Below are 69,758 nucleotides of genomic sequence, written 5' to 3'. Positions count from 1 at the left end.
TTGCACCGGATTTTGAACGTATAACAGCAAAATTGTTTTCAAGGGTGTCCTGGTTCAAATGGCGGGATAAAAGGTAGGAAAAACCGTAATGAACCGTGAGGTGATTTCTGAGCATCAGCAGTGACCTAACTGTCGAGCAGAAGCCATCACTGCAGTGCGGCTGCCTTCTATACCCGAGTACTTACAGGCTTTTAAAAACCAGAAAGCACTCTTTCAGAAACTCCTCATGGATAGAGCCGTTACGCATTGCAGAGGCATATGCCGTTTTTGCAAATTTCTGCGACCCGTTTAGGCTGTCAAAGAGACTGTCGATTCTTTCAACGAATCTTGCTGTGTGAACACCTGTGGCTGGCAATTGCTGAAAGGTAAGAAGGGCGTACATTGCAGCTGCGCAGTGATTGCTAAACACTTGAGCTGCCAGCTTCACCGACATTTTTGACGGGAAGGTTGAATTGAAACGCTTCTCGTTCAGCTTTGGCATAGAACGGATCTCAAGTTTAAGGTCTTTTTCATAAGCTTCCTTGATGTAGGAACGTTTCGCTATATAATCACCAACTTCGAAGTCGTATTTGAATAACATGTTTCTGAGGCACTTCAAAAGGTGGGGAGCAACGAAACGGAAAAAAAGTGACTTGCCATTGATTTCTACGTAAGGTTTTTGGGCAGTTACGGCGCTTGAAAAAAGAGACACGTTCTGGCGCCCTTGATCACATACAACAGCTACCGGCTCCAGGCCAGCGACTACAAGGGCGCTGTAGCACTGGAAAAGGAGATCTTTTAGGACATCTGAAGGTGTGCCTCTGCGAGCAAAAAAATAGCCAAGCGGCTGCTTCCACGGCGTTCCGACTCCTTTCACCATGAACATGAGAACGTTTTTTGCCGGCTTTTTGCCCTGCAGTCCACTATGTTCTTCAAGTCCTTCGAACCTGTCGGACGAGGGGTTGTATGAAAGCTCTTTTTTGATGTGCATTTCATCAAAGACTATGGTGGAGGCCTGATCAGCTCGAGAAAAAGAAGCTGCCTGCCTCTTTATCAGCTTGAAAATGTAACGGTAAAATCTAACCCTCAGTGGCACACGCGGAAGCCATATCTGCAGTGACCTTACTGATGACAGCCTGAGCAGTCGCCTGCAATACTTATAGCCTTTGCGACTATGAAAGTAAAGGCCTAAAGCCAAGGCCTTGTGGCTGCACCATCTCCGGCCAAAGCGGCTCATATTGCTCATTCTAAGCTGGGCTTCAACAAGTGCAGCGGCAGCAGGAGACACATGAATGCGGACACTCTCAACGACTTCGGCAACAGTCCTCATCTGAAGTTGTCGTTACAGCCTTCTTTGCAGCCTCTTGTTACGCTCTTGAAGCTGTCGCACCTTGGCTCTCAGGGCGTTCATCATCTTCTTGTTGATGCTGCGGCTTTTGCCGGGTGCTGCAATTTGACAAATGACCCAGATCAGGTCTCCAAGAAAAACTTGCATTTTCCATCAATTTATTAAATGTGTAATCTATTCACTCTCAAGGATACTCCTCAATTGTATGAAGTGTCTTTAAACAAGAACAGTAAGTATGACAGACTACACATATGCAATTCAAGTTACATCTTCATCTCGGACTAGGCCGGAGACCTGATGGTCTAAGAAGACAAGGGTGCACACAGAAACATGCAAGTCAGAATAGGCATCCAAACTGTGAAATGCATTTTCTTAAAGCTTGACCATACCTTACTTATGCCCATGGCACCGTAACAGTGAAGCGCTCGCACAAAAACAACCAACTAAAGTTTGGGAGATAGGACAAGGGACCATGACAGGCTCAGCATTACACACATATGACCAGGGCAGCTTTTCGATAATTATAAAAAACACTGTCTTACGTAAGGTTTTGCGGGAAGACTTATGATTCAGTTAAACCCCGCAGGGGGCTCCTGTGAAAGCAGGTGTTTGGAGAGTGGCGTCTCCACGGACCCCGAGCCTTGCAGGGGGCGCCTGTACATTGGGTGTTAGGTGCTTGGTGAGTAGCGTCACCACGGACCCCAGCCACGTGGGCCACCATACCCGCACACAGGGGGCACCTACTTTAGTAGGTGCTTGGTGAGTGGCGTCACTACGAACCCCGAGCCATGTGGGTTCGCCCGCCCACATCTGGTTGTGCGTGGCGTACCCGTGTCCGGGGAAAAGAGGACATGAGAAATGGCTAGGTTTGGCATATATCTGTCATGCCTGTTGCCAAGAGCATATCACTAACTTGCTTCACTGGTTATTGTGACTTCAATAAACAAACGCAGAAGGCACAGTTCTTTGTAAACAAAATGTGTACTGAAAAGCATGGACGGACTTTCCCGTAATGTCAACATTGTTGTAAGGATGTTTAGACAGCAGGACATCAGCGTTCCTTTAAGCGGTGGCTCACTCATACTAATATTCACTGTATGGCGGGCCCAGTGTGCATAGGAACTTGTCCATTAACATGCACCACATACCAGTGGCTCAAAAGAACATTTCTTGTCTCCACCTGGAGAACAAAACAGAAACAACAAAATGAATACCGACCTGGCACATAAAATAATCGTCCATTAAACTAAATATTTTGTGGCTGGACTCTGCGGGACTCGGCTCGGTGGTGCTGGGCTCGGCGGTGCTGGGCTTGGCGGTGCTGGGCTCGGTGGTGCTGGGCTCGGCACGGCTGCGCTCTGCGAGGCGGGGCCGGACGAGGGGTGGCTGGGCACGGCCCGGCAGGTCTTGGCTTCGCTGGGCTTGGCTTCTCTCAGCAGTCAGCAGCGCAGAACGACGTCGACGAGCATGCGGGTCGTGTTTTGGGGTTCCAGGGCCACCGCCTGTGTGGCGTGAGCTTCCTCCTGGTTGGCCTCCGCAACAGCCTCCATGCGGTGGCTGAGGGTCTCAATGGAATGCAGGAGCTGGAAAGACGGGCCACTTAATGCGCAGCAACAACATATTTCTAGACACGCAGAGGGCGGGAAAACCTTGCATATGTCACAGTTCGATTTGCATTATGCTTTTGTGGATCTCCAATGCCCTCTGCTGCAGCCTCACTTTCACAGTGGCATCTTTATTAAACTCATACCTATTTAGTCATGTTACTGAGTTCTATGTTTGAGCCAATACCTGGCCTTCGAACACCACGTCCCTCGTCTCGTTCTGCTGCAGCTGGAGAGTTTGGTTGGCGACAGCCTGCATGGCAGCCTCGTCGTGCCGCTCCTGCCTCGACATTCGGGGGTGGCACGAGGCACCGTTGGCCGCACCCGGGGCCTTGCAGGTGGCCTCACATCTGCGAGGAAACAAAGAATGCTTCTGTCATATCACACAATCCTAGTTGTCCTCATAAGAGATCTCACCCCGTGAGGTGGAGGGCACCGGCTCGGCTGTCTGCTGCCCGTGACCTGCCTGGGCACCTGCAGGTCTCCCCTAGAAGGGAATTGATAAGTTCTAGTCAGCACACAGGACTTGTCTGCATTTTCTAGATATTGAGAGTGGGTTTGATGAGGCTGCATTCCACTCAGGGGAAACAAAATTAGACCGTTTCAGAGGTAGTGCCATTCATGTCAAGGATTGACTCCTCAAATAAGTTTAGTGGTAGCTCGAAAGGTTGCACTTCCCCTGTTTTTGTGAAAATGTACCTCTGTGATACAGAAATATAATCTTACGACAGCGTGCACACAATACAACTGAGGGTTGCAACAACCACAAAAACAAGAAAAAGAACTACACAAGAACTACACTTGTTTTAGCCTTAAAAACTCCACTATCACTGCAATAAATATACTGCTTTTTGTCGTAAGTGCTTTGTTTTAGGTTGTGTCTTTACGTGGACGAATTAATCCGCCCTCTGATTTGCTGAATTATAAAAAGTGCCAGCACCTTTAATGTACATATTCACGTTCATATTTAGCACATTTCATTGCGGTATACATCGTAGCTCACTGATAATAAAACCCTGCACGGATATTCTCCCTATTGGGATTGAACAGCTAGATGTGCAATAGTATGCTATGTTCAAGTGTGCACTCTCCTCGGCCTCGTCCTCAAAAGCTGGGACAGAAAACCCGGGAGCACCCAGGGCCGAGTCCTCGTCTACCAGTGTTAAAATATGTGCGTATGATGACGCCAGTGAGCGCACCCGGCCGCCTCCCTGCGAGTAAAGGGAGTAATTCAATAGCTTGGTCGACACTGTGAGTAGAATTGAAATTGAAAAGAAGATACGAGAAAAGGAAGACGACGACCTACTTGGCCCTTTGTGGCAATTTCTATGCACCTTGATCTATCTGATTTTTGTCGTGTCTGGGCTCTATGTATGTGCAATCTCGAGGTTAGCCAGAGCCACAATAAACCTGGCAAGAGACATGTGGCGAGAGACCTCCGGCAAAATAGAGTACGATTGTTCCGTGCGTAATTCCGGTTGGTCCGTGATACCCTATACCGCCATGTCGGTGTACATTTACTATTGCATCTACACTACGTTCTATTAATCAAAAATGCATGGGACACATTTGGACGCACCACATACTCAAGGCCGCATTCCACGAGGGGGGGGGGGGGGCGTTACAGACACACGGAATACTCCTAGGTGCGCCCGACGGCCAAGGGCGCCTACACTGCCTCCAAAAGCAGAGAAGCGGTCTACGTCCCGTCAAGTACTGGACGCTCCGCTATTTGTGCCGCAGGGAAGCGGAAAAACTCGTCTACCCAATCACAGACTCTTACCCGGCCGTTCTGTTCTCGAGCGAGTATGCGAATAATAAAAATGACTAATGAAACCCAGAACGTCTACAGACTGAAAGAGTTATCAAAAAGAGGAGCCGCGGTCCCGTTGGAAACTGCAGAACTGCGACCGCCCAAAGTTCCTGCGGCCGCCCAGCCCTTTGGAATGTGTCAATGGAGTCGAAGTTCCCGGGCGGTTGGAGGTGCGAGCGACGCCGACGGAGGCGATCGCCGAAATCGAGGTTGAAGCCAACCGGTGAAGCACTCGAGTCGCCCCCCGACCAGGGCATGTGCATCGCCCGCTCTCCAACAAAAGAAAAAGAAACGATTTTAAGACTCGACATCCCTCCAGACTCGGAGATTGATGAGAAAACGTTAGCGTCACCGCGACCCTCGATTAACTCCACAATCGCCTTTATTCTGGGCGGCAATGACGATATTAGCGACACCGGTAGCGACTGGGACGAAGTGAACGCCGGCGAAGAAACGAGTGCGTCCGACTGCCCCTTGGACTTCTCTGTGACGCCACTGTTGAAAGAGCTTTTTTCGGGGTCCGTGCGATCTCGGCCGACGAGGATCTCCGACGAAGTGTACTGCGTAGGACTCGGGGCGGCGAATTCGCCGCATGTAGACGACGCAAACGACAGATGGAATCGGGAGTACGACACCGACCAACAAGCCCAGCATCGAATCTCAAAGGTGCTTCATTCATTCATTCATTCATTCATGTACCTTTCCAAAAAACGGACACTTGCGTAGTGATGTAGGGACTAGGTTCCAGATAGGTACGGCCGGAAAAACGTAGGTACGGTAGGGGAACAGCATAGCTACTTCCGGTCTTCGGGGGTTGGCTCTTGACGCCTCTCAAGTGAGTGACAGATGCCAATCTTGCTATGCCGTCACGGCGTCAAAGAGGGCGGTTTCACGGTGCGTGCCATTGCTATGGTTACGCTCCTCCTGCTGCTACGTCCCTTCTGTTTCTAGTTTCTCGAAAATCCAACATAGGTCCCTAGGTCTACAATGAACTGCAAATATCGCTATTGCTAACCGGCCTTTTTGCTAGTGGCGTACACAGAATGCTATTAAGAAGTATGCATAATGTTAGCGAAAACTGACAGTTTTGAATGTTGGAGTGCGCCAAATATGATTGATAATATCTAATAATTATATTTAACTTGTTTAAAAATACAAATGATTACACTTCGAGTCACTAACTAAATAATTAGAATAATGTTTGTCCCCACCTCTCCTAGTCGCGCTTCAATCGCATCCTTCACGTGACCCTCCAGGTCGATGTCGCTGGTGATTTGTTTTGAACTGCTTTTTGGCCGAAGCTTCGCTACCCATGTGCACATACCTTGTATCTTTATGAATGGTACAAATACTGCACACGTTCATGCATATAGACCCTTTTCAGAATTCAGCGCAAGCCGCAACCAAACGTTTTGCCTAAATAATGGTGGCAATGAATGTGTACTTATTTAATGGGCACTGCCAATAAATCTTTAAAGACAAGCCAGAATGTGTCTTCTGCAGTGCAGCTTTCCTTTAATTTGTTTCAATTTCGATCCCGGCAAAGAAACAATTGTTCTGCTCTTTATAACATTCACTGCATTAAAGGCTTTAAAACCTAGTGCTTGCCAACAGATTGATTAGGGTGGAGTCCGAAATAAATGCTGATACAGCACTCACACTTGAGTTGCTCATCGCACTGTGCTGGCTTGTCAAAATGCACGTGCCACACAAATCAACTTTTTTGTTTCAGCCAACAGAAGGCCGCCGTAGTTTGGCACAGGTGCCATGCAATTTAATGTTGATAATCATCGAAGTAGCCAGAAAGAATTTGGAAAGTGTTTATTTGGGGTTTCACACACTCTGTGGTTGGCAAATTTTACGAAAGGCATAAGAGAAACAATTATATTGAAAGTTCTTTCACTGTCCGATAACAAATAAAAAAATGACTGTTTGAGCAGAAGTTAGGCTCAACCATTGTTTTAGCAACAATTCGAGTATTACATTGCCAGTACCTAGGGACATGCATTGACTGTGAGGCAACTGCCGAGGAAATTCAAAGGAAACAGAATGAGGACTTTGCCTTGCCTCATCGCTGTCCACTTTTACATTACTTTTTTAACCAAGTTCGAAAAAAGTTTGAATAGAAGGTCACTCCTATGGTGTATGTATTTGGGAAAGTCATAGTAGATGTGATGATCAACAATCTCGCGCTTGAGAGATTCAAGGCAGTTGCTTCTGGTGACTGTCTTAAGTTCTTCCTGAATGTTGACGGCCATGCGAGGCAGCCTGAATGGATTGAGGTTCCTTGGCTCTTACTTCACGGGCGACAGCACTGCCTGCTGTACGTAAAGTACCTGGGGGGAAGGGCCTTAAGCAGAATGATGAAAGCAGTGTTAAACCACACCAAGTCCCATAATTTAGAACACAAGACTTCAGAAAAATAATAGAACTCTTATCACAAGCAAAGCAGCGGTAACCTTGACTCAAGCAAACTTGGTGTTGCTTTCATTTAGTCTTGAATTTGTTCTAAATGGGAACAGGCAAAATAGTCCTGTCCCATTAGTCATTTTGAAAGCAAAGGTGTGAGAAAGAACTGGGAGGTTAGTCTACGAGTGCTGAAATTCCTGATCTCTTTTGAAAGATCTCTTTCCCACTACATCACATGACATATATACTGATGACCAGTAACTTGATAGACTGTTACTTGGCTGTGCCACACTAAAGCATAACAAATGTGGAATGGTGAGCAGTAAAAGCATGAAAATATATACCATTTTAGTTTCTGATCTACCAGGGAGCTGTTCTGAGCACCCTGCCTTGCTCCTTTTCTTCTTTAGCACTACATTCTCACTGGTTCGAGGAATATGTGCCATTTTGTTAAGGCATTAGGAAACAATTTACTGAAACATCACAACAGTTAACCAAACTTACATGACAATAAACCCACCAAAGTTTTATTGCACAACATATCAGAGGAGAAAGGACGACTGAGCAACAAACATAGATGGACGATGTCAAATCAGTGTGTGATTGGTGTTACTGCATCATTTTGACACTCACCCCTTTGTTATATGTCTTTGTCTAAAAAGGTAGTACATATTAACTTTTGTTATAAGCTTGCCCGTGTTCCATTAGAAAGGGTAGAGTGTACTTTGTGTATTATGTATACTTTGGAGTTTGCCAGGTGTTTCAACGAAGGCTTTCAAATTTTCACCCCAAAAAGGCTGTTAGAGAAAAAATAAACTTCTTTCAGGATCAACTACTACCAAGCATGATGGACATCAGGAATTGAAAAACATTCCAATTAGGAAATTAAACTTTGGTCATTCATTCTTAATTAGAAGGCTTTAGGGCTCATGTTTATATTGGAGAAATGATGACGGTGATTGCTGAAGGCTAGTCCAGTTTTGAAACAGCGTAGTCTAAAAATGCAACATTGTCGGCTTGGTTGTAATTTTTGATGCGCGCAAAATTGGAAGTTGATACAGACGACACTTTATGAAGAGTAATATGATAATACAACACGTATAGAAACATAATGAACAGCATGATGGTGCGCTTATGACGCTGTCTGATTAGTCCCATCAGCTCGTAGCGTCGGCTGCGTCTTGAGTTAAGGTGAAACAAAGTATAGAGGGAGGGAAAACATCAACATCAGGCATATCTGCGCTAAGCCATGTTTCACTGGTAACAGTGACATGCGGGTCATACAACATTAAACATGTTCGCGAAGCTGTCTTTTTATTCCCGACACTTTGCGCGTTAATACTAATCAAAATAAGCTGTTTATTGGGTGTTCTCACGGTATCCAACCTCGCTCAACTATCGGTTTCGTCATCCCACGCGTACACTTCACCGTTTACAAAGAGTTTTCTGGTGCACAAGTTTTACCCTATCATCATCGCACCTATTGCCCCGTACAGATGACCATATAGCTTTTTTTCTTTTCTAGAAAGTGCTGTGAGAATAATCATTAGAAACTGATAGGCATGTGTCAGTTAGCTTTTAGTTATTTAACACTTTCTGTTTTTCATCGAAATTAACAACTGCAGTATAACGGGCCTTGATTTTTCTTGTATTCTACCGAGCCTGTGAATACGCTCCACAGATAAAATGGTCACACCTAACTTTATGGAATATATTTCGCGAATGACCTGCTCCAGGTCGCTCCGTGTTTCACCTCGTTATTCAGTGACTCCAAACACAATGTGGTTGTTACGACGAGATCGGTCTTCGTAATCTACAAGCCTTTTGTTTTTCTCGTGCAGCGCCTTTTAAAGTTCTCGCAATGTACGTACCCTCCAGGACCATGAGTCTTCTCCCAGTTTCCTTGGTCATTTAATTAACCCCATATAATTGGTCAGGTCTGCTGTTTATTTCATGAAATCGCTCGTTCTGTTATGTATGCTGTTTTTTTTATTTCAAGAACTTCTTTAAACAATTTACCCTGTCTGTGTAATATGCTATGTACCAATTCCTTTGAGTCGTCAGGACCAGGGTGGCACAATATCGCCGCCAAGTAACAGGTACAGTTGCCGGCCATACGAGGTCCCCCGACCAAACGCTGACCAGATCAGCGAAAATCCCGCACGCGGCGCGTCGAGCGTTGCCGTGTTTTGGGAGCCGGGTTATTGGGGCCAAACCATTCCGTTTTTAAAGGGGTGGATGCATAGCTTTTATTGGGATTCCAGCCTTTAGAAGTGTGAATTACAAAAACATGGCGGATTAGAATTGCCGCCTTCGGGTGTTGACCCCAATTGTTCACAGATGACTGCTGATAAGCTGGATCTCGCTTTAGGCGTAGATATAGCAGCAGTGTTCGATCGATTCTTATAAATGTAAAAACCCCATGTTTTATATAATATTAGGCATGACAACAATGACCCTCGGCAAGCGAGAAGTGGCCGACCAGGAAGCCATCTGCAAAGTCATCATGTAGAGAATGCAAATGGTAAAGATGACCTATGCTTACATTTCTTACAGCATGCGCGAACGGCCAAATACAAGCACAGCCGCCCTTCGGTTTCAGCTTGCTACTTCGTTTTTCTGGTAATAGCGATGGCATGTGCCTTAGTGTTTGAAACTGCTCTGTGGCGACTGCATGCAGGTCAATTGAACTAGGCATAATTGCGGGACAGACAACGGTGGCAACACTAGCACACACCTCGGGAGTGGCGAAAGAGGCAACTTGGCGTCTGACAATGCCCGCATCAAAAATGAAGGAATATACATGCAAGAGCAAATCATACTCAGCAAATACAGTATACAGAACAAAATAAGTACACTTAAAACAAGAAACAAGACGGGGTCGACAGACACAGTTCCCACAAATCCTAGGACGCACGCCGTGGCATTCGGGAAAATGACAAATTGTCCATTCAATTGTCGCAAAACTCTTAATGGGGCAATACATTGTACTGAGCCTTAAGATACATCCGGCGAGTTTAGGTACCTGCACATCAGATGCTAGTCTCTGCAGCAAATAAAAAACATAATTCAAGTGAAAATTTTTACTAGCATTTGTTGCTGGCTCGTTTTCGTCATTTGCTTCGAATGTCTCCTATACACAAGGCAATCACGTTTAACTATAGTTAGGGACAACATTTCTTGGCATATCACAAGTGGCGAGGACATGCACACGACTTCGACTGGCACCCTGTGTGCTCATGCTCACGATCGCCCATAGTTTTGACAGCATTGCCAAGAAAGGCTGTCCCCGAGTGTACACTCGCTGCATTCTCCCTGGTGCTGGGGAATTTGGCACTGTCTAGTGGCAAAGCTGTCAAAACCCTTATAAGACCGTTTCAAAAAAGCATACCAATCTTGTCCAGTAGGACTAGGCCTGGTCGCCTGCTCCACTCCTCCTCTCAAGCGCTTTCGAAGTTGGACGATGACTGCATTTTTTTGAAGAAGTGAATTAGTCTTTACCTGAACTCTTGCTGCTCTCCGACCTCTTCCTCTTTGTTCCCTGAAATGAGAACAGCAATAAGTGGGTTGCATGAGCCAGGGTTGGGCAGGAATACTCCAAAATGTATTTGGAAATACAAATGCTGGGATACATTAAAATTATAGGTAAAATGCTGATACTAAAATATATCTAAAATTGTATCACGATACGTATCGGGAATACATTTGAGATAGAGGCAAAAAGTCTTTGGAAATACAAATACAGGAATACATTTCAGGGAGGACAGGAATACAAATAAAGAAGTACTGATACTGCAATACATTTTTCAAACTTGTTTGAGATAACGACTCAGATGAAGTTTGAAGTGGAAGTTTTTGATCCCGAAATTACTTTCCCGGAGGCTTTGCACTTTGCCTTGAAGGTAGTGGTTTGGGACGGACGAGGAGTCTTTAAAGGGGTACTCCACCGATTTTTTGAGCTACCTCAACTAACTATATTTTCTGACTCCCCGGCCTTTAGCCTTTCCGGTATGCTATTTAGCATCGCGAAATTCATAATAGGTATTGTGAAATCGGCAAATGAAAATGGTGCAAAAACCGATATTCAAATATTCGCACACTTTTCACTGCCGTGACGTCAGTGGCAGGCAGGCTTGCCAGTCGAGCAAGTAGTCTAAAAATAGAATATGCCAATCATTTGTTCCGTGCTGGAGCGCGGATACGGGAGCGAGCTTCCAAAGCACTCATTTGACACGAAGAAACTGCTTCAAATCCGTTGGGAACAACTTCTGTAGTCCAAAAAGTTAACCCCTGCCTTCCACTGACGTCACTTTGTTGTTGTTGCCAGTAGAGACTTTCAGTTTGAAAAACATGGTGAAGACCAAAACTGTAAATTCAATAACTTCGCGAAAAAACAATATTTTGACCTAATATTTGGGGATACTATTTTAGCAATGTTTGTTGGTTAGTTTAGCAAAATTTCAAGGAAATCGGAGACAATGAACAAAACGGTGGAGTACCCCTTTAATGGGCTCAAAAGAACGTTCTATCAAGGACTGACCGCAGTCCCTTCCCTGACATCCTGTCTGTCTGATGAGGGATGTGAAAAGACTTCGACCTCTAAATAATTTCTATGTCACCCTAAATCCCATCAAAACGTCATCACGCCCCTGTTCAATAAGGACGCCCCTGTCAACATTAATCACATGACGTAACGGTGGAATGAACTGGTATTCTTTATCTGTAGGTGTGGCCTTGAACATGAAACTTTACCACGCTGATGTCTGAAAGGACAATTCATACTTTCGTTGTAGGTTATCTCGTTGAAGATGGTGCAGGCAGTGTCATTTGGATTTTTCGAAAATAGTAGACCACCTGAAGCATCCTGTCCTGAACACATATCTTCTGTTACGGTTGAAAAAAACTATACGGTGGCATCCCTGTTGTGAAGGTCCTTTCTGCGGACCCTCCGCCACCGACGCATGGACAACAGTCCTCAAGTTTCGCCTAGCATCATCCAAACGGAGACCTCGTGGATTGCGACCTGATATTGCTGGCACAGGTGCGAGCTCTCCGAGAAACAGCGCGCTCGAGACGAGTCACAGGTGTACGAAGTCTGGGTCGGCACAGCGAGGCCACGTCTGGCCTTCTTCATGGGTTTCGGATCACCAGAGCAGCGGGTCACGTTCAGGTCGGCTGATGACGTACCCTTCAGCCGTGCAATATTAAGGGCACAGACACAGACACATTCTCCCGCAGGGGGCACCTGTGAAAGCAGGTGTTTGGAGAGTGGCGTCTCCACGGACCCCGAGCCCCGCAGGGGGCGCCTGCACCGTAGGTGCAAGGTGCTTGGTGAGTAGCGTCACCATGGACCCCAGCCACTTTGGCGACACCACAGACCCTGAGTAAAAAGTGGCTAAGACCCACCCACGTCTGGCTGTGCGTGGCGAGCCCGTGTCCAGGGAAAAGGGCATCCTGGTGGTTGAGCTGAGCCCGGGGTAGGTTTGGACCCTTCGGGGCCCCCTGGGCGAGGCAACACACCACTTTGGCCCCTGCTTCCTGTAGACGGGTGTCCTGGCTTGGCCCGACCAGGATGATTCAGTCAGTCGCCACATCTTCTACTATCCCCTCTTATCTTTCTCTTTTCTCTGCTCTTCTTTCTTTCATATTCACCATCTTTGGCGGCAAGGGCTAACCTTGGGTGGCGATAGACCCCTTGTCTAGACCCGCACTAGGTTATAGTGTCTTGGTAGCACTGATAGCGTAATGTCGTCAGCAAAACCTTTATTGCTATGGCGCATTACCTATCCCCATGTTGGGCTCCGTGGTGGGTGGTGCGCTACAGACGCCGAATGCCTCCCCATTTATTATGGGTTCCAAACACAACCAAAAACCTGATCGGGCCCTGAAAAGGGCCCGCACCGAAGTCCTTTACCATCCCGCAAAGTCCCCTGAGCTTTTTAAATTTCCGAAGTTTCTTGTCCTCCATTCTGAGGCGGAAAAGCCACTTGCCAAGCTTTCTCCCTTCCTTGTTTCTAAAGTCCTTGAAGGTGTCATTGGTATGAACTTCAATGCCAAAAAGATGGCGTCGGGCGACCTTCTGGTCGAGAAACACAAAACAACAAAGTGACGCTCTTCTCGCCTTGAACTCCGTTTCAGATTATAAGGTTAGCGTGACTCCACACCGCATGCTGAACACCATTCAGGGAGTCATCTCTGAGAACGACTTGCTCGAAACATCTGAGGAAGAGCTCGTTGAGGGCCTCGCCAGCCAAGGGGTTGTAGGTGCACGCCGCATCACCCTCCGCCGAGATGGTGTCGAACGAAAAACAAGACATATTATCTTGACATTCGATTCCACCACACTACCAGAGACCATAAAGGCAGGATACCTCCAGTGCCGAGTCCGACCCTATGTGCCGAACCCTCAGCGGTGCTTTAAGTGCCAGCGGTTCGGCCATGGTTCGAGGAACTGTCGAGGAAGAGACACCTGTGCGAAGTGCTCCAGCAAGGAGCACGCTACAGATGCGTGCGATAATGAGCCTCATTGTGCAAACTGCAATGGCAACCACCCGGCATACTCCCGATCATGTCCTATGTGGAAAGATGAGAAAGAAGTCCTTAAACTAAAAGTTACTGAAAACATCAGCTACGTGGAGGCAAAGAAGCGTTTTGCCTTTGTCTCAAAAGGCTCTTATGCCGAGGCCGTGCGCAGGGCACCAGCGCGGCCAATGGTTTCGATGGGAACGCAGACGTCTCCGGACGACCTGCATCTCCCATCACGGCCCCGCAGGGGGCACCTGTGAAAGCAGGTGTTTGGAGAGTGGCGTCTCCACGGACCCCGAGCCATGCGGGTTCGCCCGCCCACGTATGGCTGTGCGTGGCTTTCCCGTGTCCGGGGAAAAGGGCATCCTGGTGGTTGAGCCGAGCCCGGGGTAGGTTTGGACCCTTCGGGGCCCCCCGGGTGAGGCAATACACCACTTCGGCCCCTGCTTCTCGTAGACGGGAGTCCTGGTAAGGCCCGGCCAGGATGATTCAGTCTAGTCGCCTCTTCTACTATCCCCTCTCTACTTTCACCCTTGTCTTCTCCTCCTTTTCACTCTTCTCATTTCTCTTCTTTCCTTTTCAACTCCTTTGGCGGCAAGGGCTAACCTTGGGTGGCGACAGACACCTTGTCCAAAACCACTCTTGGTTATAGAGACTGGGCAGCACTAATAGCGTAACGTCTTCAGCCAAGCCATTCTTGTTATGGAGCGTTACCTATTCCCTTGTTGGGCTCGGTGGTGGGCGGTGCACCACAGTTTCCGAAAACCCTCCCCCTTCATATGGGTTCCAAACTTAAACCTTTTGATCGGCCCCCCAAAAGGGGCCGCACCGAAGCACTGAACACGAAACAATCTTTTGTACTGGAAAAATTCCCGAAGTTCCTTGTTATGCACTCGGAAGGTGACAAGCCACTTGGCAAACTTTCTCCCTTTCTAGTCTCCAAAGTTCTTGAGGGTGTTATTGGCGCCAATTACAATGCAAAGAAGATGGGATCTGATGATCTCCTTGTCGAGGTCAACACAAAGCAGCAAAGTGATGCCCTCCTTAAACTGAACCTTGTCTCTGACTACAAAGTAAGCGTCAGTCCTCACCGCAAACTGAACAGTGTTCAAGGGGTCATTTCTGAAGATGGCTTACTTGACTCACCTGAGCCAGAGATAATTGAGGGCCTCTCTAGTCAAGGAGTTATCGATGCACGACGAATCACTATCCGCCGTGATGGTGTGGAACGGAAGACAAAACATATAATTTTGACTTTCGATTCAACCACTCTGCCGCAGACTGTAAAGGCAGGTTACCTTCAATGCCGGGTCCGACCTTATGTGCCGAACCCTCAACGGTGCTTTAAGTGCCAGAGGTTCGGCCATGGGTCACGGAACTGTCGGGGAAGGGACACCTGTGCAAAGTGCTCCAGCAAGGAACACGTTGCAGATGTGTGCGATAATGAGCCTCATTGTGCGAACTGTAGTGGCAACCACCCGGCATACTCTCGATCTTGCCCTGTGTGGAAAGACGAGAAAGAAGTTCTTACATTAAAAGTTACCGAAAACATTACCTACACTGAGGCAAAGAAGCGTTTTGCTTTTGTATCGAAGGGCTCTTATGCCGAGGCCCTGCGCAGGGGACCAGCGCGGCCAGTAGTTTCGATGGGAACGCAGACGTCTCCGGACGACCTGCATCTCCCGTCACGGTCCCCCTCTAAACCCCCGAGAGCGGCGCCAGTGGCACCGCCTCCGAACCGCAAGGTGAATGCTGCTTTGCCAGCATCCGCCCCAAAACAGGAGATGTCGTCTCCTGCTCAACCGGCTGCTTCGACCTCTCGGGGTCGGGGCCTACCTCCCCACACCTCTGCTCCTCAGAGGAAGCCTGGGGAGGTGCCAAAGCAGTCGACCTCCAAGGGCCAGCTGCCAGCAACTGTAGACGAGCCCATGGACGAGGGTGAGTCGAGATCTGATGAGGAGGCTCTCCTCTCAAGATCAGAGTCCACCCCCTCTGCCTCCGGTGACTCTAACCGGAGGCAGAATAACCCCCCTAAAAAACAAAGTGCGCCGCGTGTAAAAATAGATTTTAAACCGTAAGGAATATAGCTTTTTGATATAATTGTATGTTATACTTGTTTCGTTTTAAATGGTTAAAAATATAGGTATAATGCAGTGGAACTGCCGCGGTCTTTTTCGTAATATTGATGATGTCAACTTTTTTCTCGATGAGCTCCAGCCTGTTGCCATCTGTTTACAGGAGACTCATCTTAATGAAACACATACTCAGGTACTACGGCGACATCAGGTTTTTAGAAAAGACCGTGTTTCTTGTAACACCTCTTCCGGTGGAGTAGCTGTGGTTGTGCAGAGTGGTATTGCCTGTGCGCCTGTCCCTTTCGCAACCCCCTTAGAGGCAGTAGCAGTTTGTGTTCTGCTTGACCGCCTAATTACTATTGTTTCGCTTTACCTTCCACCAAACTTTCCAGTGCATTTACATGACCTGCAAGGGCTTGTGGGCCAACTGCCACAGCCTTTTTTAATCTTAGGAGATTTTAATGCACACCACCCCATGTGGGGCAGTGCTCATCAAGACTCTCGTGGCGGTGTCATAGAACGATTTTTACTGTCATCTGGCCTTTGCCTTTTAAACAAGAGACAACCAACTTTTTTTAGTGCACCTCATAATACTTTTACTTCCATTGATCTTTCCATATCATCACCTACTTTACTTCCCTGCTTTTCTTGGAAGGTTTTAGAAAATCCTTTCGGTAGTGACCATTTTCCTGTAATTTTAGAAAGTTCAGTATCCCTTCCTCTTCGAGCTTGTGCTCCCAAGTGGAAGTTAGATAAAGCCGACTGGGCTTTATTTTCTCTGGAGGCAGTGGTTGATCCCGCTGTTTTTTTAGCTATGTCTCCTGAGGAAGCGACTTTTTATCTTACCGAAAAAATTATAAATGCTGCTTATCTGTCAGTTCCCCGAACTTCTGGAAATATTCCCAAGAAATGCAAGCCTTGGTGGAACAAGGATTGTACAACCACCATAAAAGCTCAGGATAAGGCTTGGGGAAAGTTTCGGCGGTACCCGACTGTTCAGAACAAGATCAAATTCAAACAGTGTAAAGCAAAAGCTCATTGGACACGAAAACAAGCCAAGAAGACCTCATGGGTGAAATATGTATCCTCTCTAAACAGTTTTGTTCCTGCAAAAGAGGTATGGGATCGTGTTAAGAAAATTCGAGGTACTTACCACTCCTTCAGCATTCCCCGTTTTCCTTCATCATCCCCATCACTAAAAGATCAGGCTGACATTCTTGCTGATCATTTTCGAGAAGTCTCCAGTTCTTCAAATTACTCTACCAAATTTAAAAAGTTCAGGTCCTTGGCAGAAAAACAGCATATTGATTTCTCTGGAAGTGATACTGGTTACAACCGGCTGTTCACAATGTGTGAGCTTGAATTTGCCCTTGCAGTAAGGAAGCAGTCGGCACCTGGTCCAGATATGATTCATTATGAACTGCTGAGGCACTTGTCGGCTGAATCCTTGGTGAATTTGTTGTCTTTCTTTAATTATTTATGGGAAGCTTCTTGTTTTCCACAGTGCTGGAAACAAGCACACATCATTCCCATCTTGAAGCCTGGCAAAGACCCTTCCCTACCAGCAAGTTATCGGCCTATAGCACTGACTAGTTGTCTAGGAAAAACTTATGAACGGCTTATTAACAGAAGGCTAGTATACATTCTAGAACAAAAAAAAATTTTCGATAAAAACCAGTGTGGTTTTAGAAGAGGTCGCTCAACCTTAGATCACCTTGTCCGGTTGGAGACTTTCGTGCGTGAGGCTTTTGTGAACCGGCAGCATTGCGTTTCTGTCTTTTTTGATTTACAGAAAGCTTACGATACGGCATGGCGGTACGGAATACTTCAGGACCTGTATAGGTGTGGCGTTCGTGGTCGCATGCTGCGTTGCTTAAAGGACTTCTTGACAGACCGTTTCTTTCAAGTCCGCCTGGGATCCACGCTCTCAGATGTTTTTACACAGGAAAACGGCGTCCCACAAGGAGGTGTCTTGAGTGTTACCTTGTTCGCAATTAAGATCAACAGCCTCGCTGCAGTTATACCACCATCAGTTTTTTATTCATTGTACGTAGACGATGTCCAGATCGCTTTCTCCTCCTGCAACTTGTCAATTTGTGAGCGCCAATTGCAGATAGTAATAAATAAGATGAGTAAGTGGGCCGATGAAAATGGCTTCCGGTTTGCACCAGAAAAAACAGTGTGCGTGCCTTTTTCATTACGTCGAGGGTTGTCGCTAGATCCCAGCTTGCAGATGAATGGCATTGATGTAACCGTTAGGCATGAACACAAATTCTTGGGTGTTATTTTTGATAAGAAGCTCACTTTTCAGACCCATCTAAAAGAACTGAAGCGAAAGTGTCTTAAATCTGCCAATGTTCTCAAGGTGCTTGCACACATGTCCTGGGGTTCTGACAGGAGATGCCTCCTGCGACTCTACAACTCGCTGGTTCGTTCCCGCCTCGACTATGGTGCGGTTGTATATGGCTCGGCACGACCTTCATCTTTAAAAATGCTAGATCCTGTGCATCACCTTGGACTTCGACTTGCCACGGGGGCCTTCCGAACGTCGCCTGTCCCGAGTTTGTATGCAGAGACGTACCAAATGCCACTAGAAAAGCGAAGACAGTTCCTCAGCCTATGCTATAGTTATAAAGTCAAATCTGACCCTGAACACCCATCCTTCCGTTGTTTGCAGGTATCTCCTTTTTTTCGTCTTTTTGAGAATAAGCCAAGTATAGTACGGCCTTTAAGCCTCCGCATTCAATGCATGTCTGCATCCCTGCAGCTTGCACTTCCTGAGCGTAGCTTGATGACGAAAGTTCGAAGCATTGCTCCTTGGAAGGCGGTGCACTATACCTGTGACTGGTCACTAGCGAAATACAATAAGCGAACTGTTGCACCACTAGTCCTTCAGCAAGAGTTTATGACCTTGCAAGCTAAGTATAAGGACCATGCACAATTCTTCACTGATGGTGCAAAAACTCCACACTTTGTCGGTTCGGCTGTATATTCAGAACACTTTGTAAAAGCTCGACGGCTTCACTCTGTTGCCAGCATTTTTACTGCAGAACTTTATGGTGTGCTCATGGTCATCGAATATATATTAGGCAACATCAGGAAAGCTATCTTGTTTGTGGACTCCCAGAGTGCTATCCTCTCTCTCTGTTCTCTCAATGATTCTAAGAATCGGCTCGTGCAACAAGTACGGGTAGAGTTAAACCTGGCTTCCCAAATAGGATACAATATCAAGCTGTGCTGGGTACCAAGCCATGTGGGAATTTCAGGTAATCAGAAGGCGGATAGGCTGGCAGCGTCTGTTAAGGATGCTCTGGAAACACCCGTTCAGCTGCCTCAAGAAGATTTTAAACCAGTTCTTAAAAAAGCAATTCATAATGCCTGGCAGCAAGACTGGGACAAAGAAATAAACAATAAGCTACATGTCATCAAACCACGTTTGGAGGTATGGGAGAGTTCGCACCATAGAGACCGTCACCATGAAGTTTTAATGTGTCGTTTGAGAATTGGACATTCACGTGTCACCCATCGACACCTTCTTTGTGGTGAGGAAACCCCAGTCTGTGAGCATTGCGGTGAATTGCTAACAATGCTGCATATTCTATGGCACTGCAAATTCTTTGATCAAGAACGTCAAACAAGTTTCCCTGCACTTTCTGGATACCTTCCATTTCATCCAGCCTTTTTACTGGGAGATCAACCTTTAGTTCCTTTTGGTCATATTTTAGATTTTCTTAAAAAAACTGGCTACCTGCACCAGTTATAGATCCTCAGCATAGTAATTCTTTCCTTTTACTATAGAGTCTTTTAACTATTCCTTTGGCGCAGCATGGCCTATGTTGCTTTTGCGCCATTAAACTCCTAATAATCAATCAATCAATCCCATCACGGTCCCCCTCCAAACCCCCGGGAGCGGTGCCAGGGGCACCGCCCCCGAACCGCAAGGTGAATGCTGCCTTGCCAGCATCCACCCCAGAACAGGGGACGACGTCTCCTGCTCAACCGGCCGCTTCGACCTCTCGGGGCCGGGGCCTACCTCCCCACACCTCTGCTCCCCAGAGGAAGCCTGGGGAGGTGCCAAGGCAGTCGACCTCCCGGGGTCCGGCTGCCGGCAGCTGCAGACGAGCCCATGGACGAGGGTGGGTCGATATCTGATGAGGAGGCTCTCCTCTCAAGATCAGAGTCCACCCCTTCTGCCTCCGGTGACTCTAATCGGAAGCAGAACCCCTCTAAAAAACAAAGTGCACCGCGTGTGAAAATAGATTTTAAACCCTAAGGAACATAGCTTTTTAATATAATTTTTATGTTATACATATTGTGTTTTAAATGGTTAAAAATATAGGGATTATGCAGTGGAACTGTCGCGGCCTTCTACGTAACATAGATGACATCAATTTATTTTTTGATGAGCTCCGCCCTGTTGCTATTTGCCTACAGGAGACTTACCTAACTGACTCGCACACAAAGGTTTTGCGTCATCATCAAGTTTTTAGAAAGGACCGCCATTCCTCAAGCCCTTCGGGTGGTGTAGCAGTGGTGGTTCAGAGTGGAGTGGCATGTGCCAAAGTTCCATTACAAACTTCACTTAAACCAGTTGCAGTTCGCATCCTTCTTGACCGCCTCATCACTCTAGTGTCACTCTACTTACCACCTAATGTTCCGCTTCATCTCCTTGAACTCCAAGCACTCATCAACCAACTCCCCAAACCTTTTTTAATCCTTGGTGATTTTAATGCACACCATCCTTTGTGGGGAAGCTCTCGTCAGGACTCCCGAGGTGGAGTTGTTGAACGACTTTTATTATCAACTGGAATCTGCTTACTGAATAAGAAAAAACCTACATTTTTTAGTGCTGCCCACAACACTTTTACATCAGTCGACCTATCACTATCATCACCATCTCTACTTCCATGCTTTTCATGGAACGTTTTAGACAACCCTTTTGGCAGCGACCATCTACCCATAATTTTAGAGAGCGTTTTACCAATTTCATCGATACCAACTGGACTCCCGCGATGGAAGTTGGAAAAGGCCGACTGGTCTATTTTTGGTTTAGAAGCAGCACTTGATCCCTCCTTGTTTCTTCATATGACTCCCGAGGATGCGACGCTTTACGTTACAGAATGCATTATAAATGCTGCTTCCACTTCAATTCCACAGACTTCAGGAAATCTTCCCCGGAGGTGCAAGCCCAGTGGAATGAGGAATGTACTTCCACTCGGAAAAGCCAGAACAAGGCGTGGGGAACTTTTCGGCGATATCCAACTTTCCTTAACTTGATTGAGTTTAGGAAAAAAAGAGCACAAGCTCGATGGACGCGAAAACGGGCAAAGTGGGCTTCTTGGACAAAGTATGTTTCATCCCTAAATAGTTTTGTCACGGCTAAAGAAGTATGGGATCGTCTCAAAAAAGTTCGCGGGCAGTACCATGCTTTCAGGATTCCACTTTTTCCTTCGATCTCGGTATCTCTAACAGGGCAAGCAGACTTCCTCGCAGAACATTTTCAGCGTGTTTGTAGCTCTTCCAATTACAGTACAGAGTTTGTAAAGTTCCGGTCTACCGCTGAAAAACAGAAATTCACTATGTCAGGCTTTAACTCTGTTGCATACAACAAACCATTCACAATGTGTGAACTCGAAGTTGCTCTCAGCTTAAAAAAGCAGTCTGCACCTGGGCCAGACAGAGTTCACTACGAGATGCTCAAACACCTCTCTCATGAATCCTTGTACCACCTGCTATCCTTTTTCAATTACCTTTAGGAAGCTGCTGCTTTTCCGCATACTTGGAGATGTGCCCACATTATACCTTTGCTGAAGCCTGGAAAAGATCCCTCTCTAGCTACAAGCTACCGCCCCATAGCACTTACAAGCTGCTGGGGGAAAACTTATGAAAGGCTTATAAATCGCCGCCTTAGGGTTTTTTTGAGGAGAAAAACTTTTTCGATACTAACCAGTGTGGCTTTCGGGCTGGACGGTCGACTATGGACCATCTGGTGCGACTTGAGACCGTCATACGTGAGGCCTTTGTTCACCGGCAGCATTGTGTGTCCGTGTTTTTTGATTTAGAGAAGGCATATGACACTACATGGAGGTATAGTATCCTTCGAGATCTGTACAACTGTGGAGTGCGTGGCCGTATGCTCCGTTGCTTACAGAACTATTTAAGTGAACGTACATTTCAAGTTCGATTAGGCTCGACTTTATCCAGTATCTTCTTACAAGAAAATGGTGTCCCCCAGGGCGGAGTTTTAAGTGCCACTTTATTTGCAGTTAAGATAAACAGTCTAGCTCAAGTTCTACCGTCATCCGTTTCTTACTCTCTTTACGTGGACGATGTGCAAATATCTTTTTCGTCTTGCAACCTCTCTAGTTGTGAACGGCAATTGCAGCTCACGATAAATAGGATGAGCAGGTGGGCAAATGAAAATGGTTTTAAATTCTCCCCAGAGAAAACTGTGTGTGTGCCCTTCTCCCTGCGACGAGGTCTATCTTTGGATCCATTCTTACAATTGAATAACACAGAAATATCGGTGAAGCACGAACATAAATTTTTAGGCATGATCTTTGATAAAAAGCTTACATTTAAGTCTCATTTAAAGGAAATAAAGCAAAAGTGCTTGCAATCCTCTAACATCCTTAAGGTGCTGTCACATGTATCTTGGGGGTCTGACAGGCGATGCCTCCTACGGTTGTACAATGCTTTAGTTCGGTCACGCCTGGATTATGGAGCGATCGTTTATGGTTCAGCACGACCTTCCACACTAAGGATGTTGGATCCGGTTCATCACCTTGGGCTCCGGCTTGCCACTGGGGCATTTTGCACATCACCCGTATTAAGCTTGTATGTGGACACACATCAAATGTCTCTTGGAAAACGGCGACAGTACTTGAGCCTGTGTTATTATTACAAAGTCCTCTCGGGTCCCAAAAATCCTGCTTATAGTATTTTACACACCCCTCAGTTCTGTAAATTGTTTGAAAACAAGCCAACAATTGTGCGCCCCCTAGGCTTTCGAGTTCAAAGTATCTGTAACTCTCTCAACCTCCCTGTCCCTTCCACAAGTGGCGTTAACTTGCTAAAATCTATTAGCCCCGAGAGCGAGCACAAGCGTCGCTGCGGTCGCAGCGCCCTGATTGGGTGAAGTGTGCCGTGACGTCACGGCGAGGAGCGCTCTGCCGGTTCCTTTCCGATTTCGCCTTGCCCCTGTCCTCGTACATTCGCTTTGGAGATGGTAACATTCTGTTCCGTGCCGCAATGCACGTCTCGAAAAGAACCCGGTGTCAGTTTTCACTTCTACCCAAAGTCATGGAGAAAAAAGAAGGAATGGATGATTAAATTAAGAATGGGGAAGGCGCCGTCAGCGTCGACCGTTGTGTGCAGCAAGCACTTCGATGAGCAGGACTTCGTCTACCCGGTCTACAAATCTCTGGGTAAGTCCGACACCGGTGCGACGCGTACATTCTGTGAGCGCGTAGTCCCATTTAATTTTATATCTAGGTTACAAGTACCGAAAATTGTTGCCGGAGGCAATTCCGTCGCTGAACCTGCCCGTGCGTCCCCACGACACAAGGCGACCGGGCGAAGCGGCGGCGAGACGCCGGCGTAAGTGTTTATAAAGTTCTGTTCCTCGCACGTTGATGAGCTAGCATTGACGTTCATCTCTCACTGGAATTTGGAATGGCATTCATGCCGGGGGCTCTTGGACGAGCGGCGATGTGCTGCAACCCCTACGTGCGCGTGCCGCACGCGCACAAGTCGCCGGTTGTGCGCGTCCTCGTTCTGAAACTTTCAGATGCCTGCCTGTACACGTGCGTGGTAGGGGTGGAACTCGGACACCGTGGACTGGCTGGGTCACACATGCGCTTATTTTTGATAGAGCACGAGCACCAACTAGAAATAGCGTTCCATGGTAACCAGAAATGACACTGTAGCCCCCCTTTTTTTTTCCTTTTCCGGTGCCTATAAATTTTGCGAATTACGCGAAATTTAGGGGCAAGCGAAATACCGGCCTCTAGAAGCCCTGAATTGCCTCGTCCAGAATTTGCGAAATTTAGTGGTCGCAAATGTCTTTGCCCGATCCGTAAAAAAAAAAAAAAAATGGGGCTGTGAAAATCAGAAGTTTTACAGTAGTACATTTTCGCTCAATTCCCAGTGGCAGTGTTATTTCACATAAGTAACTCAGTTCAGTATGTTATCCTAACGGCTACATTGTACATTTCCCCGACTAAATTGCATTTTTTCTGCCTTGTTTATTACGCCACTCATGTTACTTCTCCTTTTGTATGTATTTTCCTTACCTTGGCTTGTTTACCGTTGGCATACTCGAAGTAGGCACCAGTAAAAGTTCAATGTAGGTCAGCACTGCTGTCGGTTAGTCATCTTGTACTTTGTCGGTGACTGTGCGCTGTGCGTATTTGGGGAATGAACTACCAACTAGCCGAATCATCAGCATTAGTCAGTGCGCCATTTTAATAAATTTTTAACTTTCAGGTAAAAGGCATGCTGCTGCAAATCCACAGCAGGTGCCACAACCTCCCATTTCCCTACAATTGGACCTCCTGATAGTACAGGAAAACACGAGCAGCAGCGGGATTTCGGACAGCTCTCCAGTGGAAGATGCCGCCGCAGCAGAACAAGTTCTGGAACCCACGGAGGATGACAGTTTGTGTACGAAAAGGTTCTGGTGTTCTAGTCTGGAGTCAATTTTATTTATGTAAAATCAATTTCCTAGATCTCATAAATAACAAATATTGCAGTAAAACTAATTATAAATTAAATGCCCTTTGTTGCCAAACTTTTGTACCATTTGAGGGATAATATAAACGAGTCCGCAGATATCACCGAGATAGGTGATTGATCAGATGGAAAGCTCGGCCGGTTGGTATAAACCATTGTGTGAACAGGACAAAAAAAAAACAGTTAATAGGTTGGCAAGTGGGGCCAGTCTGGTGTTTCCATGTGTATTTCGCACCGTTCCTACAATCAGTCAAGTGAAACACTACTAGGAAAACAAGCAGAGGGCATTCGCCATTCGCAAAAATTACTGGCGATTGTTTATTCATAGGAAATAAAGTAGTGTGTTACTGAAGTAATAGTAATTCTGATACTGCATTCCTGTTTAGAAACTATGGATACTACAAAAATGTTAAATGATATGCGTTATCTCATTTGACTGTTTGTGCCAGTAATTGAGTAATGCATCTGCAAATGTAGTCCTCATTTCATTTCATGTATCAGTGATTCGGACGCTACCTGCCCCTTCGCCCACTCCCGAAACATTGGTTGTAGACTCAACTGCGGCAGGTGCCAGTGCCTTCTCAGTTCCCAGTGGGAGCCCTGGCGAACATATCACAAATGTTGAAGGTAGGAATTATATCAATGCTTCATTTCAAACAACTGAATTGTTTCCTTTTTATACCACGTCGCTTTTATTTGCAGAACTCACCGCAGAGCTGGAGAAGTTTCAACGCAACATTGGTGTTCAAGTCGATACCATGAGCAACCCATTCAAGCCAGAACAGCTGATAACGATATTTAAAATAACAGACGAAAATGGGCTGCTGGTACTGACAGGAGTGTGCTCATTCGAGTTGTTTTATAATATAACAGAGCTCTACACAGAAGCCCGCACACTCCAGTCATCCCGCAGCTTCTGCATAAGTGACGATGACGCCGTGCTCTTAACTTTTATGAAGTTGTATCACGACGTTACGTTTTCGCTGTTGGCAGTACTCTTCGGTGTGCACCGAACAACAGTGTCGAACATCTTTAAAGAGTCTATTGTGATACTCGCAAGCATTCTCGAGCATGCTGTCTTCTGGCCGGACAAAGACTCCGTGGTTAGCTGCCTAACAACCTATTTCTGGGAATACAAGGACACGAGGATGGTGCTGGACTGCACAGAGATAGAAATCGAGAGGCCAAAAGACCTTATGTCAAGGTTGCTCACATACAGCCATTATAAACGAACATACACGGCAAAGGTCCTAGTAAGTGAAACACCAGGAGGGCTAATCAGTTACGTAAGCCCAGCATATGGTGGAAAAGCATCGGACACATTCATCACAAAGCAGTCCCAGCTGCTGGACAGGTGTACTCCACATGTCGACAGTGTGATGGTGGACAATGGGTTCCTGATCAGCGAGCTGTGCAGAGAAAAAAAATGTGCGAATGATCAGGCCTCCCTTCCTTATGGAGAAACAGCTGACGACAGAAGAAGCCAGGTCCAACCAGTCTATAGCCTGTGCACGTGTTCATGTAGAGAGAGCAATTCAGAGGATGAAGATCTACCGCATTCTGAAAAATCGGTTCGATCTAGATCTTGTGCCATACATAGACAAGATCTTCACAGTGATTTCTGGCATGGTAAACCTTTCGAAGCCTCTGTTTAGCGAGGATAAATTCCTCTTCAAGTAGAAATGCGGCTAGTGTGAGTGCCTGTCTGGCTTAAGTATTCAGCATGTAGGCTTATTTTGACCATGTTTCTTTTTATGTAGACTGAGATGAAAGAGTATGGTAGTCCATTACAAAAATGGTTAATCTTTTTAATGACACACTCAAATAACAGGGGAATTAATAAACAGAGTACAAATGCATCAAAATAACTACCACACAGAGCATCTATCTTTAAGTAGTGCTCAAGAATAAATTTCAAACAGTAAATAATGTTGCAAATATTAGACAAACGTGTTTCCAGTCTTACATCTCTTTCGTGCATTTTCTTGTAATAAAGAGTATGATTATGCCTGCTCATGATTTTTTTTTTAATGTGACCAGTTGCTGTCTAGAGGCCCTTCAAATCCAAATTTTTACATTCTATGCGTATGTCAGTACAATTGTAGAGGGGTCGTGAAACAATATTACATTTGAACTTTTCCAACAAGCGTACTGGCACTGGCGTGACCCAAGTACCCTCCTCACATGGGCTGTGTAAAAGAAAAAGCTCAATGTCTTGATGCCTCGCATTCAAATCTACATTATGGAGTCGTCGGGCACTCACTGATTACAATCTTCCAACATGCCATTTGTAAGCCTGATTTGAGGAAACCTGTGCCTGTAAGCTCTGATAGGTAGCCAAGACCGCAACTGTTGAAACAAGTCTCTATTGTGCAAATTCTAAATATGTCTTGATCATTCTGATAAGCCCACAACCAATGACCAAGTACAGAGTCGTACTACATGCACAATGCACACATGAAAAATTCTAAGCTTCTTAGCTTTATCAGAATGATAAAGATAAGTTTACAAGTCCCTAGGTTTCTGAACCGAGAATAATGAAGCAAATGAGTGTTCTGTAGGTACGCCTGTAAAATTATTTGTATTTGGCAAGATTTAAAAAAAATGCTGCATGACCCCTTCAAAGGGATGCTGAACCGAAATGTGGATTTCACAAAATAAGGCCGCAGAAGAGTTCAACAGGACACTACGAACCCCAAAACATCACTCATTCAGCGATATCTCGAACGGATGGTCGTATTTTTGAACAAAAAGGGCGCGATTGAGTGGAAAATCTGGCGTAGCTATTCTCCGGGAAAGATTGAGAAAGAGAGAAACCAGCCTTCCTTCTCTCCTCCCCACTTTGGTTTGCTGCCTTGAGGGGACAAAGTGAAGAGAGGGTATGAGAATTGGGATGTGACTGGCCTCGTCTGCCTCATTCAGTCGCTTCCTTCTTTTTCAAAAATATGGCCATCCATTGGAGATATCGCTGTATGAGCAATGTTATGGGGATTGTACCATCCCGCCTACTGCACCTGCCTTGCTTTATGATGTCCCAATTTTAATCCAGAATCCCTTTAAGCACATCAATTGTAAAGACAGGACAAACTTCATTCAGTCTAAACAGACAACATATGTGGGAGCACATACTTTTCAAAGAAAGATGAAGCTCTTTCAACTACATCCTGAAAGTAGTCTTCATCAAACTACTTTGATGCAGACATTGTCGTGCTCACTAATGTAGACAAACAAGTCACCGTGCCTGACTCCTGTGAGACCCATCTGCATTTGCACCTGGCAGAAACAGGTCGTCGTGCGCTTCAGATTCTCGCCTGGAACATTGTCTTTGGTTTTTTCCATATTTTCCTGTAGAAACTTGTTCATGATTTCAAGGCATTTAACCTCGAGGATCCGCTTTGGGCAGCAAATGCACTCCACTAGACCATCTGGGCTGGCACCAATGTATGGTCTTCCCTCCATAACATGCAGGCCACACTCTCTCACCACTAAATTCCCATGCCCTGCATACTTTGTTTTGAAGCACTCTTGGGCAGTGCCTTCCATTTCACTGCCACGACGCATTGAGGGCGTTCGGACATTTGTTTGACGCATAATCTTCTTCAATAGGGGCCTCACGTCATGAGGGCCCATCTTTGTTCTGAGCGTTTTCACCCTCGTATACACACTGTACGCAATGGATGCGGTAATCATGCCCACCCTGTGGCGCATCCAGAGATTCGATTTCTGTTGCTCCCGTGTCGAGAACTCAATTTCTTTGACGTCCTCGGCACTCTTGCTCTCGTGTAGGTGCTGGAGGACGTCCTGTAGTTGCAGCCGTTTGCCGCTGCTCCCAGCTAGTTTGCTCAATTCATCCAAAGAGCCCATCAGGGTTAAATCCCTGGGTCCAGGCTCTGAGGTGGTGTCGAAGTCCATGGTAGCTTCCATGGCTGCAATGTAATACAGTATTACTATCTATGAAACATATCCCAAATTACTCACTGTACCCAAACCAAAATGCATGCTTGTCAAAACTGAAATGTGTGCAACCCAAGCATATGCATACATTTTGTGAATAATAGTAATCGAAAAAAAAAACAAAAAAAAAACACTTTCACAGATAGCAAACCTTAGAAAATAAAGTTTCTTCTCTGCTCCAGTCATAATTTTGCCAAGCTAAGTGAGCCGAATGGAACATTGCAAATGATTGGAGCCTGCTTGTGGCTAAGCATATGAGTTAACAATGGTTCACTAAGTGCAGAGCATGAAATAAGATCAGAAAGACATATAAACCTCGAAGAGACAACCGCCAATCTACTAAAGGTTGCGTCTCACCATTAAAGCAACTGCTTAACTTTATTATTATTATTATAACTTTGTTCGCAAACATAGGTGAGACATGATTTTAGCATTCCTGTCTCATTGCGGCAACAGCAATTATCAGGTAGCACGCTGTCGCCCGACATCCAGCTTTCATAACTTCATTTCTGTCACCAAACATCATTCTACTGCACTGCACAGCGAGCTTGCTGTCATCTTGTCTGTCTACCTCAGTTTGTGCTTCTTGCGCAGGGGTAGCGGTGATGTCAGAACGCCGAGCCCTGATTGGCTGATTGCGAACCCCTATCTGAGCTTCGTCTGTTCCTTTGCAACGTTGTCTGTGTCTGTCTTACCTTTCCTGTGACTTTCGGAAGTCCTGGTCTTTACGAGCGAGCTTGACTTCGCCTTTCAGAGAGGGCAGACGAAGTAACTCAAGCGGTGCATTCTTTTTGTCCAACAACTAGCAGACGCACATCAAGGAGAGAAGTCAAAGGACTCACTGGCGAGGTGTCCCGAGGCACCGAGGTTTAGAATCGAGAGTGAGGGTGGCTGGAGTCCGCAAGTTCCCTCCCAAATACTTTTCCCCTCCTTTCATGTGCAGCGAGACTCCTCACTCTTTAATGGCGTCGGCGGGTTGGCGCAGTTAACGCCGTCTGCTAGTCAAAGCGATGGCTGCTTTACCTTTCCTACGACTGTCAGAGATTCAGCGCTTTTTCACCGGCGAGAAAGCGGCCTTCAAGAAAGGCGAAAGGAAATACCTTAAAGGATACGTCCTTTCTTTTGAGGTGAAGGATTTCACTCTCGTTGCGAATGTCCAGGCGTCGTTTAAGAATTGTAGCTACGCGGTAAAGATGACGCTCTCTGATCAAGGTGACATTTTAGAGTCACTGCGAGTGCCCTCGCGGGGCCGCAAAGTGAAGCCACATGGTGGCTACCGCACTTTACGCGGCTCTAAATGGACTGTCCAAGACGGACCTTCCACAGCAATGGCTGCAATGCCCCAAGAGCAGCATGCCGCGGTAGGTCGCTCGCTCAGGTAAGAAGTAAACACCATGTTCATTGCTATGTTAAAACGTTTAGTTGCACGAGTTTCGTGAATGGTACCTCGCGTTTAATGAGTTGTTCAAAGATAATCAGCTAAAGACAGATGACAGCTGATGTAGTGACTGTAAATAAACAAATACGGCTGTGCAATCGGTACTGTGAGCACATCATAGCCCAAAAGTGCTCGATCGCTGCTTGTTGTCACAACTTCCTAGCTCGACTAAAAGGCTGTTGTCAGGTAGCATATTGGGGTATGTATGTGTGGCGTTAACCCAGGTGGCAAAAGTTTGAAAACCTGTGCTAATCTGTGAAAGAGAATCCGAGCAAGATCGATGGAGCTACCCGAGCGGCGTTGAACGTATTACGGAAGTTATGTCGTAGACTCGTTGACACCAAGAAAGTAATTATTGTTATAATGCAATTAAATGCAAAGGTGCAAGCGAGCTGGACAAGAAGGACGAAAATAATCCTAAGGGAAGGGGAGCAAGAGGGACAAAAGACAAACACTTTTTTTTTTTGAAGGCCGTGTTCTCGCCGGTGAAAAAGTGGTGAATCTCCAACAGACGCAGGAAAGGTGAAGCAGCCATCGCTTTGCCTAGCAGAGAATGTTAACTGCGCCAACCCGCCGATGCTGTTAAAGAGTGAGGAGTCTTGCCGCACACGAAAGGAGGGAAAAAGTATTTGGGCGGGAACTTGCGGACTCTAGCCACCCTCACTCTCGATTCTAAACCTCGGTGCCTCGGGACACCTCGCCAGTGAGTCCTTTGACTTCTCTCCTCGATGCGCGTCTGTTATACTTCGTTTCAGCTTAGGCCCGAGCATGGCCGATGTTATGAGCTGAAGGGCCAATCAAACGGCGCAAAAAGTAGTGTTATGGCGTGCTCTCTGCGCTTGATAGGACTAGCCGGCGGAGAAGCACGCACAAAAAGACGGCGAATACCAGCTGATCCTATCAACTGCAGAGAGCATGCCATGACGTTGTGCCTCTTTTGCTGTTTGATTAGCCCTTCGGCTCATAACATCGGCCGCACTTGGACCTAAGCTGAAATGAAGTACAATTGTTAGACGAAAACAACGTACCACTCGAGTTATTTCGTCTGCTCTCTCTAAAAGGCGAAGTCGAGCTTGCTCGTAAAGACCTGCACTTTCGAAAGTCGCAGGAAAGGTAAGACAGACGCAGACGACGTTGCAAAGGAGCAGACGACGCTGCAAAGGAGCAGACGACGCTCAGATAGGGGGTCGCGATCAGCCAATCGGGGCTCGGCGTTCTGAAGTCACCGCTACCCCCTGTGCAAGAAGCAGACAAACTTGCCCTCTGCATAAGCTGTAGATTGTTTGCTACCCAAGCAGCAAGACTTCTCAAGGATTAAACAGTGACAACAGTGTTTCCACTGCTTTTGCGGAAAATTTTGGAGCTCAGGAAACCCCAGAGAGCACACCGGTCGACGCCTGTATACCTAGTAATCCAGCTTGAGAAGCTATGCACTAGCATTTGCGGTGGTTCTCTGGTCTTACATCTATACCGAATATACGAAGAGCTAGAGTTTACCTTATCAGCATATTTTTCTGTCGCACGGCAGCCAGTTCAACCAACATAGTTTACAGCAATGACTGCTGGACAGCCAGTCAGTGTGAAATCAATAACAGCTTTTAGCAATGTCTGCTTTTTTTACCTTTCTTGTGTACTTTACGATCACTCATGTTTGATGTTTAGCTATCAAACACACCGGAAGTAATACACGTTTCAGAGTACAGTTTCTGGGTGCTGCCATCTTCTTGGCTGGGGTGCGCTTCAAGGCATGCCATGATCCAATCACCATAGCCTTAGTGAGGCATCGTAATCAGAATATGGCATGCCCCATGCATACCCCAGCTAACAAGACGCTGGTACCCAGAGGCCCTGCTCGCAAACGTGTGTAGGCTGCCCTAAAGAAATCAGCAACACCAGTCTTGATTAATTGTCACAAAACTATGGCCAGCATCATCATTCATGTTTCCACTTTGCCCTTCAAGCATGGCATTGCCTCACAACCTTTCTTGCGTAAACATCGCCGTTTGGAGACAGTTTAGTAGGCGTAACATGATATATCTACATTACCCACACTTTTTATTTTAATGATAGCCTGCCTAACTGACCTGCTCAGCGGCACATCTATATATTTATTTATTTGTGGAATATAGGCAACCAGGGCCTATACAGAGAAATGGTTAGGAAAAGTAAGATAATCGCCAAACACTTTACCGACAAATATGCCTGTGTACTATAAAATAAAATTTGTTAGCCTACCGACCTGGCAAGACGCATCATGCGCCATCATTATTTACCTGTAAGCACACCAGAAGCTTTTACATAATACATGAACTGTTATTGCATAGGTATGCCATGTTCCTATCCTGCACCGTGACGGTTGTCAGTCAGCACGTTTACCGACCGTTGCTGAGCATGTGTTACTATCCTTGTGCTTACAGTTTTAGGCTAGTTAGAGTGCCCAAATTGTGAATGATGCCTCAGAAAACTGCTCCAGACACAACAATATTGTAAATACGTAGCATGTTTATCGAGCGTCCCACTACTTGTCTAACGCATTCTTTTCATGCAAGACTGAAGTCTCAGACACATGCTCGGCTCTAATTAATTTAACTGTGTGCGCATACCTGCTTCGACTGCAGCTTCAAAATGCATTTTCGCAGCTGACCGATGTCCTACATCCTTCAGAAGCCTTTCGAGGACGTGCCCCTGGAGTTGAGGAGTCTCTTTGGTCTTTACCTGGGAAAAAAAAAAGCACAAATGGATGTCAGGGATCAAGATGCAGATACTTGCCATGCAGACACCCAGGGTGTCTGCATGGGTTCATTTCTAAACAATGCGAGACGAGCGATCCATTACACCAACTCGTGTTTACAAACAAACCGGAGCGCCCCTAGTGGACGCCACCGGCGCTGCGCATGCGCGATGGGGGTGTGGGCAAGAAGCTCGCCGTCGCCCATAAACAAACCGTTGAAATGCAATGTTGTCGGCGTCGGTATGAGTCCCCCTGCCTTTTTTCGCGTTCGAAATGTTGATTCCACGTCTTTCTGGCGATGTCCGACTGCTTGAAGGGCGTCAGCAAAATTACCGAGGCTCGTTACACCGCAAAACTTTGCGTGAATAATGTGACATCTGGCGCTTCATTCCGCGTGGACGTTGCAGTATGTATGCTAAAGCCTGATTCGCATGATGCGATTTCGCTCGCAATTTTCAGTCGCGACGCCGCTCAGGCTGCAAAAGCGTGAACCGTAGCCGAGATAGCCGACGTCGATACTGAAATTCGCAAGCAGAACCGAACCAAGTGAATTAGGGATAACAAGTCGGTGATGGCCACTGGTAACAATGATCAACATCTTTTTGTATGTACTGTTTACATCGAGCCTGCTTACCAACCTTCAAATTTAAGTCTTTTCAGGCCTGCACTTACTTCTGATCGCAAGTACAGGGCCAACATTTGTTCTACGGGCCAGCGTCATCTAAGGGAGCAGACGACAAGCAGAAACGTTTGAAAGAGCAGACGACAGTTCGAACAATCAGGGGGACGTCTGAACTTGAAGGCGCACTGAACGTAGTCCGTAGGTGGTTCGCATAACTTGACGGTTTTCTGGCGTTCATGTTGGAACAAAACAAATAAATCTGATGACCACAAGTATTCGTGAATTCAACTCAAAGTGCTTCCCGCCCAAGCAATCATTGTCCGACGGCGTATGCTTTTCCCTTTTCACGGCATATATACAGATTCTCGGACGAACCGAGCACGTGAAAACTGTCCTTCAAATCTTTCTCAACACTTTTGGTACGGCCCCAGTCGCAGCTTTTTGACAAGAAGGCAGGTTTTTTTCTGGTTCCTTTCAAAACAATGCAGATATACACATCTGGCATGGGGGCTTCTGCCCACAGCCCCAGACTGGAAATGCGACCGGCGCGCCACCACCGCGCCGCGACATAACAGAGATGAGTTTGTGTATAGACATTCAGCATAGAGGAGGCGATACTTAAGCATTCTTTCTGGACCAGAACTGTTACATAAATGCGATAGCCAACATGAAATAGTGACATCTTAAGGACCTGTCATATTGAAGAAACAGTCGGAGAACTTGGCCCATCAACACAGGGAAACTTATTTTCAGGGACCCTACCACATTGCAGCAACGGTCCGAAAACATGTCACTGCCGCCCGGCAACCATTTTTGCCAACTTGCCCTCTGACACAGAGAGCACCTTGTCGAGCGGTGCTGACAGTGCAGCGAACACTCTACCATTTTTTATGTTTATTTTGTCTTGTGTGTTCTGTGGCACTGCTGAAAATCGACTTCTACAAAGTGCAAAGGGCAAAATCTACTATGATATGTAGGCACGTTGCCCGAGGAAGGGGGCGGGGAGAAGAAAAGGGGTGCCACGCAATCCCCCCCCCCCTGCTGTCCCCCGCTTTGCTGGGGCCTTCTATCCCGTCTCCCATATGACATTTTGTCATAGGTGCCCCCTCCCCTTGTCCAAAACAAAACCCTGGCTATGTGCCTGACAATATGGCTTCCAGTAGTGCTTAAACGGGCCCTCTGGAGCGTTCTGCGATGGTCTATTTATGGCGGTAACTCAATCTACAGGCCCTAAGGATCCTAAAAATCATAAGATTACGGCCATGCGCGGTGGATTTCCCAATTAAAATTGCTATCAAAGTCCCCGGCACGCCTCCCTTTCTGAGATGACCCCGGAAAACGGGAGGGGCATCTCTTTACGTGTCAGCCAATAGCAAGCGAAGGATTCCGGCGTCACTGTGCGTCACCAACGCGGCCGACCACCGACCCGCGGAGGAATCTCTCCGGACTTTGTGCTCGGCAGCCGTCGTTCGTCGCACCGTCGCGCTGCTACTGCAATATGCAGTCGCATTCCACAGATGACAAGGAAAAGTTTGACTCGTTGATGTGGAAGGATCGCAAAGCTGGCTTCGGAGTCGGGATCCACGGGAAGAAGGAACATGTGTCCCGCAAACGCACGCCTGCAGACGCCCCGGGAAGCAGACGAGCCGACGCATCACCCTCTAGCAACAAGCTTGCGGGGAGAAGACAGTTCGCTGGTTTTGGAGCGATAATTGCGGACTATGTTTCCCGCACCGCAATCAGTTTACGTTTTTCTCAAACTCTAATTTACAACGAGCTTAAAAAGTGTTGCAATAATAATGTTCGCATTCACCGCGAGATGCAGCATTTCCATTGGTCAAGTTTTAGCGATGGGCAGGGAATGGGGAATTGTCTTCCAAGAGAAAATAGTCCCGATATAATTCTTCTGCCATCTGCTTAATAAACGGTTATGTAATCTAAAACTTTGTATACATATTAACTTGCACCTACTACGCAATATAACAACATAAACAGACGATCGCAGAAAGCTCCGGAGGGCCCCTTTAACGCTTAGAAATATCAACATAAATATTTTTCTGTCCGTTATTTCTTAAGATCGCTCTTCATACGCAGATAAAGCTATCTGTTTTCTCGTTGCCCCATATTTTGTACGGCCACAGACCTAGGCGACACAAGTTGCTGCTCTTATGGTTACCAAAAACTGTCGCACCGAGAACATTACTGTTGCCATTCATGTCAAGCTGTCATTTATCCAATGCGACACAACTGTTGAGCAAGAGAGCCAACGGCTTGCAAGTTGACAGATTGCTGGCAAAAATTCTGTGTTGATGTCGTCACTATGTTTCGGTCAAGACTTGTAAACATGTGAACAGAGAGCTAAGGCGGAAACAAGCCGGTGGTGGTTGAATATGAAGCACGACACAACATAGACGGAAACCCTCAATGTTGTCTATTGTTTCCCCGGCATCAGGGTTTTTAGTTTGTCTTGATTAGCTTACTTTCTTTGCACAAGGTAGGTCAACCATCATTCTTGGCTCATATTTCTCCATGACGCGCTCCTTTTGTACTTTGCCCCACTTCTGAGGCTGGTCGGTTGGCGATAGCTGTTCGAACGTTCTTGCAGCGTTGATGTGAAGTAAAACAGCCACAATGTGCTTGCACTTGTAGTTTCTGCAATAAGAGAAGACCCAACAAAACAGACGGCTTTGAGAGATGCAAAGAGTATATTTTGAAAATATTTCACCACAGCCACTAAAGAGGTAAGCTAGGCGAGTCCCCTGTCGCAGTTAGCATGATGTAAACATGGCACTTATGTTTGGGCGCATAAACGTAAAAGCAGTTGTTTATGAAATACTAGCATAAATAATCCAGATGTGTTAGCCACTCAACTAAATTAAGCACCCTTGCGCGAAAGGGCTAGCTCTTCGAAATGTGTTGCCTTAAATTTAATATTTGGAACGAAGAATATGTGCCGATACGACAAGCAGGCAAGACTAGCGAAATCCGATGCTTATTCAGATCCCGTTGAAATTTTCAATTCCTTAGCCACAATTTCTGGCGAGAAGGGTACAGGGGTCGGACACTAAATTTTGACAGTGTTTTGGCCTCTAGTAGACAGAAATAATACTTCTGAGATTTTAAGTTTTGCGAATTTTTGAGATCGCGAAATTCACGAAAATTAAAGGAACACGAATATGAAGGATTTCACAGGCTCTTTTTATGGAAACGAAGTTATGTTACTTCAGATCACTGTAAAAATCGAGCGTGTGGTTTGGCTCGTGGCAGAGAAGATCGGCCCGGCCCGAAACCTACCCTGCCTTGCACGTGCAGCTGGCTTGGTCGACCTCCGACCTGCAGACGGCGACTTTCACCTCGTGCGGGGCGCCAGAGATTGCGGATGTTTGTAAAACAAACGCCAGGAATGTGTAGCGGTCGCCGTGGGCCGTTTCAACGGCGCACTCAACGACGTGGCCAGCGTAGTACACATCCTCGGCCTCGATGAGGCACCGACTTGTCTCGCAGGACTTGTCCACATACCGATTAATGCTGCTCACCGGCAGCGCAACTGCAAAGGAAAATTATTAACGCACCGGTTACCGAGGTCGCTCAGACCACGAACGCTACACCGTTCCTACGCCAAGTATTTTCAGTCGGTGGGCGCGTTCCGCGCGCAGCGGAGAGCTGGGAACCAAGAACGAGCTTGCTTACCCGTAACTCGATCTCTGGTGTGTCCGTCGTCCATGAGGCAGCACGGAACAAATCCGGACCCGATTCCTGCTCGAAATGTTCACAAAAGTCGACCGCCTCGCGAAACCACGAAGAAAAACAAAACCATCGTCGAATAAACAGACGAGAAAGGATCTACCGCACCGAATACCGAAGCAGCCTGCCTCGTACGACGTACACAAGCCGAGCCGGGGAAAATTCGCTCCTCGGCGTGACGTCACTTTGACTGGCCGTGAGAGGGCGCCACCCCAAGTTCTCGGGGCTAATAGAGAGAATTGCCCCTTGGAACGAGCTACCCGTATGTTGCGACTGGTCTCTCACCAAATACAGTAAGAAGACCGTTGCTCCACAGTTTCTTCAGAAAGAGTTTATATCTTTACAAGAAAGGATATCTAGAGGTTGCAACGAGTACTATACCGACGGGTCGAAATCTTTAAGTCACGTTGGTTGTGCAGTTTATTCTAGTAACTTTGAAAGAGCTGTACAGCTTGACTCAATGGCAAGCATCTTCACCGCAGAGCTCTATGGTATTTTATTAGCCATTGAGCATATTCTGGACAACAATGTATTGAACGCAGTCATTTTTGTCGATTCGCAAAGTGTCTTATCTGCTATTTCTTCCAGAGTGTCTACAAAGAATATACTTACACAACATGTTCGTATTAAAGTAAACAGAGCTCTTCGCCTTGGATGCACTATCAAATTTTGCTGGGTACCGAGTCACGTAGGAATCGCAGGAAATGAGAATGCAGATCGCCTGGCTGCATCCGCCACAGACTCAATAGTATCTTTTGGCCTGCCCTACCAGGATTTTAAACCACTTCTAAAGAAGTCTCTTTTAAAGACTTGGCAGCTGGAATGGGACACTGAAACCAACAACAAGCTCCACGTGATTAAACCCATGATAGGCATCTGGGAAAGTTCATTCCACAAGAACCGCCACCTTGAGGTTCTGCTTTGCCGCTTGAGAATTGGCCATTCACGTTTGACACATACATACCTTCTAAGTGGCGAAGATGTTGCAGTTTGTGCCCATTGTGGGGAATTACTTACAGTTTTACACATTCTATGGGAATGTAGGTTTTATCATCAACTGCGCGTATCATGTTTTCCTGAACTCTTTAGAAACCATCTTCCCTTTCATCCTATGTTTTTACTTAAAGACAATGCCTTAGTACCACTCGGACGAGTTTTTGATTTTATTAACAAAACTGGATATCTACACCAGTTATAAAAAGTTTCTCTAGCCTAGCATCTGTTTCATTCGATCTTTAAAACATTTTGTTTGGCGCATTATGGCCACCGTTGCCGCTGCGCCATTAAAATCTTAATCCTAACCTAACTGTAGTCCCGCCCAAATGATGATCCCAATGTTTTCCACCTAGTTTGTGTTGACTCTACAATCTTACTAATTTTATTAGGTTTATTTTTTCAGTAGCTTATTTACATACCTTTTATAGATGACTAAGTTACATTTTATGCAATGGAAGTGTCGCGGTATTTTAAGAAATATTGATGATGTGAACTATTTCATGGATCAGCTTCGGCCCATTGCTCTCGCCTTGCAAGAAACCCATCTTCAGACTAATTCCTTTAATATTTTAAGACATCATCAGGTTTTTAGAAAAGATCGCCCCTCTTCCACCCCTTCTGGTGGTGTTGCAGTGGTCGTGCAGAGTGGAGTTGCTTGCTCTCAAGTTCCACTCTGCACGCCGCTGGAAGCTGTCGCAGTACGTCTCCTTCTGGACCGCCTTGTAACAATTGTTTCTTCATACTTACCACCTAACATTCCTTTAAACCTTCAAGAACTGCAGGGACTTATAGGACAGCTCCCGCAACCTTTTTTAATTTTGGGTGATTTTAACGCCCATCATCCTATGTGGGGTAGTACCCGTCAAGACTCCCGTGGTGGTTTGATTGAACGTCTTTTATTGTCTTTGGGGCTGTACCTTCTTAACGGGAGAGCCAACCTTTTTTAGTGCAGCACACAACTCATTCACATCCATTGATCTTTCTATTGCTTCACCTTCATTACTTCCTTGCTTCTCTTGGAAGGTTCTTCATAACCCTTTTGGAAGTGCATTATCCAGTCGTTTTAGAGAGTACCGTTTCATTGCCTAATCTTTTAAAGCGGGTCCCTAGGTGGAAGTTAGACAAGGCAGACTGGGCGCTTTTTAATCTTCACTCCACTTTAGATCCTTCGCTTCTTTCGTCTATGTCCCCTGAGAACGCTACACTTTATGTTACTGAGCAGATACTAAAGGCTGCTCAGCAGTCCATTCCAGACATCTGGTAATATACCCAAAAAATGTAAACCTTGGTGGAATAACGAGTGTGCCACAACCCGGGCGGACCAAAATGGGGCGTGGGGCAGATTTCGCAGATACCCCACTTCAAGCAACCTTGTTGAGTTCAAGCGACGAAAAGCCAAGGCTCGTTGGACTAGGAAGCAGGCAAAGCGGAAGTCGTGGATGAAGTATCTCTCTTCTTTAACCAGCTTTGTTCCAGCCAAAGAGGCCTGGGACAGATACTGGAAAGTAAATGGGGATTACAGGTGCTTTGCCATTCCAACGTTTAATGCCCCTTCTTCATCACTAAAAGATATTGGCAACATACTTGGGGAACATTTTTATAATTCATCTAGCTCGGCCAACTACAGTGTTACTTTCGGACAGTTAAAAGCTCGTGCGGAACGACAAAAGCTTGTCATGTCAGGAGGAAGTTCAGCATCCTATAACCAACCATTTACGCGATGCGAGCTTGAGATGGCTCTTAATGTGACAAAGCTTTCTGCCCCTGGTCCTGATGGAATTCATTATGAAATGCTGCGCCGCCTTTCTTTAGAATCCCTTGAAAACCTTCTCCTGTTTTTTAATCTTTTGTGGGAAAAGGCATGTTTCCCTCGGGCTTGGAAACACGCACATATCATCCCCCTCCTAAAGCCTAACAAAGACCCCTCACAACCATCAAGCTACCGCCCCATTGCACTAACAAGCTGCCTTGGGAAAACATATGAAAGGCTTATAAACAGGCGACTGGTCTACATGTTAGAAAGCCAGAGGGTATTTGATAACAATCAATGTGGATTTCGCCAAGGTCGATCTACCCTTGACCACTTAGTTCGCCTGGAGACTGTGATACGTGAGGCATTTGTAAACAGGCAGCACTGTGTTGCAGTTTTTTTCGACTTAGAAAGGGCATACAACACAGCGTGGAGGTATGGGATTCTCCGAAACCTGTATGCCTGTAATATCCGGGGTCGTATGCTGCGAATCATAAAAGAATATCTGACAGACAGGGCTTTCCAGGTTCGTCTCGGCTCAGCCCTATCTGATTCCTTTGTTCAAGAAAACGGAGTCCCTCAAGGGGGTGTTTTAAGTGTTACTTTGTTTTTGCTAACAATGAATTCACTCGCACAACTGCTGCCACCCTCTATTTCATATTCTCTTTATGCTGATGATATACAGATTTCATCATCGTCTTGTAACCTTTCTAGTTGTGAACGCCAGTTGCAGTTAGCCGTAAAGAAACTGTCCAAGTGGGCCGACGAAAATGGGTTCAAGTTCTCTGTTTCAAAAACGGTCTGTGTTCCTTTTTCTTTACGACGTGGGCTCTCTTTGGATCCATCCCTGGAATTGAATGGAACTCCTATACCTGTTAGGAAAGAGCACAAATTTTTTGGTGTGATATTTGATAAAAAGCTTAATTTTATTTCCCACCTTAAAGTGCTGAAGCAAAAATGCCTTCAGTCGACAAACCTTCTGAAAGTTTTATCTCACAAGTCTTGGGGGTCTGATAGAAAATGTATCCTGCAGCTATACAATGCCCTTGTACGAACCCGCCTTGACTATGGTGCAGTAGTGTATGGGTCGGCTCGGCCCTCTGCCCTTAAGATGTTGGACTCAGTTCACCATCTCGGCTTGCGACTGGCAACCAGAGGTCGGCATTTTAGGTCGCCCTCACTCACCCTCACCCTCACAGCCACACTTACCTAAGCCCCTCACTCACCCTCACAGCTACACTCACCTTCAGCCCCTCACTCACCCTCACCCTCACACTCACCTTCAGCCCTTCACTCACCCTCACTGAACCTCACGGCCCTCACGCACTCACCGCCCTCACGGCCCCCACGCCCCTCACCGCCCTCACGGCCCTCACCGCCCTCACGGCCCTCACGCCCCTCACTCACTCATGGCCCTCACGCCACTCACCGCCCTCACCGCCCTCACGGCCCTCACCGCCCTCACGGCCCTCACCGCCCTCACGCACTCATAGCCCTCACGCCACTCACCGCCCTCACCGCCCTCACGGCCCTCACCGCCCTCACGGCCCTCACGCCACTCACGGCCCTCACGCCACTCACCGCCCTCACGCCACTCACCGCCCTCACGCCACTCACCGACCTCACGCGCCTCACCGCCCTTGCGGCCCTCATACCCCTCACGCCCCTCACGCACTGATGGCCCTCACGCCACTCAGGCCAGCTTCAGATGGGGCAATTTCGCCCAGAATCTTTACGTCGCAACATCAGCACACTGCTATCCCATCTACATAGGTTCCTAACCACTCATGCTCATCTGTGCTGCTAAGCACAATTGAAATTGCTCCCGTGCTTGTCTAAGACACAAGCTGAGGTGCAATGAAAGTTGATCTGAGCTGCTCCTAGCCTGCTCCAGAATGTAGTTTTAGCTGCTCCCAACCTGCTCCAAAACAGCTGTTTCAGCTGCTCCCGTGGTTGCTCCCAAGTACATTTCATGAGTTCCACCCCTGAATATACATAAAAGTTGTACAGACAAAGTTGTATCACATCAGACAGGTTGCAAAGGAGGACTCAAAGAATCAAGCACAGGGAAAAGTGTATTGCACTAATATGATAAACATAGCCATGGACTAAGCCAACAAACCAGCAGGGGCATGTTACCATGCACTACATGCGGCACACATCATGCCAGTGGCAAGAGAAACCACTTCCACTGATTGCCAGCAAGTTACAAGGTTAGCGGCTATCAACATCTGGCTGAGTGACCTTAATATTCCCAACAGCACTGTGCTCAGCTGTGGTGCTGATAGTCGGTAACCTCTCAAATGATTGACGCTCAGAGGAAATGGTTCCTCCCGCCACTGCAACGGAAGTCCCCCAGACGTTAAAAAAAATAAGTAGCCTGGATAGGGTTTTGCACTTGTGCAGGGCGAGCACGGCGACCCCGTCGAGACGGACGACCCCGATGGGCAGGACGACCCCGACGAGCAGGGCGTGCGTGGCGAGCGGAGGCAGCCACCTCCCTCACTTTGCGCCGCCGCATCACTTGCCCTCTCTCCCTCAGGGTCCGGGCTTGGGGTTCACTGTCGCTGCTGTCTGACCCCTCACAGTCCTCGGAATCCGACTCATCAGACACGAGGGGCTCGGGAACAGGCTCTGGGATTGTGCAATAAATGCACACATTGTGCAAAATGACACATGCAGTGGCTATATTGCAAGCCCTCTCAGGGTCGTAATGGAGGGCTCAATTGATACCTCTGTAGGCATCTAAATCTGTTTTTTAGCATGCCGATGCATCGCTCCACAATTGAGCGGGTGGACCGATGCTTTCTATTGAAAGCGGCTTCGGCTCCAGCTGGGTTGCCTGCAACCGGGGTGAGCAGCCACGGCTCCAATGGGTAGCTGCTGTCACCTGCACACAACAATGTGACAGGATTCGTCATGAATATTCTGCCAAAAGTCTGAATGCATTTCTGCAACATAAATGGTTTTCAGGGCAAATGCAGCTTCTACTGTTGGCCACACGATAGGGAGTTGTGTACTCTATCCCACTTTCCTGCGCAAAGATAAAAAGGACAGACTGGACAATGCTTAAATGAGATGCTACCCTACAGTCTAATGTCTGTAGGGTAGCATCAGGACACCTCAGAGTGCATTGCTGCAACTGGGAGCAACCTAGCTTCTATTTGAAAAAATCACAGTCATTAGTAGACACTGAGACCAGGTAACCCAGGAGACTATAGACGAGGTAAAGCAACTAGAGCCACAAGCTGTCAGTGCCCCTCACTATTTCTCTCGGATAAGGAGTGTTGCTTTTTAGCTAAGCAAGGTACCCTGCTCAAGTCAGTTCAGGAGCGTGTGACCTCTATATTGTATGTTTTCTTTCCCCGGCTTGTTTGGTTGTGTCACCTGCAGCATTTGCACTCGACGTCGGCACTATCGGCACTAGTACAGTTTAGTTGTAGGTCAGTGCTTTTATCTGTTTGGGTACCTTTTACTCTGTCCGTGTCGTTGCACCATTTGTACTTTAAAGAACAAATTGCTAAGTAGCCCCAGTTGTTCCTCACTTTCACGAGCCATTGCTGGTTTCCTGGTGGCTTGTGGCCAGAGAGATTTTGGTTGTCAGACTGCATACTGCCACAAGAAAATTTGTCGAACTACTGTGGCAGGTAATTAAAAAGATGAATGAAATAAAATTGTCTGGAACTGGTGTTTTTAGGTAATACTGTGTATATTTTTATATGACCTCTGGAACATATGAAACATGCAACAAAATTGTGGCCAAAGTCAAGACGGGACAATTTTCAAACTACTTACCAAGCAGGCACTCGTTAGCTTGAATGAGCTTCCCGGCGACAAACTCCTCTCTCAGAAGGGATGCCCGCCACACAAACGAGTCTTGCACCGACCCTGGAAATGTCCCATCGAAGCTCGTGATCCTCAAATCGGCGTTGCAAACCTGCAAAATAAAAATGTGGTATTTAGCGTGTTTGTTGGCTATTGAGCTACTGCATGATGCCCAAAGCAAAAATGCCTGCAGTCTTCTCACACGTTCAATGAACTCAACTTTTCTGTTTCCTGAAGTTTAATAGGGAATGCCAAGTGTGAAATATTCATTGGTGTTAAATACACTGTGATGATTTTTAAGTACTAATGATCAACTCAAGCGCGTAGCATAGAAAACATGGCTCCCCCCGGTTCTAATGCGAGTAGAGGTAACGTGCACTGTACTGTGAGCCTAAAGCATGCAACATCACAACAGCTGAGAGGTTTCGATAACCTCAGCCTTAGCCGCATCTTGCTGGAGAGGCGGTAAAAGAAGAGAGGAAAATAAATAAAATGATATGAGCATAACTTGTGCGGGGTGTTCGGGTCAAGGACATCTCGTCGAAGGCCAACTTGTCGAATAGGCGAGCTCGTAATAGGGCAGCTCGTCGAAGGTCAGTTAGCTAAAGAGGTAATCTGGTTGCCACTTTTTTTAACATTGCATTTAGCTTGTATCACAACTGACCAGTTAGTGTTTTCTTTTGCACATTATCAGTTCATACACTCTGGACAGGAAGCACTATGTTCACATGCTCGATTCATACCTCAAAAGTGACATTATGAGCTCCCATCACTACGTGCTAGCAACCCAACGATGAGAAAAACGTAAAACTAGAAATCACAACACTAATATTCTTGGAGATTCAGGACACAGGGGAAAAATGTGCGATATGAGTGTTTTAAGAAGTGTATCTTCAATCTTTTCTGCTTTCCATAGTGCGATTGTTTGACCAGAGACCTTCACCTAGAAATCTATCTCAGATAATTTGACAAACTGCCATGCAACAAGTTTCCCCTTTCTGCGAATTAGCCTATGATAAGTTAGTCTTCGACAAGTTGATCTTGTACGATTTGGCTCTCAATGAGCTGGCCGAACACGTGTTGCTCCATGCTGTCCCAAGTGGAAGAGGGAGATGCCTCTTTGGGTAACACAATGCCTGTTGTCACGAATTGCGCCAATCTTATGAACAAATAAATTTCATGCATGATGTACTTGCTGAGGACCCCTAGGCGCATTCACACCAGCAAGTTGCAGCTGTTGCACAACAACTTTTGTCACAGAAGTGACAGTTGCAATTGGCAAAAGCGACAGGTCGGGAGCAGTCGCTTCGAGGACATTTTGCAACTTGTCGCGGTTCCCTGTCAGCAGAACCAATTAGCGGCACCTCGGATGTGACATGAGTGCGCCTCACATTTGTTTACATCCGGTACGCCGAATATTTGTGCCAGAAGCAGCCGACATGTCTGTTCAATGCCTCGGTTCGTGGTAGTGGCTGGGGATACAAAACCATGGAGGTCTCTGCGGCGCGGCTCTGGTCCCCACTATTAAATAATGCTCATTGCTTTATAAACGCAGCAGCCCGATTTCAACTAGCGCCGGAAAAAGAACCCGGCCTGGCAGCAAGTCTGTGCCGCTTCTTGCTAGGTATGTGCTGAGACGCGGCTGCTCGAGTGAGTGCACGCCCAAGTAGCAATTGTTCTTCTCTCTCTGTATGGTTCCGAAGGACTCAAGTCAACATAACAAGTCTTTCATATGGTAATGATGACACACGTGTAGCTGCGAGACAACAAAAATGCAAAAGTAGCGAAATGTGAACCCAAGCTGTGGTGGGGTGCACTGAATCGACTGTGGCTACTGAGAAGTGACTCGCCGAACACCGGCAGTGTGAATGTGCAGAGGTCGCATGTCGCTACTCGCCAGGGTGAACGTGCCTTTAATGTGTTAAATGATTTCGCCATCCGTCACTTAAAAACCATTCCAAGTCTACTAGTTATCTTTCACTGAATATACATCTCGCCAGGCGTTTGGCGCATGCGTGGTGCCACCACAACTTTAGTTCGCAGGAGGCACACTGCAGTGCATGAGGACTCATGCCATCTCCTGCTCTACACGTGCAGAGTTCCAATGGGGTTGTTGCACGTGCAGAAGAACTAAAGTTCCCTCGAGGCATTGCGGCAGCGGTGGCATAGTTAAAATGGCTAGTGAGATCCGTCTATTATTATTTCCAGGCTGTTAAGTTCGCCTGCATTGTGATATCCATTGAGCTTCGAGGAACAGACCGGGAATTGACGAGCACATGCCAGGCACGCACATTGTTACTTAGATTTCTTTTTGACAACCTGTGCTTTATACATGGTGGGCACACCAGAATCATCCTCTGGCCACCTATCACATATGTATTGAAGAGTTTTAGCGACGGTGTCACCGCCCTGGCGGCTGGTCGCCGAAGGAGAACGAGGGGGATAGGTTCGCTGGGCGTCAGCTTGGTGTAAATGCGTTGGCCGCGAACGTAGGCTTATAAACTTTGGCAGCAAGAATATTATGCGGCTCTAGTGTTCCGGTACGAGCAACAGAGGTGACACGATCTGCTACGACTAGCTATGACCACCCGCCGCAGCGATGCAGGCGTCGAAGGAGCGCAACCTGTGTACTGCGCACTTAGTCGCCGTCGCCCGCCCGACGCAGGTCGTTTGGCATTGAGGGCGTTCCGCCCCAGGTTCTTCGTATGTACTTGGAACCGAGTATTATTTCCTGTGCTTGTGTATGTGCTCAGTGGCTGGACATGGACCTCATAGAGCAGTTCTTCAGACTCAACAGCGACTCAAAGTTGACGGCGGAGGGGCTTGCAGCAACGCTTTCGGTTGGTGCACAGGTGCGACGACTACACGGATAAATTTTAAGATTGCTGCTAGCAAGGTGGGCCATAGTCGCTTTATGTTGACACGATTTTGAGTGCAAGTACTCCATGCAAATGCGAATCTATCGCGTTTCTAATCCACCTTTGTTTTTTGTTTTTCGCACGCACGACCAACTGCTAAGCAAATGCTTCTGTGCCGATCACGGAGTGAATGTCTTCGGCCTTACATTGCGGAACGCCCAATAAAAAATCATATTCGTTCAGCGAGAAAACTTCCCTTTCGAGTGACCCTCTTTGATTGATAATTTCTCCCGTACTTAAGTGCTTTAATCAACACGATCGATTAAGTTTGCTTCCCTTGTTAGGACATTTTTGTGCCACATGCGGCAGTAATGCTTGGCACGATGTATGCCACTGGTGGTATTGTGAATTGGTTTACTTCCAAAGCTAACAGTGTGACAGGTGGGACCATTCAATTTGCTAAAAATGTGATATGGGAATTTCGTTGCACAACTAGCGTTTTACGTTTAAGATTGATAAGAAACATGCTCATGTGATGATGCGTGTACAGCATAAGCTTTGCAGATCCAGAATGGACGTGCTATAGGCTACAGCCTCAAGATGTTTAATGGACCATATTTGTGATTACACGGCAATAAATATTGTGGTGGAAAACTGCCCATTGACTCGGTGAGTTTTGATCTTGACCATTCATTGGTGTGCTGTTGGCAAATTAGGTAATGGCACACCTTTTCCCTGATCATCTGGCTTCAAGGGACATTGCATCTAGATCTGCTTAAATAACTTTATTTCAAGGTTCAGTGGACCCCTCTGCATCATTACAGGAAGGCAGTCTCAAGCCACAAGAAACAGCAGTGAATATACAATACATAATAACAGGCACCAGTGTCCAGGCGTATAGTCCGCAGAAGCCAATTTGAGCCTAAAAATGTTTGTTTTGTTTAGATAGTTTGCCTCTGGTGTATAATCCGCAGGGCCCGATTTCCGCGCCCAGTTCATAGTCCGCCAAGCTGGTGCGTTGCGTCTTCGTGCTTTTTTTCCTGGGTGGAATTTTCTTCAGAAGTTCTTCGGCGAACACTATTGAGCCTGAAGAACTGCTCTTGAGGCCCATATCCAGCCACTGAGCACACCAAGCACAGAAAATAACACTCGGTGCCAAGTACAGACAAAGCACCTGGGCGGAAGACTGTGAATGCCAAACGAGCAGCGTCGGGTGACGGCGACTGACTGCGTTGCGCCCTTTCGATGCCTGCATCGCTGCGGTGAGTGGTCGTAGCTAGTCGTAGCGAGATGATCTTCACTTCAAGCAAGAAATCTTGCCATACCATAGTCAAGATATGTGTGCAAGTGTTCGACGACGTGGGCTCTCTCGCGTTGGTGCAGTTGTCATCAAGAAAAGTACCTATCAACATTGTTGCGTGTTTGAGGCTGAAGCTATGACGCATACTTATCTAAACCTAAATTTATCGGTCTGCGGCTACAAACATTTTCGTTGACGTTGCTTAGATGACGTAACCGTTCAGGCCTCGCAATAAATGGTGTTGCGAACTTTTCGGTTGTGTATGAAAACCTATTTGCCCTAATAAAAGACATTTTGAAAAGGACACGTGTCTTCTGCGGATATATATCTTTCAATTTACAATGCAGAGGCAAACAGAAAATCAACTGCGTACATCTACCTCTTAGCATAAGCACCTTTTGCCATTCATTCTTGAGCACACTCAAATATCAGCTTAGGTTGCTCTTGTTTTAGAAGCTTTGCCCTGTTCTGTAAAAAGAAAACAGTTAAAAAAGCTTTACCTTCGTTTTCCTTCTCGCATTTAATACAGACTTGTTTGTCAGCAGATCACACACACAGCAGATATCACCGTGGCACATGCAACTCGAATAACAGATGAGACTATTGCTATTACAATAAAGATTTCCACAAGAGCCAAAACGAGGCTTGCAGGGGTGCACAAGCACATCGAAATGAGATTGGCGCTTCCGGGGCTTGTTTACATTATGCGTAAAAACAGGACGATCGGCGACCAGCGGATTGCAATACAACACCAAGGATAACGATGTTTCGATACATAGAACGCGGGATAAAGACCTCAATCGTCCCTTGTATGCTGTAGTTGTCATACTTCCCATCCAACCACTTTTTAGCACAATTAACTAGAACAACCGAAGAGTTCGCAACACCTTTTAATGCGAGGCCTGAATGGTTACATCATCTGAGCAACGTCAACGAAAATGTTTGTCGCCGCAGACCGATAAGTTTAGTTTTAGATAAAGTACACGTAATAGTTTCAACGCGCGAACATCGTTGATATGTACCTTTCTTTGGACCCGCGTACATTCGGTTCAACTTGATGACAGCTGCACCAGCGTGAGAGCTCACGTCGAACACTTGCACACATATCTTGACTATGGCAAGATTTCTTGCCTTCGACTGGCTTGAAAACTTCATCTGTAGCATCACGGTACGTCTTGATTGAAACGATGATCGTCTCGCACACGGCAACATACAGAGAACGACACGCTTTGTTTTATTTATACGCTACCGGTCTACGGGCGTCGAAAATCTATCCCCCTCTCGTCCGCCATGTTGGATCGATCGGAGCGCGCCCTATATTCGCTGAAACTCCTCAATAACTTGGAACTGTGAAAATACACTTACCACCATAGCATTTAGGGCATAGTAGTTTTTGCGGCACCAGTATGCCGCCTTAGAGAACCGTTTATCGTTCTCAGATTGAGCCCGGATGGCAATCTGAGTCCCATCAACGCACCCTGTAACACAAAATGGTTTTAGCACCTTTATTAATCAAGCAACAGTTCACTTTATCTCTATGAGCACAAAACTTCTAGGAGAAGGGCTGGTGCCATGCTAGGGCAAATGAAAACACGAGAATGTTGTCAAAACACGAGAATGTTGTCAAAATGGTTGACGGCTTGATTAATTGATTGATTGATTGGGTTTTAGTGGCGCAAAAGCATCTAAGGCTATAATGCGCCAAGTACATAAACTATTGCTGGGAGAGGGTTAAGGAGAAGAAAGAGCTTTAGTAGCAGATGATAGGATAAAACAATGGACATGAACTATGTATAAGTGTAAAAGGAATGGACATGAGTTCAAAACAGTAAAATCACAGTCGGTGTAGAAAGCCGATTGCTTTGAGAAAGTTAAAAACACAAGAGTGTGGTATAAGGGGTTCATCGCCAAGTAAAATCATCAGATGTAGGGGAGTATGCTCTTTGTAAAGCTGTGAAAAGTGGTTACGGCGTTCTAGGCCATACGCATTGCATTCAATTAAAATATGAAGTATGGTCAAAGGACAATGGCAATGTTCGCACTGTGGGGCATCTTCACCCCGCAAAAGATGCCCATGTGTGAGCCGTGTATGGCCAATCCTTAGACGGCAGAGTACCACCTCGTAGAATCGTTCACGGTGCCGAGCACTCTCCCATTCCTTCAAGAGTTGTTTCACCATATGCAACTTATTGTTTATCTCAGTATCCCACTCATGTTGCCATCCCTGCAGTATGCAATGTCTAACCACCTTGTGATAATCCTTGTGGGGAATTTCTTTAAGGTGCACGACTTTTGTGGCCGCAGAGTGCGCAGCCCGATCTGCCTCCTCATTACCCGGGATGCCAACATGACTTGGCACCCAGCAGAACACAATATCACATTTGTTTTTGATTGCACAGATTATTTTACTCTGCAGGTGTGAAACCAACGGGTTTGTGGGGATATTCAGGGAAACAAGGGCTTTCAATGAGCTTAAAGAGTCTGTGTATACTACGGAGCGACGCAGCCTGTTCTCAACGATGTGCTCAACAGCAAGAAGCAGACCATGCAACTCTGCCGTTAAAATTGTGGCAAAGGGGTTCAGTCTTTTTACCTTGGAAACAGATGGTCCAATCATTGCACAGCCCACAAACGATTCAGCCTTACTACCATCTGTATAAAAGCTTGTGTAGTGCTGATAGTGGCTCTGTAGTTCAAAGAACTCTTGCCTCAGCACTTCGTCTGGAGTGTCTTTCTTGCTGTGTTTTGTCAGTGTAAAGTCACAATGGACGAGGGAGTAATCCCAAGGAGCTACAGTGTTTCTGTGCTGTGTCACGCAGGGTTTGGGCTCCAGGCCAAAGAGTTCTGCTGCCGTAGTATTTCTCAAGGCAAAAGGAGGAACAAGACTTGGCTTATTTTGGAAAGTCCTTTGAAACCTAATTTTTACAACAGAATCATGAGAAGGATGGAGAGGAACAGACCTTACTCGGAGTGAATACATAAATCCTAGAGCAAAGCGTCTTTTCTCAAGAGAGACCTCATTGGCCTCCGCATAAAGGCTGGGAACCGGGGAGGTGCGGAATGCTCCGATAGACAGCCGTAGCCCCTGATTATGAATAGGGTCTAACATCTTCAATACTGATGCTTTAGCTGAGCCATACACAAAGCTGCCATAATCTAGACGGGAGCGAACCACTGAACGATAAATGCGTAAAAGGCACAGTCTATCAGAACCCCAAGATTGATGAGACAATACTTTTAGGATATTAAGTGATTTTGTGCATTTCAACTTCAACTGCTTAATGTGAGAAACAAAAGATAATTTTGAATCAAACAGAAGACCTAAAAACTTATGTTCACTCTTCACAGCTATAGGCAGTCCATAAATGGTTAATGAAGGATCTTGAAAAATTCCTCGCCGGCGAGAAAAGCATACACACACAGTTTTTTCTGTGGAAAACCTGAAACCATTGCAGGGGTGGAACGGCTGCGCCATTTGCGCCATTTTGCGCCAGATGCATGTGTCTGCGCCATCCTGCGCCATGTTGCAGAAACAGCGCCACAGCCAATACCTCGCGCCATTATGCGCCAAATCGCAAAACGTGCGCCAAAAAACTTTTTATTTCGTCTTAGTTTCGGTTTCTATCGACTCGATTGGCAACAGTGAGGGCGATTAGCCTGGTCGGCCTTGTAATCCTTTGTTGTGTTTATTCCCCCTGTCTATCCCGAGTCGGAAGTGCGCGAAAAAAAAAACTCGGATTCTAAGCGCTACACCACCTGCGACTGGATTGTTATTCTTCAACCATAAGCGGTAGGGCAAGTCGGCCGAGGTGAGGTCGAGTCGTTGAGCATCAGATTGCATGAGGCTCTGCGGCCCGGGATCCGGACGTCATCCAGTCGAAAGCAAATGAGCAAAAGATTCCTTTTAGTACTTCATCCTTAGGAGTTGGAACCGCATTCTCGCAAGATAAATCGTGATTTGATAGGACTGAAACGCGGTCCGATCCGAAACCTTGCCGGCCAGCAGCTCTACTTATCTGCTCGGCGTACTTTAACCTTGCTCCTGCTTATCGCTTCAAATACGATAACCTCGTTAATCATAGCCTGCTGCTTCGATATCGAGTTGCACAATAGGATAAACTCGAAATTTGTTGCCCTGCTCCTCCGTGCAACTGCATGTCCGTTGTTTACGCTCGTCACGTGGTTCGCACATATAATTACTATGTCAATCACGTGCGGGTTGTGCGATAAGTAGTGCTGGTTTGCATTTTGAGCAGCCGAAAGCCACTAAGAAAATATTAAGGACGCTATCTTCAGAAACATCAGGTATTAGCTTTTTGATTCTCATTAACGCTCACAAAGTTTCAAGTTTTCGCATCTATTACACTGTTATCCCATCTGCCTGGGTCCCTAACCACTGATGTTCATCTCTGCTCCTAAGCAAAATTGAAATTGCTCCCGTGCTTGTCTAAGACACAAGCTGAAGTGCAATGCAAACTGATCTGAGCTGCTCCTAGCCTGCTCCAGAATGTAGTTTTAGCTGCTCCCAACATGCTCCAAAACAGCTGTTTCAGCTGCTCCCGTGGCTGCTCCCAAGTACATTTCATGAGTTCCACCCCTGCATTGGTATCAGCCCAGTTCGTCAATTTGTTGATGGCCAGTTGAACTCTCCTTTCACATATGGAGCGGTTACATGATGATACTGAAACTTGGATGTCATCAACATAAATAGAGTATTGAACTGAAGGAGGTATTACTCGGGCAATGGAGTTTATTTTTATAATGAAAAGAGTGACACTAAGTACACCACCCTGGGGAACACCATTTTCCTGTACAAAATCCCGAGAGAAAGTTGTTCCCAGTTTCACACGAAATGAGCGGCACTCTAAATAGCTTTTAATGATGCCGAACATGCTCCCGCAAATACCGATATTGATGAGGTCTTGCAGGATTCCAAATCGCCAGGCAGTATCATAAGCCTTCTCCAGATCAAAGAACACAGAGAGGCAGTGCTGTTTGTTTACAAATGCCTCTCTCACGGCTGTCTCGAAGCGAACCAAGTGGTCCACTGTGGATCGTGCCGACCGAAAGCCGCATTGATACCCGTCTAGAATTTTGTGAGTTTCAAGATAATGCATAAGCCTTCTGTTAATTATTCGTTCCAGAGTTTTTGATAGACAGCTAGTCAATGCAATAGGCCTATAACTAGAAGCACTAGAAGGATCCTTTCCTGGTTTAAGCAAGGGTACTACAAAGGCCACCTTCCAAGAAGTTGGAAAGTGGCCTTCAGACCAAATTCTATTGAAAAGATATAAAATGAGTTGAACAGTTGAAGGATGAAGATGTTGAAGCATAATGTAATGAATTCCATCTGGGCCAGGTGCAGTCTGCTTAGGGGAATGAAGAACCATTTCAAGTTCATGCAACGTAAGTGGAGCATTATATGGGTCTTGATAGCCACTCAAACTATTGACAGACCTTTTTTCTACCTGTACTTTGTGTCGAAGGAAAGTAGGCGTGTAGTTCCTTGAGCTGGAAACGAACTCGAAGTGTTCGCCAAGAATGTCTGCCTGTTCTTCGAGGCTTTCAGGGCATCTTCTATTTTTTGTCAAAAGAGGAATGGAAAAAGCATGGTAAGAGCCATTTATTTTGTGGACTCGATCCCATACCTCCTTTGGTGTCGCCTGACTATTTATAGATGACGAATACTTCATCCAACAATGTCTTTTAGACAGCCTGTGAACAAATCATGCAGAAGCCTTCATTTTCTTGAAAGTAACAAGGTTGCTCGGTGTAGGGTACCGCCTAAAAATGCCCCATGCTTTGTTTTGTTTCTTTTTAGCCTTTTGGCAATCTTCATTCCACCATGGCTTCGGTCGTTTGGGAAGGTGAGTGGATGTCATGGGTATTGCGATCATAGCAGCTTCCAATATGTGCTTTGTAATATGGTCTACTGCCTCTTCAATAGAAAGTTGATGGAGAGATGTAATAGCTAAAACAGAGGATTGTTTGAAAAGTGTCCAATTGGCTTTGTCAATCTTCCACCTAGGTGTCCGAGTTGGAAGTGTAATAGGGTGATTGTGAAAGTCTAAAATAATGGGAAAATGATCACTGCCATATGGATTAGGAATAACTTTCCATGTTAGAAAAGGAAATAATGTGGGATGCACAATTGAAAGATCAATTGATGTGAATGTACGTGTTCCTGATGAAAAATGTGTAGATTCTTTCGAGTTGAGCAAACATAATCCTGATGACAGTAAAAAAACGCTCAATAAGTGCTCCTCGTGTATCTTTTCGTCCACTTCCCCAGAGAGGATTATGAGCATTAAAATCACCCACAAGCACAAAAGGAGAAGGAAGCTGATCACAAAGTAATTCAAGTTCCTCATACTTAAGCTGGTAGTTTGGAGGTATATATACTGAACAAATAGTAATCAATCGGTTAGTCAGTATACGGGTAGCAACGGCCTCTAGTTCAGTGTTTAAGGGTACTTCCAAACATGGTACAGAGCGTTGCAAAACGACAGCAGAACCTCCAGATGGATGGCTTGAATGCTGCCGATCTTTCCGAAACACTTGGAAATGCCTGAGGACATTTGTGTGACTCTCTTTTAGGTGAGTCTCTTGCAAACAGAGGGCAATGGGACTGTGTTCCTCTAGTATATCAGTAATATCATCATAGTTTGCAAGAAGACCTCGACAGTTCCATTGTAGAACAAGTGGAGGCATTATTATGTAAAAGAGATTCAAGTATAAAAATACAATCAACTACTCTGGTCTTGGGATGACGTTCCCAGAGGAAACTACTTTGGAGGTATTACTGGTTTTTTCGTTTTTTTCTTTGTTTTAGAAATCTCCCACTCCATATCGTCCTGATCGGACGAAAGAGCGGAAGGCTCGGTGGCCTCGTCCCTCGCCTCCACCTCTTGAGACGAGGCTTGTTGTGTAGGTTTGGGCAAAGTCGAGGTACGAGGCCGGACACCCTGGCCACGACCGCCCTCACTCAAAGGGGCAGCAGTGGAGGTGCTGGGCTGAACGTCGCCCAACTCCATCCGTCCCCGCCCCTCAGCTGTTGAAGGAGCGGCGTGATGCCGCTCCTTGGACGAGGCCCTCTCCCGTGAGTTGGGGCGAGACTCTCGCTCCTTCTCCCTGGGGGGACACCTTGGAGTGGAGACAGCTAGGGGGGCTCCCTGCCTGTCCCGTGGTCAAGAGGCAGCAGGAGCGCTTCCCCCAGAAACCAGGGGAAGCTGCTGCGGCTGCTGGGGGGTTGGGGACTGAAGAGCCACTGCCAGGACTTCAGGAGAGACCTGAGTGGCCTTCGATTCTGTTCGCGGTGCTGGTCCCCTTTGCACCGCCTGCGCAAACGTTCCCTTTGCGAAAAAGTAATACTGTTGTTTTGCCTCTTGGTAGGTAATATTCTTTTGTGCTTTAAGGGTTAGGATTTCTTTTTCCCGCTTCCATTGTGGGCATGTTCTAGCATAAGCAGCATGGTTGCCTTGGCAGTTAACACAGTTGAGAGTATTCTCACAAATGTCAGCAACATGGTCGTTGCTGCCACACTTTGCGCAAGTTTCACGGCCCCGACAGTTTCGCGAGCCATGCCCGAAGCGCTGACACCGGAAACACCTTTGTGGATTGGGGATAAAAGGCCGGACTTTGCAGTGTAGGTAACCAGCTTTAACGGTCGTAGGAAGCGTATGCAGTTCAAAAGTCAGGATCAAATGCTTGGTTGGCTGTTCCTGCCCGTCTTTACGGATGGTGATCCGCTTGACGGCTACCACTGCCTGTTTCTGGAGTCCAGCCAGAATTTCATCCTCAGTGCAATCTATCAGATCAGGCTCAGAGATAACACCTCGAATACTATTCAGTGTCCGATGTGGGCTTACTTTTATCTGGTATTCGCCTAGACATGTCTGTTTTAGAAGCGTCCTGCTTTGAACTTCTGTTTCAACCTCGACAAGAAGGTTAGCAGAAAGCTTTTTCGCCTTGAAAGCTTTGCTAATGATGGCATCAAGACATTTTGAAACTAGAAAAGGCGAGAGCTTAGCCAGTGGCTTTTCTTCATCTAGAGCTTGAATGACAAAGAATCTTGGAAACTTTGGCGGTTCGGATGCTTTTTCGAAAGTAAGTACGGAGCAACCCCTTTTAGGGGCACGCGCCGTGTTCGGTTTGGAGGAGGGGGGAGCCATAAGAGGCGGAGAGTCTTCAGAACCTGTGGTGTGCCGCCCACCACGGAGCCCAACACGGGAATAGGTAACGCACCATAACAAACAGGGCTTTGCTGGAGACGTTACGCTACTAGCACTGCCCAGGTACTATACCCAAGTGTGGTTCTGGACAAGGAGTCTGTCGCCACCCAAGGTTAGCCCTTGCCGCCAAAGAAGTTGAAAAAGGAAAGAAGAGAATGAGAAGAGTGAAAAGGAGGGGAAGACAAGGGTGAAAGTAGAGAGGGGATAGTAGAAGATGTGGCGACTAGACTGAATCATCCTGGCCGGGCCTTACCAGGACTCCCGTCTATGAGAAGCAGGGGCCAAAGTGGTGTATTGCCTCGCCCGGGGGGCCCCGAAGGGTCCAAACCTACCCCGGGCTTGGCTCAACCACCAGGATGCCCTTTTCCCCAGACACGGGACAGCCACGCACAGCCAGACGTGGGTGGGTCTTACCCACTTGTTACTCAGGGTCCGTTATGTAGCCAATGTGGCTGGGGTCCGTGGTGACGCTACTCACCAAGCACCAAGCACCTAAGGCGCAGGTGCCCCCTGCGGGGCTCGGGGTCTGTGGAGACGCCACTCTCCAAACACCTGCTTTCACAGGTGCCCCCTGCGGGGGGTTGACGGCTTGTCAACCATTTTTCAAATGGTTGACAAGCCAACTCGTAACTCTGCTTTCTTGGATCTTTTTTTTTTATTTCGGAACCAGATTTTATAGCTTCGGTAAACTTTATGGAACCGCTCAGTGATCATACTTCCCTAAATGTTGAACTTGCTCTTCCTACGCAAAAGCACAGTCCGCTGGTAAAAGCTATTTATGATTACTCCAGGGCTAACGTCGATGACTTCTGTCGTAGCTTGCAATCCTTTTCAAGTATTTACATGGTTGGCTTTGACTCTAGGACAGTTCACGACAACTGGAGATTATTCAAACAAAAGCTACTTGATCTATGCGATCAATTTATTCCAAAAATAAAAGTCTTCTATTGAGAAACCCTGGTTTTCGAACCTCCTTAAACGACTACTGAATAAAAAACGGAGACTATTTCAAACAGCTAAATTGTCTTTGTCCCCTTCTGCGTGGACAAAGTATGACGAATTCCAATTAGTACGCAAGACAGAGATACGTCGAGCGAAGAACAAGTTTTACAACGAAGACCTCCGCAGCCTTTGTACAGCTAACCCTAACAAGTTCTGGAGAGCGGTTAACCCTAAGCAAGTGTCGAAGCCTCACCGATTCACTAATCCTGCGGGAGACGAGCTCGATGTGGGTACAGTGTGCGAGGAATTCAGTCGTTTTTTTAGCGAGATGTTTTCTGAAGACATTTTCCCCTTACCAGAGCATTCGCCTAATTACGACATAGCTACCCAAATGTGCCCAATCACTATGTCTGTGAGCGGAATTCAGAAACTAATAGAACATCTCCCAACAAACTCTGCCCCCGGTCCTGACAATATCACGACGAAGCTACTTAAGCTTAGCAAATGTGAATCTTCCGCTCTCCTCTGTTCTATCTTTGAGCAATCTGGCCAAATACCTGCCGATTGGAAAATGGCAAAAGTCACCCGTCTTTAAAAATGGTCAAAAGAATGAATTCACGAACTATCGACCCATCTCTCTGACGAGTGTTCCGAGTAAATTAATGGAACATGTTTTATTTTCAAATATCATGGATCACCTGTCAGCAAACAACATACTTTTTGTAAACCAGCACTGCTTCCGTCGGTCTCACTCTTGTGAATCCCAACTTTTCGAATTTGTAACTGATATACACAGTAACCTGCATTTTAAAACTGAGACTCATGCAATTTTTATTGACTTCCAAAAAGCATTCGATAAGGTGCCGCATCATCGACTAGTTCTAAAATTCCCCGCAGGGGGCACCTGTGAAAGCAGGTGTTTGGAGAGTGGCGTCTCCACGGACCCCGAGCCCCGCAGGGGGCGCCTGCACCTTATGTGCGAGGTGCTTGGTGAGTAGCGTCACCACGGACCCCAGCCACATTAGCGACACACAGACCCTGAGTAAAAAGTGGCTAAAACCCACCCACGTCTGGCTGTGCGTGGCGAGCCCGTGTCCGGGGAAAAGGGCATCCTGGTGGTTGAGCCGAGCCCGGGGTAGGTTTGGACCCTTCGGGGCCCCCCGGGTGAGGCAATACACCACTTCGGCCCCCGCTTCTCGTAGACGGGAGTCCTGGTAAGGCCCGGCCAGGATGATTCAGTCTAGTCGCCTTTTCTTCTACTATCCCCTCTTTCTCTTTTCTCCCCTTCCCCCTCCCTTTGTTTCACCTTCTTTGGCGGCAAGGGCCAACCTTGTGTGGTGGCAGATACCCTTATCCTAACCACACTTGGGTATAGCACCTGGGCAAGTGCTAGTAGATCAGCGGTTCCAGCAAAGCCCATTTTGTTATGGGCTGCTGACTACTCCCTAAGTTGGGCTCGATGGTGGGCGGCACACCGCAGGTGCCGAAATCCTTTTCCCATTCATATGCGTACTAAAGCTAAATCTTTCCTTGATCGGGCCCCGAAAAGGGTCCGGACCGAAGAGACATCAACAAGCCTTACCTTGCCGGTCATGAATTTTCCCAAATTTATAGTAATGCACTCGGAGAACGAAGATCAACCACTTGCAAAGCTTTCTCCCTTCTTGGTCGCAAAGACCCTAGAAACTGTGATAGGAAAATCCTTTAAAGCCAGAAAACTTCCATCTGGCGACCTGCTTGTGGAGGTCACAAATGCTGAGCAAAGCAAAGCACTTCTTGCACTCAACCAAGTAAGAAATTACAAAGTGTCAGTGACTCCACATCGCTCACTGAACAGCACGCAGGGTGTCATCTCTGAAGATGATCTCCTTGGAATATCTACCGACGAGATACTCGAGGGACTTCAAGATCAAGAGGTAGTCGCTGTGCGACGTATCACTATCCGTCGCGACGGTGAAGAACGGGACACAAAGCACATTGTGCTAACGTTCAACTCGACAACGCTACCCTCCACTGTTAAAGCCGGGTATCTCAACTGCAAAGTCCGCCCCTACGTCCCCAATCCAAGGCGTTGCTTCCGCTGCCAGCGCTTTGGACATGGGTCACTAACCTGCAGAGGAAAAGCCACCTGTGGAAAATGTGCAAGCACTGACCACCCTTCCGACAACTGTGGCAACAATACCCATCTTTGCGTCAACTGCTGAGGAACACACCCAGCGTATTCTCGCAGCTGTCCCCTGTGGAAGAGAGAGAAGGAAATTCTCTCACTAAAGGCCAAAGAAAATATTTCTTACTCAGAAGCACGGAAAAGACATTCTTTTATTTCTCAAGACTCTTATGCCGAGGCCGCGCGCAGGGGATCGGCGCGGTCGACGGCGTCAACGGGAACGCAGACGTCAACGGACGACCTGCGTCCCCCCCCTGAGTCCCCCTCAACCTCATCTGGAGTGGCACAAACCACTTCAACCCCAAAGCGAAAGGTAGATCCTATCGCTTCGGGGTCCATTCAAGCCATCCAAAACGCAGATGCCTCGAGGTCGGGGACTTCCTTCTCGTCCCTCTGAAGGCGCCCGAAAACCTGGTGAGCCGTCGGGGTCGCAGGCCCTTAGGAATCAGCCAGAGGCGGCCCTTGATGAGCCGATGGACGAGAGCGGGCCCAAGTCCAAAGACGACAGGCCATTCTCAAGCTCGGAGTCCTTGCCTTCGACTTCCTGTGGTAACACAGATAGGCCGAAGAACACATCTAAAAAGAAAAATGCACCCCGCATCAAAATTGATTTTTAGGTCTTGATGAATGGTCTTTCTTCTAATTCATGCATAATGGCAGCATTCCTGCAGTGGAACTGTCGAGGGTTGCTTCGAAACTACGATGACGTGCACTCTTTGTTAGACCAGCATCACCCTATAGCATTTTGTCTTCAGGAAACACACTTAAACAATAGTCACTCTAATATCCTAAGGCGCTTTCAGGTTTTTCGCAAGGACAGACCTCTTTTGTCGCACAGTTCTGGTGGAGTAGCTATAGTTGTCCAGCCGTCTACCCCATGTATTGAGGTTCCTTTGAATACCACTCTGGAAGCCGTGGCAGTTCGTGTTCTGTTGGACCGTTTAATAACCGTCTGTTCACTTTACATTCCCCCAAGCTATCCTGTATCCCGCGAAGAGCTTGAATCACTTCACGACCAATTACCCCAACCTGCCCTAATTCTCGGTGACTTCAATGCTCATAATCCTTTTTGGGGTAGTAGAAGACGAGATACACGTGGCTCGATGATAGAGCGTTTTCTTTCCTCAACACCTATATGCTTATTGAACAAAGCAGAATCTACGTATTTCAGTGCCCCAACTCATTCTTTTACATCTATTGATCTGTCTCTTTGCGATCCGACATTATTTCCTTTGTTTTCCTGGGCTGTCGATCCTAACCCCTATGGGAGCGATCACTTTCCTATCATTCTGAACCGACTACATCCACCTGTTACAGTGCCTACACGAACTCCCCGTTGGAAGTTTGAGGAAGCAAACTGATCTGTCTTCAGCCAAGCAACCCAGCTCGCTTGTACATCGCTTAACAAACTGTCTATCGATGAACTCACCAATTTGCTTAGCGCCCACATCCTCAATGCTGCAATTTTAGCTATCCCTATGACTTCATCTCGCTTACCCCGCCGCCCTAAACCATGGTGGAATGCCGACTGTGAAAAATCAAGAAAAAAGCAGAACAGAGCATGGGGCATATTTAGACGTTACCCAACAGTGACTAATCTCATCAGTTTCAAGCGGATGAAGGCTCATGCGAGACACATCCGCCGCGTCTCACAGCGTCAAAGTTTCCAAGGTTATGCTTCCTCTATTAACAGCACTGCCACCATCAAGGAAGTTTGGGATAGAGTGCATAAAGTCAATGGGCATTACCGGGCTTACTCAGTACCGCTTCTTTCCGAAAACGGACTGTGCCCTGAGAGCCTAGAAGAACAGGCAGATCTCCTTGGAAAACACTTTGAACGTGTCTCTAGCTCTCAGAATTGTTCATCTGCATTTCTGAAACACAAGAGACAAGCAGAACTCCAATCCGTGCGGGCATCCGGCGGAGCTCGAGAAGCATACAACTTAACTCTCACACTGAATGAACTGGAACGGGTACTTCATGAAACTAAACCTACATCTGCTGGACCAGATGGAATTCACTTCCATATGCTTACTCACCTTCACCCTTCCACACTCGACATAATTTTGTTTTTGTTTAATCGCATTTGGCAGGAGAGTACATTTCCATCGTCTTGGAGAGTAGCAACCGTCATTCCTTTTCTTAAGCCTGGAAAGGATGCATCGTGTGCATCCAGTTACCGCCCAATAGCGCTAACAAGCTGTCTTAGCAAAACTCTGGAGAGAATGCTTAATAAGCGACTCGTGTACTTTTTAAAAAAAGAAAATATTCTTGATAAATATCAGTGTGGCTTCCGTTCGTCACGATCTACATTGGATCATCTTGTCCGCTTGGAGTCTACCATCCGTGAGGCCTTCGTAAATAAACAGTACTGCCTCTCTGTCTTTTTCGATTTAGAAAAGGCTTACGACACTGCCTGGCGGCATGGCATCCTACAAGATATGTATAGCTATGACATTCGAGGCAGGATGCTAGCATTCGTAAAGAGCTATTTGGCGATACATACCTTTCGTGTCAAATTAGGCACTACCTACTCTCGAGAATTCTGCCAGGAAAACGGTGTTCCCCAAGGAGGCGTATTGAGTGTCACCCTTTTTATAATAAAAATAAACTCGATAGCCCGGGCCATCCCATCATCCGTACAGTATTCACTTTATGTTGATGATCTTCAGATATCCGTCTCATCCTGTAACATTGCTCTCTGTGAACGTAGGGTCCAATTAGCAGCAAACAATCTGCTCAAGTGGGCTGATCAAAATGGCTTTAGGTTTTCACCAGAAAAAACAGTTTCTGTTTGCTTTTCTCGCTTACGAGGAGCTACAGTAGATCCATCGGTGACCATGCACTCCACTCCAATTCCAACAAAACCGGAGCAGAGGTTCCTAGGGCTTATTTTTGCTAGTAAACTGTCCTTTCTTTCTCATATTAGGCATCTTAAGGTAAAATGCCAGAAAGCACTAAACATTCTTAAAGTCCTTTCTCATACCTCATGGGGCTCTGATCGTCTCTGTCTTCTCCGAATTTACAGTTCGGTGGTTCGCTCACGCCTCGGCTATGGTAGTTGTGTATATGGATCGGCAAGGCCCTCAGCTCTTCGAATGCTTGACCCCATTCATCACCAGGGATTGCGACTGTCTACAGGTGCATTTCGCACGTCGCCTATCCCCAGTCTTTATGCAGAGACAAATGAATGGTCTCTGGAAAAGCGAAGGTTTGCTTTGGGATTTATGTATTCCCTTCGAATACGTTCACTCACCCTGCATCCTACACGCGAGGCTGTAGAAGAAACAAGATATAAGCGCACCTTTGACAACAAGCCCTCTGTAATCCCGCCTTTTAGTATGAGAAATGCAGCTGTAGCTGATTCAGTTTGACTGAGCACTACAATGCCCGTGACCCCCGTACCTCAAGCAATAGCTCCGTGGGAATATAGCCTCATTTTGTGTGACTTTTCACTAAGTTCAGAAAGAGAGACACCCCACCAGAATGTATCAAACAGGAATTTTATGAAATTCAAAGTAGATACGCTGGTCACAGCTCGTATTACACAGATGGCACCAAGACAGAAACGTTTGTTGGATGTGCTATGGTTGGCCCCTCTGTTCGCTATGTTCAACGAATTGCATATACAGCTACTATTTTAACAGCTGAACTATGTGGTATCCGCCTGGCAGTTAATCATATTATAGAAACGAAGAGCATGAAGTCAGTTGTGTATACTGATTCACTCAGTTCATTGAGAGCGCTCTCATCACTAAATACCTCTAAATACCCAATAATCATAGAGTTGCAGAATAAAATCATTGATGCTTCCAAAAGGAACATTAAAATAGTCTTTTGCTGGGTCCCTAGCCATGTTGGTATACCGGGTAATGAGGAAGCAGACCTTGCAGCCAGTTCTGCTGGTGACAAAGAAGTCGAACTGCATGACATTCCATATAAAGACTATCACAGACTTTTAAGGCATCGTATAAGAGAGAAGTGGCAGCAAGAATGGGATGAAGAAGTAAATAACAAGCTGCATACTGTAAAGCCACTGCTTAGTGAGTGGGAGAGTGCAAGACACCGTGAACGCTTTTATGAGGTTGTCCTGTGTCGGCTAAGGATAGGGCATACGCACCTCACCCATGGCCACCTTCTGCGCAGGGACGAAGCCCCAGAGTGCGAGCACTGCAATAATCCTTTAACTGTCGCACACATATTAGAATGCCCTGCTTATGACCTAGACCGACGGAGACATTTTTCTCAGCTATATAAAGAACATACGCCTTTAAACCTTCCTATTTTGCTTGGCAACGAACCATTAGTTCCGCATCACAGCGTTTTTAGCTTCTTGAAAGCTATCGGCCTTTTACACCGACTATGATTTTACACCCAACTTCGTGTCCATAACTACTTGCAAGTCATACACATAATTTTAACCTATCATCAACTACTAAAGTTCTATCCTCTTCGAAACCCTATCTGCAATAGTGTATGTACATGGCGCATCATAGCCTAAGATGCTTTTGCGCCATAAAACCCCAACCAACCAACTAGTTCTAAAATTACGTGCTTTCCAAGCATCTCGGCGATCTGTCTCGTACCACTTCCCGGGAAACGAATAAAACTTCACCAGAGGAACTTTTCCCTTCGTGTTGGCCTCGCTGTTGTGGCAGTTCACCACGCAACAATACCTGCTGTTTCTTCTACTCTTCGACGCTATATTCTCCATCGCGTGAAGCGTACAAAACATGCACGCCTCCAGGACCGTCTGCTTCGCTACTTCTAAATAAAACGGCCACCCCTCCCCAAAGGAGGATGTGGCGCTGCGTATGCGCGGCGAAACTTCAGCCGAACAGGCCTATAGACTGGATTTCGAATTTTCTTTTCAATCGCTCGCAAAGTGTCTGTTATGATTACAAATCTTCATCGCATCAGAAAGTAAAATCGGGAGTGCCGCAGGGGACCGTGCTGGGTCCATTGCTCTTTCTTTTGTACGTGAATGATATTTTCAACCATCCGTTTGTACGCTGATGATTGTGTGGAAAATATCTTGCATTAGTGATTGCATTCAACTTCAAAATGACTTGATTACCCTAGAAACATGGTGTAAAAAGTGGCAAATGCAAATCAACATCTTAAAAACAAAATTCTTAAACTTCAACACTAAGCGAAGTGCCACAGTGTTTAGTTACTCTCTTTTTAATACACCCATTGAACATGAGCACACCTACAAATATCTTGGGGTTCATTTCACGTCAAACTTATCATGGGAAGCTCATATTAATCACATCGTTGTAAAGGCAAACCAAAGCCTCGGTTTTTTGAGACGAACACTACATATGGCTAACCGGGAGACAAAACTCGTAGCTTACACTGCCCTTGTTCGCCCGCAGCTCGGGTATGCATCTACAACATGGAACCCCCACCAGGCTTACCTAATACAGAAATTAGAGTCCATCCAAAGCAGGGCAACTCGGTTAATTCTTAAAAACTACACACAGACTAGCATTACTACGCTAAAAAAAGAACTCGGCCTTCCACTGCTCGCGGAAAGAAGGAAACTGACCAGACTAGTTTCATTACACGCTTTGTATTTTCAGGCCCCTTTAAAGAGAGAATTGTACTGTCCTGCGGCTCATCACATTTCTCCTCGTACAGACCATTCTCAGAAAGTTCACCTGGTAACACCAAGGACCAACTTTTTTAAATTCTCTCCACTGCAATTATCACTTTCAGAATGGAACTCTCTGCCAGAACATATTGTTACAATTCAAGACTCATCTGGATTCAGAGCTGTACTTGCTACTTTTTTCGATATTTAGCAACCTTTAACCCTTTGTTTTTCCTTTCTTCGTTTGTTTTTGTTTGCTGTCAAAGCCCCCCTTATGTAAAGCCCTACGGGCGCTTTAAGGGAACAATAAATGAAATGAAATGAAAATGAATACAGCATGCTGCAACATAGTTAATCGGAACAATTTTCTGATCCTGGGGGTCGCCGCCAACTTACGATAGTTCTCGCCCCTATCATGTCCGTGTGCTCTAATAAGTCGTTAGATTGATTAAGCTATCACCTCCAAATTCTATTTTCTACCGAAAACTCTCGACTAAGCGCATTGATTGACTGTCAGACACAGCAGTGTTAATATATAGAGGGTATTTACCGATCACGCCACTGAAGCCGCACCAAAAGGTAAAATTTCCTTTTGGCTGCCGCCTTCTCTTACTCCGTCTACGGGAACTTCACCCACGCTGGACCGAGGCAATCGATCATTGCCTCCGTCACGTCCACCAGCACGCGACTAACACTGCACTGGTGAATTGCAATGTTTTCATCGCTTGCCACTGTGCCCTGGAAGCCGCCAGCGGCATAAAAACGGGATATGGATATGGATTATGGATATGGATATGGTGGCTTAACCCTTTGTATCGGGCGATCACAGTTTTAACAAAACTAAATCTAGCCAAAAAAAAAAAAAAAAAAAAAAAACCTAAATTTGATTGCCATTGCCCCCCACCCTCCTCACAGTTTTCCCCCACCAGTCCTCCAGTCTTCGCTTTGCGATTTCAACCACCCCGAGGCCGCCGACATCCCCCCGCTGACTGCGCTGGCCACCATGGTCTCGACTTCCCACTTCATTGATGCACGTCGTCTGCGTCGTCTGCCCCTGCCCTGTCGATGGTGTCGGTCCCAAGTCCAACCTTTTCAGACCCAGTGCAACCGCATAATCCACCAGATCTGGTGGCATCAGCGGTCTCAGCTCTCGGCACTCCATTATGATATGTTCAGCTGTCTCCTCCTGCTGGCCACATAGCTGGCATGTACCGTCCATCCCCGGTGTGTACTTGGACCTCAGGTGGCGTGTCCTCAACACTCCACTTCGTGCCTCGCACAGCAGCCCACTGCCCCTCGAGTTGTCGACGAAATCCATGCCCACAATGCTCTTCTTTTCCGCACCGTAGACGGCGAGGGACGGCCGCGCGCCTACCGCGGCGACCCATCTGGTCGTTTCTGTCTCCTTCACGCGTTCCCGCACCTGTTTCGCCGTCCCCGGAGATTCGACCTCGCACAGCAGCACCCGTGGCACGTCATATCGCTCCGTGAGCTTGTTCACTCTCCTTACCCACCGGGTGTTGATGCTTCGAAGGTGGATGTACTTGAACACCTGGCGAGCCCATCGTTGTTCCGGCAAAGTGCAAAGCCGCCGCTCGAAAATCAGTTTGCTGCTGGCCTCACGGGCCTCAAAGCAGGACCAACCCATGTCGCCCTGGACGTACTCACTGGTGGTGTTTCGGTGTGTTCCCAGCACCAGGCGACCCACCTCTCGCTGCCTCACTTCCAGATGTTCTCGTGTACGTGCCGACAGGCACAGTACGGCATTGGCAAAGGTCAAACCCGGCACCGCCACCATTTTCCAGAGTGCCCGCACCGTCTCGTATCGGCTGAAGCTCCACATTCCCCTGCATCCCAGGTAGCCCTTGCGTTTGTTCGCCGTGGTCCGCAGCTCGGCCTCATGTTGTTCAAGGTACTTTCGTCCCGACTGCAGCGTCACTCCCAGGTACTTATATTCGGTCCTCCACTCTATCTCTTGGCCCTGGATGTTCACTCTCTGCGACAGCTGCGTAGAGGCATCCTCTGTTTCCTGTTGCTCCACCCCCGCCCCAAGGACTCCAGACTTGCTGGGGTTGAACGTTAGCCCCAGGGTGGTTCCCTCTTTTCCACAGATGTCCAGTAATTCCTGAAGTTCCTCCAAGGACCCTGCCATAAGTACCACGTCATCTGCATAAATCAAGGCAGGGATCCTCTGATCCACTTGCCTCCCCTCTTCACCGTAGCACATCCTGAAACCCAAGCGACTGTCCTCCAGTGCTCTCTCCAGTCCTGCAATGTACAACATAAACAGAAGTGGTGAAAGCGGGCACCCCTGTCTTAGTCCTTTTGTGGCCTTTATGGGCTCGGTGAACTCTGCCCCCCACTGAACCACTACGCTGTTGTCTCTGTATATCTGTTGGAGCAGGTCCCTCCATTCCATCGGTATTCCCAACTCCTCCAATACCCTCCAGAGCAGCGAATGGTTCACAGAGTCATAAGCCTTGGAGATGTCCAAGAAACCGAGGTATAGGGGCCTCTGCTCGTGGTTGGCGATCTCCATAGCCTGAGTGATTATGAACAGGTTGTCCTCCAACCTCCTTCCCCTGCGAAATCGGTTTTGGAGTTCCCCGAGTATGCCCTCATGCTCAGCCCAGCTCTGTAGGCGCTCCTTCAGTACATGCATGAAAATCCGGTAGAGCACCGAGGTCACTGTTATCGGACGGTGGTTTTTCAGGATGAGCTTGTCTCCTTTCCCCTTGTATAGCATCCTGATCCGGGATCTTTTCCAGTCCTCCGGTATGTCACCTGTTTCCATCACACAGGAGAGACCCTCTCGGAGCCGTTCCCTGGACTTTCCTCCCATTTTCTTCAGAAGGCCTGCTGGAATGTCATCTAGACCCGTTGCCGTATGACCATCCATGCGTTGCATGGCCCTGTTCAACTCGCCCTGGGATATAGCTCGGCGCTGTTGGGTACTTCTCGTGCTGTCCCTCAGGGGGTCACTCCGTCTTACTGCATCTGGTTGTTCGAAGCTCTCCGTCATTGCCAGAGCGATGTGCCGGATACATTCCTGTCCAGTCAGGACTACTCCTCTTGTGGCATCTCTTATTGTTGTCGGTTTAGGCTCTGCCCATCTCTCTTCGCCCCTGACATGTTGCCAGAACTTTCTTGGGGCATCTCTGCCACTGCTTCGCAATTCCTCAAGCAGTTGTCTGTCCACCTTCTTCATCTTTCTTTGCACCATAGTCGAGAACTCAATCTTTTTTTCCTGGTATTCTTCCCATGCTTTGAGAATATCCTCTCTCTGTGCCTTCATTTTGACTGCTTCACCGTGCTTCCTGGATGCTGCTCTCCTCCGGTTTCTTGCCTCTTCCACTTCTGTGTCCCACCATCTCTTTCTCCTTTGTCTCCGTTTTCGGTGTCCACTCCTTATTCCCTTGACCTTTGTAATCCACTTGCACATCCAACTCACCACGTCTGTGTACTGTCGTATGGGTTCATCCTCCGCCTCCTTTTCCAGCTCCTCCACCACTCTCTCCATTTCCCTACTGGTTAGCCCCTTGGGTGTCCTTGGCATCGGTGACTGTCTTAATTTGGTTGCCCCAAACTCCAATGTCAGTCGGCGGTGATCACTTCCAAGACTCGCTCCGCCAGTCTCGTCTATTGTCATCTCTGTTAGGTTTTCATATAAAGTTGGAGACATGAGACAGTAATCTATGCATGAGGAACGTTCTCGAACTGCCCATGTGATCTTCCCTTTACTTTTTTCTGTCCCGTTCACCATCACTAGTCCCATTTTTTCCATCCAGCATAGGAGTTCCCGACCCATCTTATCTGTCCTCTCATCCAGTTCCTCTATATGCGCGTTGAAGTCTCCAAGTATGATGATGGGTAAGTTCAGTTCTTCCACGTCCTTCTGTAGACAGGCCAGTTGTGCCTTGTTTGCTTCCTCGGATTTGTTTCCAGTCCAGAGGTACACTATTCCGATTGCCACCTTCTTCTTCCCTATCTTCCCTGTCATCCACAGGTGCTCCACACAGCTTTCCCTTTGTCTTTCCCATTCGCCTGTAGCCGTCCCCAGAAAGCCCACACCTCCCCCTTTTCGCTCCCCACCTCTTCTGTTCTGGCCCTGCCAAGTGAATTTCTCATGTGCTGGTGGTACTTCCGAATTCCTCAGGTGGGTTTCCGCCAGTCCCACCCCCACAAGACTCTCCTCTTCCATTGAAGCGTACTGCTCCTCCCATTTCGCTGCTTTTCTCCCTCCTTGCATGTTCAGGAAAGCCAGAGTTTGTCGCGTTCTCCTCTGTCCCCTGCGTGTTCTCTTTCTTGCCTTTTTCGGCTGCATCCTTATCTCTACCGTTTCCTTTGGTTGTGGATTTTCCACCCCCGCCCCGTCCATCCAGCTGTCCGCATCTGTCAACTCCTCACTAGCTAACTCTTTTTCCTCTTGTAATATGGGGGACGTATTCTCCAAGTCGTTGTGTTTTCTTTTTTCCCGCATGGTTCGTCTTGGGTTTTGTCTGTGTGCCTCTTGTAGCTTTTCTCCTCTCACTGCCATGCCCTTCGCTTTTCCCCTGTGCCCTCTCAATATTGTCTCCCCTGTTGCTGGTGCATCCGTTGGAGCTGTTCCTCGATCTTCTGCAACCTGTGGTGCCATCCTTGTTTCCTGATGTTTCTTCCCTGCGTCCTTGTTTGTGATGCCATACCCTTGTTGACTGGCATTGAGCCTAAAAAAGCCTCAATCTTGATGCCTAGGCTTCGTCCCATCTCTTCTGCTCCCTCACCATTGTGAGTGTCTCCCTGGTCCTCACCAGCAGGTATGTTGACATCCACAAACTCCACTCTAGGGCCCAACCGCTGTGTCATTTCTTTCATGAGTGTGTTCATTTGTATGCTTTTTTCTTTTGTTGGGCCTACACTACTTTCTACTGGAACTGCACATACCACATACTGATGTTCCGGTGACATCTGAACCCACCTCTTCAGTTGTTCTTCCAGTTCATTTATGGCACTCTGTGCCGTCACTTCTCCCCGCATATCCATACTCCCTGCATGGATGACAACCATTCCTGTTCCTGCTTGCCATATTCTGTGATCCCTTTCCGCCCGAGCCATCGTTTCTTTCAGCTGGGCCCCGGG

The 69,758-nt window shown here is 46.9% G+C and overlaps 1 long non-coding RNA gene, 1 other non-coding gene and 2 pseudogenes across 2 annotated transcripts; 2 read left to right on the top strand and 2 right to left on the bottom strand.

Annotated features, from left to right (window-relative positions):
* Nucleotides 1-4,754: 4,754 nt before the first annotated feature.
* On the top strand, nucleotides 4,755-5,470 carry LOC120844067 (annotated as a pseudogene).
* Nucleotides 5,471-25,292: 19,822 nt separating this feature from the next.
* On the top strand, nucleotides 25,293-26,500 carry LOC120844051. Its single transcript, XR_006078000.1, has one exon. It is a non-coding gene; the product is annotated as an uncharacterized LOC120844051 (transcript).
* A 745-nt stretch (nucleotides 26,501-27,245) lies between these two features.
* Nucleotides 27,246-36,986, bottom strand: LOC115309680 (annotated as a pseudogene).
* Nucleotides 36,987-41,724: 4,738 nt separating this feature from the next.
* Nucleotides 41,725-65,315, bottom strand: LOC115324902. The gene is made up of 4 exons (XR_005716316.2): nucleotides 65,191-65,315; nucleotides 43,517-43,658; nucleotides 42,455-42,611; nucleotides 41,725-42,355 (listed from the first exon to the last, which is right to left on the bottom strand). It is a non-coding gene; the product is annotated as an uncharacterized LOC115324902 (long non-coding RNA).
* Nucleotides 65,316-69,758: the final 4,443 nt, after the last annotated feature.

Source organism: Ixodes scapularis, unplaced genomic scaffold (assembly GCF_016920785.2).
Source record: "Ixodes scapularis isolate PalLabHiFi unplaced genomic scaffold, ASM1692078v2 PGA_scaffold2__306_contigs__length_199485367, whole genome shotgun sequence".
Classification (NCBI taxonomy): domain Eukaryota; kingdom Metazoa; phylum Arthropoda; class Arachnida; order Ixodida; family Ixodidae; genus Ixodes; species Ixodes scapularis.
This window is presented reverse-complemented; position numbering and strand designations above follow the sequence as displayed.